At 36.6% G+C, this 64,788-nt stretch overlaps 1 protein-coding gene across 1 annotated transcript; it reads left to right on the plus strand.

Annotated features, from left to right (window-relative positions):
* The first annotated feature begins 8,931 nt into the window (after positions 1-8,931).
* ecd (ecdysoneless cell cycle regulator) lies at positions 8,932-59,499 on the plus strand. The gene is made up of 13 exons (XM_081751278.1): positions 8,932-9,201; positions 10,807-10,924; positions 18,034-18,121; positions 20,057-20,220; positions 23,536-23,677; positions 25,422-25,601; positions 25,920-26,042; positions 26,574-26,760; positions 37,323-37,494; positions 45,431-45,594; positions 52,374-52,484; positions 54,500-54,627; positions 56,621-59,499. Exons 1-13 carry the CDS (start codon positions 8,997-8,999, stop codon positions 56,810-56,812), a joined length of 1,974 nt encoding a protein of 657 aa, XP_081607404.1. The 5' UTR covers positions 8,932-8,996; the 3' UTR covers positions 56,813-59,499.
* The last annotated feature ends 5,289 nt before the right edge of the window (positions 59,500-64,788 follow it).

Here is a 64,788-nt window from a genome sequence, read left to right on the forward strand (position 1 = left end):
TTCAGGCAACTATTCGTGTACATACGAAAGCTCAAAAACATAAATAAATTATTTTCAAGAAGATTTTACCTAAGCAAATTAAATTTCGTAAAAAATGAAAGAAAGAAAAGAAAAAAAGAAAGAACACATATTACATATTTAACGTTCAAAATGATAGTCAAAATAAACTATCTTTATATTATACGTGTGTATAATATTTACGTGGCAACAAACAGTTAAAAATTGAAAAGCGCTTAGCTGTTTCTTAAAATTATTCTCCCTTTCTCTTCGCCTCCTTTGGCTCTTCGACCTTTTATTTTGAGTTGGATTCTTTTTTCTTTTATATGATTCCTCCCGTTTCCCCATTTTAAACGTTTATTAATTATAATAGTAGTTTTGTCACAATTCACAGGTTCCGCTTCTGGACGTCAAACGCTAACAAGGAATTGCCCTACTACTGTGGCTGCAACAGCACACATACAAATTTGGCAACGAAGCACTATGACGTCCTGCGCAAGCATGTGATTTAGCCGCTAAAACTATTTCCTTAAACTTAGAATAATACTTGGATAAAATGTAAAACATAACACAAAAACCGGTCATATAATATCCATATTCCGTAAACAGATAACTACTTGTAAAATAATTTATGCTTATAAGTAAAAATTTCATAAAACTGAGCACAGGAGTAGCAAGATCTAACAGCAAGCGCCATCTTGCGTACTCATCTTAAAACTCATCAAGGTTTCCTCTTATATGTTACTTGTTTAGATAACAGAATACATAAGCACAGGGAATAGTATCTTATGTTGTAGCTAACGCATAACTCTATTTTATAGTGCAATACTTATAATATGTGCCACTTCGTTACGCATTGGTTAAGGCAATAAACTAATGCTTATACTGACTTCCGGGTGGTGATCCACCTTAATAAATAACAGTAACAGATATTCACTCATCCACGAGCACATCAAAAAATACAATACTAAAATAGATAATAACTACCTAAATTTACTTTTTTTTTTGTCATCCCGTTTAAAGGGTAACGCCCTACCCTTATAAGCCACCAATATCACAAGTATTTAACAACTAATGGGTCGTTTACACTTGGTCGATTTAGTCGCACGACTAAATCGACTCGCTGCATTTGCCACTAAATCGAAGCAACTAGGCCGAATAAGATCGATGGATGTGTTCAATTATTTCAACCACAGAAAATAGAACGTCTTTCAATTCAGTTCCAGTCGATTAGTCGCCTTCGATCAACAAGCGATTAAGTTGAAGTCCCGTTTACACGGTCGATTAAGTTGAAAGTGACGTCAATTCAATTTTTTTTTTTGCCTGCTAGCAATTGCTAGCAACTACCCGAAGAGGGTTACGCCCTCTGTAGGGGAAGAGAGGTAGATGTACTATTGTAATATATGGAAACAATAGATGGGCTATGGGTGGTTAAAGAAGCATTTTTATTATCAAGCAATTCAGGTCATTATGGTTTTAAGAACCATAATCATGAGGTTGGTTTAAGGTTTAGATGTGAAAGAGCATCAAAGCAGATGGATGAGAGCAGATGAGAATGAAGTGCAGTTGACATCACAACACATAGGTTTTGTTAGTATGACAAATGCGTGTTATCTTCTCGCCTAGGGGCGACGCTAGGCATTGATGAAGACAAGGGTGCCCTGTTAAAACGGTAGGTGTTACGGTGCATATGATGGCCAGATATGAGGGAGATGAGCATCTGAAGAATATGGTTCGTAGTAACGACTGTCAGGGTGGTCAGGGGGAATAGTGTAGCGGTAGAGAGTAAGCAGTAATGAAAGCGGAGGAATGAAAGCAGCAGAGGGGGAGAGATTACGGGCGTGTTCTTCAAATGTTTGCTGTAAAAGTGGATGGTTGGACTGCAGACGGCGGGTAATATATTTTGTGCGAAGTGTTTCCAGATGATAGAGGATGTGTGGAAACGTAAGCCGATCATAGAGGTCCCGAGTTGGACTGGGCAACTTAATTCGAAAGGCGATGCGCAAGGCATGTCGTTCAAGGATTCGTAGTTTCTCATAGTATGATGGTGGTGCAGATAACCAGGCGGTGAAACCATAAACAAGTATGGGTCGCAGAAAAACTTTATAGGTGTTCAGGATGGTAGTCGCAGAGAGTCCCCAGGTTGTTCCAGTAAGACTTTTCAGCAAATTGAGACGACTATATGCCTTTTTTGCGATAGCTTGTAAATGGGCCGACCACGTAAGGCGGTGATCGAAAGTAAGGCCAAGATATTTGACAGCACAAGAAGGTTTGAGAGGTACATCTTGAACAGTAAGATTCAAGAGACGAGGATTACGGTGAATACGAGAACGGTGTTTCGGTGATAGGAATACAATAGCTTGCGTTTTCGTCGGATTTATTTTCAAGCGCCAGTGAGAGCACCAGTCGACAAAGGTATTGATAGCATCTTGTAAGGCCAAATTAAGTTGGTGGATAGTTTTACCAGTGGCGAGCAGTGCAGTGTCGTCTGCATACTGAAAGAATTGTACTGTAGCTGGAACAGCAGGAAAGTCGGCAACATATAGAATGTACAGTAAGGGTGACAAAGCCGATCCTTGTGGAACCCCAGAATGAAGAAAAATTGGAAAGGAGTAACTGAAATTAACATAGACGTAGGCCAGGCGACAAGTGAGAAAATTAAAAATGAAGCGGAGATAGGCAATAGGCAATCTGAGTTGCTTCAGTTTATAAATAAGAGCTGGATGCCAGACCTTATCGAATGCCTTTTCCAAGTCAAATAGGACCAAGCAAGATGGATGTCCTGTGTTAAAATGGTTGTAGATGGAATTAGTAAGGCGAAGTAGTTGATCGTTGATGCTGAAAGAGGGTCTAAAACCAGCTTGTTCAAGAGGAAGACTGTTGTGTAGTGCCAGATAGCAGTGAAGACGTTTGACAACGATACGCTCCAGAATTTTGCAAAATGTTGATGTTAATTGAATGGGACGATAAGAGCTGACAGTGTGAGCAGGTTTGCCTGGTTTGAGAAACATGAGAGTCTTGGATGTTTTCCAGTCGACAGGGACATAGCCAGTACGAAGAATAAATGTATATATAAGAGAAAGCAAATATAAAACAGTATAGGGGCTTTCTCGAACGTGCCTGTATGTAATAGAGTCTATACCAGGAGCTGTGTTACGCCTATGAGCAACAACAGAAGTAATGTCAGATATCAAGACTGGCTCAGTAAGAGGGTTGTTCTCGGGAAGAGTATGTTGAATATTTGGTTGTAAATGTGGAGAGTCCAGATGGAGCCTGTCGACGGGATGAGGATGATGAGGTAAATCAGGTGTCAGTGGTGTAAATATTTCCTGAAGGTAATGTGCAAAAGCATTAGCCTTGTCAGTATCGGTATGAAGAGGCGTATTATTGTCAATAAGAGGGTAAGTTGTACGAGTATTTTGCCCAGTGAGTTGCCGAAAACGCTTCCAATACTGCGTTGGATGAGAAAGAGAACCGAGATGATTGCAAGTTTTGATCCAGCTCCGTAGTTTGTAAGCTCTGAGATAGTTGTGAACGGTGCGTTGAAGTTGTCGGTGGTGATGCAGGGAGTCTAGGTTGCCAGTAGCGACGAAATCCCTATAAAACTGACGAGAACGTTTTATCAACGGCAGGTATTGTGGAGGCAAAGATGGTCGAAAGGCAGAAGTAGTAGATGTAGGAATGTATTTGGCAGTAGCATTTTGCATGACAGTAGTCAGAGATTCGAGACAATGATAGAGGTCTGATTCGGTACTTGGTGGCGATAGATCAGAAAGATTTTCTGTGAGATGCGATCGGTATGCAGTCCAATTTGCCTTATCATAACGATAGGTAGTTCGTGGAGGTATATCCTGAGCAGTAGCTGAACGAGTTGTAATAAGGAGTTTGATAGGAGCATGGTCGCTGCCAATGAGGTCAAGTACCTCAACAGAGCTACGATGAGAAATGTTGCTCGACACAATAACTATATCCGGGGTAGTCTGGCTAGAAGGCCTGGTAGGTTTCGGCAGTGGTAGTGTCACACCGGTAGTATGGCTAGTGATATAATTGAGAAACTGGTCTCGCTGAGTCGCCGGACGGCTATGTAAATTCACGTCTGCCATGATTATGTAGGTGCGAAAATTATTAGAGATGTATTGGAAGAAATTGTATGGAATATCATGACCAGGACGGATATACAAAGTTGCAACTGTTACATAGAGTTCTTTATAATATAAAGATGTGATAAGATGTTCAGGAATATTTTGTAAAACGGGTAAATGACTGCGAAATGGGATGGAAGGAGAAAACCCAATCGCTACTCCCCCGTTGGCTCGCCTGGCTGCTATGGTGCTATCCTGTCGTAACAATTGAAATCGAGGTATACGACATGTCATGTTGTGTGAGAGATGAGTCTCATTAAGCAGAAAGGCATGGATCTTTTCTTCAAGCAAAAGCGCTTCAAAGAGCGGCTTGTGCTGTGCCAGAGAACGTATGTTCAAAAACAAGAAGGAGAGCGCCATAATGCAATGAAGAGAGACATGGTGGCTTTTAAACCTCGGTTTCCAGTACATTTGAATGATAGTAAACATTATTGCCAGAATATGTGGGAGAGATGTTAACGTTGAAAATTGCCTTGGCTGCGTACTGAATTTGTTGAGCGATGTGGTTACGTAAGAATGGGTGAATGTTTTGTAAAGACAGAGTAAGAAATGTTAAAAGCTGATGGACAGTTACAGGCTGTTGAAGAGCGGGATTTGTAGGTGGTTGGATTTGTTCAGGTATGCGCAGTGGCACTACTGTTTCTGGTTTTGATGGCTCAGGAGCTGGTTTGGATCGGCATTTGTAACTATATGTTGGGTGTGAATTTTCTTGACATGTGGAGCACGTCGGAGGTGATTTCAAGTTAGTACAACTACGTGTAGGATGTGGGCCGGAACAGTAACCACACTTAAATGGGTTTCTGCACTGAGATGTAGAGTGTTGTCCATAGACCTGACAGCGCTCACAGCGAAGAGGTAATGGAGAAGAAGTCTTGGATGGTTCCACACGATGGCGCTGTTTGTAGATATATGCACCACGAGTTAGCAGGTCATCAATGGTCTGCTGTGAGTTTGTAAGTACGCGCACCATGTATGTCGGACCATGGTCGCCTTTGATCCGGATGCATTTGATGATAAGGTAGCCCTCTAACTTGAGTTCTTCGAGGATCTCATCGTCGGTATAACTCGGATCTACCCCACGAATAACTACAGAAAGAGTAGGTGTTTTCTTCGGCGGAGGTGGCTGTTTGGTACGTTGGTCACTGAGCTTGGTCATTGTAGATTGTTTTCCGAAAATCTCGAAACTGAACTTGTTCCGAATCGTACGGAGAAACTCTGGATCAGGTGTCTTGATAATCATTCCGTTCCTGGTCTTTATCATTTGAGTAATATTGACACGAGGCAGGTATTTAGTAATCTGAACGAAAAGAAGTTTTGTATTTGTGAATTTCGGGTCAAAGTTCTGAAGCAAATAAGAATAGATAGTAGGTCGACCCGGGGGCGGTAGATTAGGAAACTGGTTATCATCTCGAATATCAATATTCATGGAAGATTCAGAACTGGCGTCACTGATTTTATGTTGTCGTTTAGCAGGCGGTAGTTTTGTTGAAGCTACTGGTGAGCGGGAGCGAGCTGAAGAGCCCTGGCTGGTAGAGATCCGTTCCAATGAATGACATCTCCGGCGCACCGATTTCCCGGAAGAACAAGAGGGTTGCGGTACAACTGGTGGTAAACCGGAGTGTTGGCCACTCACAGGTTGAAATGCCATAAGGCACGTCTCGGTTGATGATAATCTTCGTACTGTAGTAAAGTGTAGTGGAAATAATGATGATGATGAAGAAGAAGAAATGATGTATGTATGATGAAGCTAAGCTTCCAAAAATCTTGTACACTAGTGTGTACGGTAAGGCAGTATCCACTCGGGTGAAACCCTTAATCTCTCTCACTCTCTCGCCCGTAACTAAGACCTGCCGTGCTTGCGTCCACAAGCACGTAATAATCTTAGCCTAGACTTGACAATGCAAGCAGTGCCTCCAGTGAGAAAGCTGGAAACCAGCGAAGTATGTCAATTCAACTGAATCGAACGCAAATCGACTAAATGTAAACGCCCCATAACAGTGAGAATTTGTTTGGGTGATACTCTTCCCTATAAGCAAAGACGTAAAAGGATTTTGATATTTGTACCGTAAAGCAACGTAAAACGCATTATGTTTCCTGAACACGTTACAAAATTATTGTTACGAATGTGTGAATTATTTGACGACAATTACATAACTAGTAGTGCTACCATCTAGTGTGGATATTTGTACTAGAAACATGTCACATAACATTTTATTCATTTAAATCTCAGAATATGCATAAACCTCCGTAAATAAACTTTCCTTCACATTTCTCTATTAATTTATGTAAAATCCATATTTTAATAACTGTTTTCCTATTCCTTCGGATGTATTCATAATTCTTAGAACTTTTCGTTCTTAAAATTGCAAATGGCGACCTTGCTGTTTGTACTTCTAATAATGCAGTGTTACCAGTAAACAAGTTTCGGAGGGTTCAATTTGCCTTGTGTGAAAATTGGTTGATAACAACACAGTGTTTTAAATTAAATTAACCTTCTTGAATTGGCTACCTTCTTCTAACCTATTTTATAGGTTAATAGCAACCAAACACTGGATTGTTTCTACACATTTTCTAGTAACCTTTCTTGATTGATTACCGGCGACCTCGTAAAATTAACCTTTTTTGTCTCAGAAGGTTTGTTACAAATTATTAACTGGTTCTAGCAGCTAAATTGTCCATTAACCCCCACTAGGTTACCACTTATTTTTCTCAGTGTATCTATTAATGACGGTATTCTTTATAATTCCCTTCTCGTTTTGTAACACACGCTCACAAAAATAGTGTTTTGGCTTTCTTTTATGCAAAGTCCTCAATATATTTTTCATAAGATGTTGATTGAACAAATGTTGCCAAGAGCCTTTCCTGTCCCATAGATGTACGTAAGTATGTTTTAATGAGTTTTAGTTTGCTGAAATTTCTTCCACAAGTTGCCACACTGCATAGAAGGATAAGAACAATTCTAAATGCCACTAAGGCGTTTGGACAGACACTTTGAAGGCCATTTTCGGTAATCATGTAGAGTATGTTCCTTGGGGTGGACTTCTTGAGCTCCGGCAAGAATACAATAGCCTGGCCATTAAGACTCTCAATTTCTACACATAATTCTACAGCATTCAAATTGTCTTGGTATTTCAAAGCGAGATTCGCGCACGATTTTTTCAGGTCCTCCGAAGACATTTCACACAATGAGCTTCCTCTCAGAAAACTGAAGTCCTTCTTTACTTTTTTGAGCCTGTCCATTCTACTAAAGAGTTCCTCCCGTAAGAGGTCAAGAATTCTGAAGAAAGATTGTCTAAGGCGATCCTCTTCAGTAAAAATCTTGTTTCATCCTCTCCTGACATTCTCTTCTTCTTCAAGATACACTTTTCCCTGAACTGATTTTCCACATCTATCAAATTAACGGTAATTTTCGCTTCCAACAGCCATCTGTCAAATCCATAATTCTGAACCTGGAGATTGTGTTCAAAAGATCAGATAACAAATCAAGAGACCTTTGTAAAGTAAAATCCTTATTCTCAGTGTTTCTTCCAGACTTATTTCTAGGGGACACTGCCCCTCCCACACACACACCGGAGGAGACCAAAAAATACATTTATAATATAATAATACGAATATTCGGATCCAAGAGGAACGGGAATGGGAAATTGCGGAAACTTCATAACGAGGAACTACTTAATTTATACGGTTTACCAGACAGTTAAGGTCATCAAATCTAGGAGGCTCAGATGGGCAGGTCATGTAGCCAGAATGGAAGAAAGTAGATATGCTCTCAAGTCTTAACTGGAACATCAATCGGAAAACGACCATTAGGAAAACCTAGACACAGACGGGAGGACATTATTAAGATGAATCTCACAGAAATAGGAATACAAAGTAGAAACTGGATCCAGTGGGCTAAGGGCAGAAATCAGTGGAGAGCTTTTGGGAACGTGGCCTTGAACCTCCGGGCTCCGTAGGTCATAGAGGTAGTTAGTTAGTTAGTTAATATAATAATAAATAGAATATTACCGCGTGAAAATAATATGTGCCTCTCCGAATACTAACTGTACCCCAAAGGAACGTTTTTTTTCTGAAAGAAACACTGCTTATTCTGTATTTCTTTGTTAACTCCATTTATTTCATGCAAAACTGAGTCCCAAAATACTAAATCAATTACAAATTTCAGATCTTTGATTGATTTCATTAAGTTTTAGGCAACTGATTTGACTTATGAATTAGAAGAAGTGGTTATAATTTTACCAAAGCGAGAACATTTTTCAGTTCAGATTTCCTCTCACTTTCTTCATTCCGCCAACCATCCCATCATCGTTCATACGGCCTTCCAAACTTACCAGCGTTAATCTTACCTCAAAATGGCGCCCCTACATGCTCTCAACCAGCTGCGCCCCGGGCAAATGCCCCGAATTCTCCCCCCGTAGATCCGGCCCTGGTTCTATGATTAATCCTGCAGGACCCTTCACGCCCCAGTCCAGCACTGTCCAAAACGTACAGTTTGCGTCACTGATATTATAAAGCAAAATACAGTATTACTTCGATTATCGCATTATGTCGGGCGTCATTCTGTATTACCGTCCGCAAACAATGAGGAGCGTAATATAATGTGAAACTTAAAAAAAAAAAAATAACTGCTATGCCTATTATCGCTAAGAAAAAACCAGATTTTGTGTTACATTGACCTAAAGTATTAAGGAATTCCACTCCTGGATAAAAATTTCCGAAATATCCATACTACTTTCTTTTATTGGTGTATCATAACAAGTTCTTTTCAAAAGTAGGCTCAGAAGAAGAAGAAAACCTTCCACTTATCTGTGTAGTAAACATAAATTAAAATCAAATGTAAACATAACAAAAAACAGCATGAGCGAAGGAAGGGGCGAAGATTTTGTTGAATATTTTCTGTTTTTTGAAGATCTAATAAATGGATACGCTCCTAATGACATTGAAACAGAAGAAAAACTGTCCAGTGCACTATGTTTTGTGCATGCAGTTATCGCTAAGTATGCTAAAGACTATATATGGCACAAGGAGACTGTAAATTTTAGTCTTGTTAAAACTACTGCAGGTAAAGTGGTTGACGGAGTTATAATAACATACTTCTGGAAAGCACTGTAAAATAATGTTTACTCTTGGAGTGGGAAACAAGTACGGTTGCATATAAATTTATCGATACAGGTTAAGAATAATCTCCAAAATACTAGGTTGTGATCCTGACTGAGTGATTATTGTTCGACATACGGTATGGACGTATTGCATAGGAAACTAGTGCATAAAACACGAAGTGCAAGGTTGCCACTAGAAACAAGTCGCAGGAATGCTATCTAGCCGGGTCGTGGCAGGAGCGCATAAGGGAGCCGAGCGTTAACGAGGGGGTGCGTCCGTAGGAAACAGGCGCGTCAGCGGCTGTGGGCATACTAATAAACGAGGATAATGGAAAAATACTCTATATGTCATAAAATGCATGGCTAATGTGTGGAACAGCTTTGAGGGAGAGGTCCATGTTCTGTTAAGGGGGTCCAAAAGTAACCTAACCTAACCTAATATAATGTTATATTATGTAATCAAACGAAAATCAATAGAAAGAAGTGCAGGAATTGCAAATTTCGTGTGGAAGAAATTACTGGATCCCCTTAACAGACTATTGACCGGGGGAGATACAAAATACCATCCAAAAAGTACCAAAATGTACTAAATTCGGTTAGATTAGATTAGGTTTTGGTTAGATGTTCGTCTTCTTTTCTGCAGTTTCAGTTCGTTTCCGCATTTACAACAAACTGTTCGCCTATTTGGTAGACCACGCCTTTCATACAATTTCAACAACACACACTCTTTATTTTTGTATAAGTCGATAAAACTCAAACACGATATGTCACAATATTGTCATTTACGCACCATTTTCAAACCATCCCTGTACCTAATCGCAAAATAAATTGTTATTAATTATGGTACATCATGATGAAGGGATTATATCCATATGGAATGCTTTTATAGTTACCTTATATGTTGCAGTAACTTTGTGGGATACCGAGCTATATGAGAAATAGATCGCAGTTTAACATTTTTAACATTGGATATGGATTTGAATTATATGCATTCCCGCTGCAAAGATGACAGCTATAATATCCTATGTAGCACGAGCTAGTTTTTTGGAACGGTAGTTTACAGGTAGCATGTTAATAATAGTACAACGTATGGAGCAAAATCAATATGTATCGTAAGATCTCATTCTTGTTCCTTCTTTTTCTTTTCAACGTAGATTCGAGCACTTATTTTTTCTATGCTGCTCTTTCAAAATTTAGTGTAGAAAAGTTTGATTATTGTGTACGTAACAGGTTTGAGATAAGGAATATACCCCTATTTGAAATCGGAAATATGTTTAATATCTCTATCTACATTTTTCACAGTGGCAGCAACCAAGCGCATTGTAGCCCCTTAATCAACCACGAAAGTTGCCAAGTATGAAAAAATTAAAGTTACTGTTGTTTTTATTATTATTTTTAAATATTTGATATGTATGGAACAGACGGGTCAAGCACAAGGTATTTTAAAGGTAGAAAGCAAATTAAAATCGCAAGTTCTGAATTTACAAATGATAAGTAGTATTATATTGTATTATAATATGTAAGTGTTAAAATGTCTACTTTTCTAGTATACTTCATATTTTTTCCAGATCTTCCTTGTCCTCACCTTCATGGTGTTACACGATTTGGAGACAACATTGAAGATGAGTGGTTTATTGTGTTCTTGCTCTTTGAACTATCCAAACAGCTAAAAGGTCTTATTATAAGGTATGATATGACAACTATTCTTGAAAGAGCTGGAATCGTAAATTTAATTTTGTGGTAGGTGCCATTCATGGATGTTTATTGTTAAAAGTGGTAAAACTTATCGCAATTTGTGACGGAAATGTTGGTTGAGTTCGAATTTAATGTTCCTTTTTAGAACTGAGGGTATGTAACACAAAACCTGCATGGGTGGGATTCGAACTACAACCCCGGTTTCTATTCGAGATAGTGCTCCTACCAAGTGTCAAACCTGGGATCACGTAAACAGAGAGCACTCGTTTTAATCGTTTAACTACCAAAGACATCAAACGCAAATGTTAATTATTTTGAATTTTTTTTTTTTTTTGTTATGGTACAGTTATAGTAAAAGCTTTTTCCCCTCGTAACATGTGTCACTTCTTGTTTGTTATTCCTGTCAGCATTTCTTGTATCATCGTTAAGATACTAGTTATTTAATGGAATACCAAATAATTCTGTACTAGTACCAACATTCTCTAAAGAGTACAGTATGTAAAATTACAGTGAAACCTCTGAATAACGGACATCGATGGTAGGAGTTACCGAAAACGGATCCGGAACCTCCGACTCCGAATCTATGAAAAAAAAAAATGAAATGAAATCTTTGAATTTTACGTCCCACGGTTATGCCGGTTAGGTTAAAGGAGACGGTGATTATGAGAAATGAATGAAATGGTGGAATGAAGAAAGTGAGTGGAAACGGCAGAACCCCGAGAAAACCCACGCACACGGTGTTTGTCCACCACAAGGTTCACTTGGCGGGGCTAGGATCGAACCCGGGACACCAAGCACCAGAGCTGAACGCTCTACCACTGAGCCACCGCGGCCCCTACTCCGAATCTATCTATGTACATATATATAGATAAAAGGTATATACATAGTAGATATACATTAGTAAGAACGCATTAATTTCACGATCTAGATAACTTTTCTTTAATCCTTTTAAACTCAGCAGACATTAGACCATATGATGGTCGAGTTTATTAGTAACGATACTTAATTGCATACCTGTGCTTATCCGCACTCATTTTACCACCATTTACATATGGAAATGCAATCTCACACATTCTATTATCCTTTGTTTTACCAAAAGTTATATTTGCTGCAACATATATTGGTTCAAAAAGTTATTATTTTTTTAAATATTCATTTAACCTAGAAACATGTGCTATTTTTCGAGATAACTTTCGTCCAGCTACCTGAACCTTTGGCTTCAGTATGAATGCCCAAATTAAAAAAAAAAGTAATATATATATATATATATATATATATATATATATATATATATATATATATATATATATATAACAGAAATTTTCTAGAATTTTCCCCAAGTTCATGTATCATGACACATCCAAACTGCTGTAATTTGAAAACCTGATTCATTCTAAAGACAATGACGTAAGAACCATGAGAATGTAGTTTGGGTATGAGGAAGGATCCTGAGTGATTTATTATTATTATTTTGATTTTTCAGAATGTCATAACATTGTTACAATTTTTTTTTTAAATTTTATTTTTTTATCTTCATATCTACTAACAGTATTAGAGCATGTCGTATTTGTAGAAGTATCTTTCTTGCAGGTACCTGCAATTGGGGTCTTGGATGTGGATGCCCAACTACAAAAAGATCTGTTTCGAAAAAATCTCCTTGAAACTTTCTGCCCAATTTCTCCAAAATTTGTAGATACGTTACACACGTGTATGATATTATTCGAAAGATTGCTTCATTCTAAAGAAGATGACTTACGAACCACGATCAATTTCTACTTATTAAAAAATGAAGTACATAAATGAAATATAGATGAATTCTGTGTATGGGTACTATAAACACAGCGAATAGAGATATCATATAGGACATTTTGGTATACGTTTTTATGAAGTTTCAGCAAATTCTTCTTGATGTGCCAATAATAATAATAATAATAATAATAACTATTACGAAGCACTTGTTTGCTAGTCAAGTGTCAAATCACTAGTTTAGTTTCAAGTCGGACATGTCGGACGGACATGCAGCCGAACAAAATCCTGCGATGCAATATAATTATTTGTCCATAAATGAGAGGTGTCCGTTACAGAGAGGTTACACAAATATGGCTTACTCACAGCTCATGTGGTAATTGTATATAGTATCTAGTAAGTAGAGTAGTTAAAAAAATAAATAGAGACTAATATTGAAATACTGTGCTCGATTATTCAGAGAATTAGGGAGAAAGACTATCGCTGGGGTTGTATTAGGGATGGACAAAATTTTCCGGAATCGGAAATTTCACTTTCGGATTTCGTAAAAATTCCGGAATTTAGAAAATTCCGATTTCGAAAAATTCCCGAATTCGGAATAAATTCGGAATTTAGAAAATTCTGAATTCAGAAAAAATGTGGAATTTGGAAAATTGCGGATTTTTTCCGATTTTACTTTCCGGATTCCGGAAAGTAAAAGTTCCGGAATTGGCCATCCCTAGGTTGTATTTATATGAACGTGCACTGCAAAATATAACCTTGCATGATCATTTTCTTCTGAAGTACAAGTCATCCTACTTAAAAAATAAGTCACTTACTGATTGTATTAAAAGTAAAGTAACCCAGTAAGAACATACAGCATTATTATTAATTATTAAATGTAGGCAGAACTTACCAATTATGGTGGTTTATGAATATCTCAGAAATAGTCTTCGATAGTTATCTGCCATGTAACCATGTACCAGTTACTGATGAAAATTCGCTTGTAAGTGCTGATCAGTTTAAGGGATCATTTTAAGATTTATTTTCAAACTGCAGAAGGTATTTTCTTGACAGTTATTCCTGTTCGTTATGAAGAGATTACTAAACGTAAGTGGTAAAAGAAGTGTGTCCGTGTCCGTGAAAGGGAGGATTCCTCCCGTAATAATACATACATTTTTGTCGCAACAAAAAGTTTGTCTGTATTATAGAGGTAACCGATATTGAGAGGATTTTTAAGGAAGGTTCCATTCATACGCATTTAAATCTCGTTACTTCCGTTTGTTGTGTGTTGGAAATTATATGTTCAGTCTTAATGGAATTGTTCAACAATGCAACACACATACATAATAAGGATTGCCAGATCTTACTTTCTTCGGTACGTTTTACTGTGTGAAACCGTTATATGAATATCACTTCTTTAAAAATTTTCCTTTTTAAGGAGTTTGGTTTACCAGAACTTCTTTATATATTTACTCTGCCCGTGTGTCTGCCCTTCTGGGAGACGAAAAATCTTAAGACTTACTTTGTGAATCACCCGAAGAAATCAACTACTTCAGGTTTTAACGTTGATCGCTATAAAGTAAAAACGGTCAGATGTAGCGAAAAGCAGTTTTCTGCAATCAATTAAGCGTTCCAAAAGTATATTATATATCCACTTTAGTGTACCGTCTCCACTTTTAATTTTTCTGCTAGAACCGGAAGTAGCAGAAATCAACAACTATCGGTTTTTTAATGTTCATATCCGTAAAGTAAAAATGGCAATAGATAGCGGGAAGCGACTTTCTGCAGTCAATTTAACTTTCCAAAAATACATTCTGTCTCCATTCTAGTATTCATACTAAAGGTGGAAGTGATAGAAATATACTTCTATTTCCGATTTCAATAATAATTGAGAAAATATCGACCAAACCAAACTCCTCACATGGTGTACACGCGGCACTGCTACTTTTTCTCTGAAAAATCAGACAACGCCAATACTAGATGTACAAATGTTTATCAAAATAGTAGAAGCCTGTAGTTTGCAGCATGTAAGGTGATAAAACTTAGGATGAGTATGCAGCGTCCTGTCGTTGTTAGTGATATGTTGCATGATCATTTGTAGTACGTCATACAAGGTGAGACGGGAAGCTATGTTGAAGGAGATAAAGACGGTGGTAATGAGACACCTCTCTGTGTTTCAAGGAGGTCAAATTGTGGGTGAGTTGTTAGTTGGTGGAAGGATATCTAAGATTGCTCAATGTATTAAATACGTCTCCCCGCCACTTTTTTGAATGTTAATGATTAACTTAAGGCCATGAAGAACATCAAAAACTTAGAAAGTGAGCCAGGTAGTATCTGCAAAATGCTATTACACGAACTAATAGTTGTTCCCAAAATCTTGTGCTTAGTGCAGAAAGAGTGCGGCCAACAAAGCATTAGCCTTTAGCCCCAATTCCATCTCCCCATGAATTGGCTCGAACTTGAGTGCAAGCGATAGCGTCGATGTATAGTACACGACTCTGAAGGAATCAGAGTGGTCAGATGCACCGTTCCTGCGTTATATCGTTCCAAAGTGTGGGATGCCCTGAGATGGCGCTAGTATCGAGGAGCAGCTACGAGATCTCCTCTTAACGCCTCGAGGGTATTTGTATAAAGTGTGAAGCTATCACGTTCTAGTGGTCACAGATATAACTCCGTATCGTATTGAACTCGTTGATTAAGCTCATCGTTGCGAGTCTGGAGCATGTACAGTAGGATGTTGTTCAAACATGGCCACCATTATTTGGTACTTCTCTTACGGTCACAACTATGTCATCAATACTCTGTCATCGATAGTCCAACGTTTCTCTTCGCATTGAAAATGCTTCCGGTGATGAAGATATTTATGATTGAGTTTCATAAACTAAAGAAGTGCCACGTCGATCCCAACCTCGATGCTGGTGCTATCTTGTGGCATCCCACACTTTAGGGAACGTGATATCTCAGGAACGGTGCATCTGACCACTCTGGTTCCTTCACAGTCGTATTCTACTCATCGGAAGCTATCGATTGCAATTACGTTCGGGCAAATTAATGGGAAGACGAAATTGGGGCACTCTGAGTGCCTGTCAGTTGTGGCGTCATAAACTGCGCATGAGATTTCTGGCCTATAACAAAAAGTCCAGAAACAGTTACTAGTGTAAATGATATCGTTTTGCAAATACTACCATGCTTATTTTCGTAATTTTTGTTGTTTTTTATTGCTATTTCTTTATGTTCTTGAATTCTCTTCAGTTTTAAAATTTAGAAAGGTCGGGGAAGCTTCGCGAAGTTTCTTAAAGTTGGAAATGAAAAGCGGAAGTAAGAGGAAAATCTCTCTAAAAAGATGGCCTTATTCCTGGTAGCTCAGTTTGTTAGAACAGCGTTTGGACTTCAAGTAGTCCTTAAGGTATACACTTTTGATCCTCTTAGATTAAACATTAGTCCAAGCAAAACAGACAAATTAATTTCAAGTGAATTGCATCATATACATTATAGTAGGGAATTTGGAATAGTTATATATACGGTATTATACAAATAATAGATTGTACAATTGAATAAAGTAAATAATATATTATAAAGGTAACCAAGAGAGTTCTGTTCCTTTTTGTGGAGGACTGTATTCAATTGGGCCTCACACTGTGAGTTGAATGCGAATGGAGATAAGGCGAAGGTCAGTTGTTGGTGTGGGTATATCTAATATACTAACTGGTTGTGGCAGTTCAGTTACACCGTGAACTTGCGTCAGGACAGATTGAACATGGAACCTCCACAGAGCGTCATAAGGGCATGTATGCTGTACGAGTTCAAACTGGGGACAAACGCCGCTGCAGCGGGGCGGAAGATATGCCAGGCCTTTAGTGACGGTGTCGTGACTACGTGGATAGTGCAGCGGTAGTTTAACAAGTATAAGGACGGTGACGAAGTACTTGAAGACTCATCACGTACAAAATGAAGATCTTCAGGCTGCAATTGACGCGAACAGTGGCCAGACATGTGAGGAACTGGGACTACAATTCAGTGTGAGTGTAGAAACCATTCGGCAGCACCTCTATCAACTTAGGAAGCACTACAAGTTAGGTCGATGGGTCCCACAGGATTTGACTCTGGACCAGAAGGCAACACGAGCAGACACCCGTGTTTCTTTGCTGTCTCGTGTGAGAAAGGAGCTATTTCTGAACAAAGTTCCACGGCACCATTATCATTGGTTGGCATCCTATGAGCCGGTTTCAAAACAACCGAAACCAGCACTGCATCAGAAGAAAGTCTTCTTGTGTGTTTAGTGGACTTCTCGCGGCACCGTGCATCGGGAACTACTACCATCTGGTCAGAGCAGCAATGCAACTGTGTATCGTCAGCAGTTGAGCCAAGCCGTGTCAAGAAAAACTCAAAAGTCTGGAGCCAGCACTTCTGAATCGCAATGGGGTCCTCCTGTTACAGGACAACGCTAAGCCCTACGTGACTAGGATGACCCGGGACACCATTCTACGCCTTAGAAGAGAAACACTATTGCATCTGCTATACTCCCTGGACATTGCACCGTCCGATTATCGCCTGTTCCATTCCTTGGACAATCACCTTAGAGGACGCCAGTTCATATCCCTAGTAGAGGTGCAAAATGCACTTGATACTACCTTCTTCGCTTCACGGCTTACCAAGTTCTACTGCGATGGAATCCATGGCCTTCCAGAACGTTGGCAGAAAGTCGTCGATGCTGATGGGGACTATTTTTGATCTTCCAGGTACGTCTTAGGGGACATCGATGTTCGATGGTAGTGGGTCAAAAAGCGACAGAACTTTCTTGGTTACCCTAATAGTTCTAATAGCGTATGTAGATGTATTATTATAGAATATTCTGTACAGCCATCAACTATTAAAAACTAATACATATTTTCTTTTGTTAATACTAATATAGAAGTAACGGAATTTTAATTAATACGATTTTAAAAATGTATTAATTTTAGGAATATGCTCAAAATATAAAAAGAAAGAAATAATTATACATTTGCTTGCGATGGGGAGTAGGTTGGTCCGTAGAATATTCTGACTAATGAAAGTAATCCCCTCTTGAAAAAAGTTTGAGAAACGCTGTGTTAGAGCAACCGTCGGAAGCAGGAGATCGGGTTTGAGTTTCCTCCAATTCAGCATCCATATTTTTGTCATTACAATGCTATTGAACACTTTTAGATACTTAAAAAGCATTAGAAAAATATTGGTTGAACAGAATATGTTAAAGCTCCGTTTAGAAGTTCGACAAAAATTAATTTCTTTCTAAGCGTATTCAAGCTATGCTCAATTGGTTTTGATGGGTTTTTTATTATTATTTTTTATTTAAAGTATTTTGTTTTCTCTCCAAAATTATTATTTTCTTGCAGGGTTGTAGATTCAGATGGGGAATTTTTATTGATAGAAGCTGCTGATTACTTACCTAAGTGGGCCAATCCGGATACTTGCGAGAACAGGGTAAGTCTCTGTTTCTTTCTTTCTTTCGTCTGAATACGTAATTCATATTTGAACGTACATTTATCTCAACTACTGAACGAAATTAAATTAACCCATACGTAAGATTCTAAAGTGGCGCTTAAATGGACAATATTTTGCATATTATTAAGAGTACATAATATTATAAGAAAGATCCATGGTTGATTCTATGTGTGAGATATAAGTGTGTATGAGCCCACTCGAAAGTTCTGACCCTCGTTTGAGTGCATTTTCCACAACAACTATAGCTTATTGTGTAAAATGTAGATGTCTGATAGAGTGAAAAAGTAATATCTAAAAATGCAACAAGAATATTAGTTTCTTATTAAGGAGGCCCCACTTGATCCTCTAGTGGGAGTCTGTGTAACTCAGATCCCATGTTAAAATTGTAGATCTTGTCTCATATAGCTTGTTATGACAGGATGTTGAACTCTAAATATGCACTATAATCACTTAGATCCCTCACCTCTTGTATGTGCGTATGTTCAAACTCAGGTCGTATCATGTGGACTTTCTAGCGTGTGTATAAGTTGTTATTTATTTATTTATTTTTTTTTTTGAGGGGGGAGGGAGGGAACTACTGTTTTCTTTACGTTATACTTTATTTCGACATAAGTAATTGTCATTTATATTGTTGTATCCTTTAGCGTAAAAAACAAGAAGTGACAACGTTAAAAAATGATTTTTTTTTTTTAATGTGTAACTAATTATATAATTCCATTTGTCGGGCGGAAATTCGTTTGTAGAATAGGAGTTTCGACATAAACTAGTTACGCCTGAACATAATTGTATTTGAAAAAATGGACAAAGAATAAAGCATAAACGAATCACTTTACCTAACCAAGATAGAAATACAGACGAATATGAAATGTGCTAGTTATAGTCAAACATCTGCAGCTGTAAATATGCTGACAATGTTTGTTTTAAAAAATGAAGGCAAACCTATTCACGGTAAAGGGTTCAAAAAATAGATATAAAAAGTATACTCTGTCTCATATAAATACGAAACTAGCCATGTTCGTGAAGAAAAAGGAAAGAGAGTTCAAGAATAAAAGAGTATCAGAATTATTCCAACATATACTGGAACTAAAAGAAAAATAAATAAATAAATTGAAATATTTACAAAAGCAATAAATACTATATGTTTTTGTTCACTTACAGTTATATTGTAAAGTAGATGGATGGTAATTGCAAGTGAGTGATAAAATATTCAGTAGAAGGTGAGTAATTGGACACGGTTTTTGCTCTAGAAATGTGATATGGCTGTGATACTTCACAGTAGAGGGACTGCTATATTACAGAACTGCAATGATTCGTTTATAGAAAATGATCTTTGAAAACGTTCTGCTAAGTGGAAGCGATGTATGTGTCTGCTTACGTTCTAGCTTGCCTTTTTTTTTTTTTTTTTTTTTTTTTAAAGGGAAATTAAGTACTGTAATAAATTGATAGCTGCTGCGCGAGGAAATCATTTGTAATAGTGTTGAAAATCTTTCCTGATAAGATACAAAAATCTTTCTTGTAACATTACAAAATTAATATTTTGTTCGTACACATGAAATGTTGTCAAAGGAAACACGCAAGGCAGGAGCAGCTGAAATATTGAAAACTTCTTAAAGCCAGTGAGTGGTTGTACACAGTTTTTATCAATATTTTCCTTTATCCACTCCTACCTTGTCTGATTCCTTTGTAATATTCCATGTGTAGAAACGAAATAGAAGGTTTCTAATGTGGACAATAGTGATTTTTGCACACTTGTCAGGTAGGAATTTTAGTGTTAGCGTTATAACTTCCTTTATTGTGACAAAATAATAATTGTGATATAGTTAAAAATTCCTTTTCATATTCTTGACCTTCCTTCTTAAATTGTACATTTTTTAGATACACAATTTATTGCTTGTATATACTAATATATTTCAGGTATTCATTTACGATGGAAATGTGCATTTAGTTCAGAGTAGTCAGGGTAGTGCCAATCAGTCGAAGATATCTGTGATGACAGCTTTAGGTGAACTTAAGAGGAACCCTCACTTTACGAAAGCAAATGATAAAATTCAAGAAGCAATAAAGAAGAGGATAGAAGGGTATGCAGGACTTAACTTTTGTAAATTTCATTTTATAACTTCCATTTATCTATCCGAACGTTATTTGCATGGAGATTTCGGTTATGTGAGACTTGCAATTATTTACTAAAACTTGTAAACCAACTATTGAACAAAGTCAAAATGCCTGGTATAAAATATGAGTAGTTTCTCCTCACTTGATTGGTGTGATAAAGTTATGGTTGTCGCTCAATATTTCAACTTGAAGCCGACCCATGGACAAGTGGCTAAAGCGCGTTCTTTTTATTTACAAGGGCATGAGTTCGATTCCTATTGGGGATTATAAGTATTAAACAAAACAATGTAGGTATGTTATAGTATTTCGTTTTATGTGAGCCTGTAGTGAGATTTCTTCGTTCTAACGAAGCATTATAATCATTTCAGTTATTAGCAACCATGCTTTTCTGTGTAATCCCAAATATTGTAAAGTAATGTATTCGTATAAAATTCTGCGACTTTAATGTCAGGCTCTATTACGTGATCGAGTAATGTCCATCTTAAGGAAAGGTGTACTGTGGCCTTAAAATTCTTTTCTTTTCCCTTTGATTTTCAGTTAATATTGGAACTAGATATTAATTATACTGTTTAAAAGTATTGGAATTCGTTTCATACTACAGTAAACAAGAAAATTCGGCTGCCACTACTATCTTGTGGAGTTTTCGACCTTTTTGGTCACAGCACATTCTCCCTTGTTGAGTGTACTCACGTCACTTTACCGTACGTGTAAAAGACGACAAAATTAAATTTCATATTAATTACTAGTGTTTGAATCATATCTATGAAACATACTTTGGGGCAGTGTCCATTCTTGAATCATATTTATGAAACATATTTTTAGGCCTTTGAAACATTTTTCGTTTTCCTTTTTCAAATTGATGATGGATTATTTATTTATTTATTTATTTATTTATTTACTTACTTATTTATTTATTTTTTACTTTGTTACATTGCCTCGAAAATTCCGTGGCACACACGCCGAATCTAGCGGCAGACCCGTCGAGAGTCACTATTCTAGATGTTTAAGTAATTTAAATAAATGTTACTTTATGATGTGTAATCCTGATGATACATATGTTAATTGTCACTAAAAATATAATGGATTCAAAAATTGTCTTAGCAAAGAAAATAATAATAATATTACGAGTATTAAAAAATTGAGAACTTCTCTTTAGCAAAGGAAGTAATAACAATCTTATGTAAAAATACTTTTGTGCTGTTGTATAAAATATACAATATGAGCCGTAAATTTTGCAATATTGGTTTACTTACATTATTTATAGGATGTATGTCACATGACCGAAGCAGTTTAAGCCATCGAAGGTGCTCTCTACCACGGGTATGGATAATGGTAGTTTGTGCCTTGAAAAGTTGTGTTCTGTTCCCTTCCATTTGTGATTTGACAACCGCAAACATGAAGATGCAACAAAGTCTGATCCGGGAACTTTTGCTTGATGAGTTCATGTGGACGCCACAGAAACAACACAAAATATTCGTTGTGTGAAAAGTGATGGGGTCCTTAATATTCACCTCATGAACTGACCCCAGCTCAAATACAGAGGCAAGTGTATATATGCACGAAAGTCCTGAAAAACTCGCGTGATTTGAGTTTCTAGAAAAGTAATGTGCGATAAAAAGTGGATATTTCTCAAAATCCTGACTAGTATAAGCAGTGGGTAAACAAGGCCAGCTGCCAAAACCTGTCACCGAACACAAATTGAGGCTGTGCGTCTGGTGGAATTATGAGGGATAATTCACTAGAGTTCGTGTCGAATGCCATTGTGTGCCAAAATATTATACATTGGCAATAAGAAAACGAGCCCTTTCACACCACGACAACGCGAAACATCATATCTCTTAAACTTCAGGACCTAAGAGAATTGAATTTAGCATATAATTCGGTTCTTGCACCCTCTGATTGTTACTTCTTTAGTCCATAGCTCACTTCTCTTGCTTGCGATGCTCCAACAACTGGTATCGGCGTGTGTTGAAAGAACTGCCTGGAAGGTGACTTCAAACACGAAGTCTCTATTTTGAGTGCTAGGCAGCTTTCGTTGTAGCTTGGCGCATAAAGAAAGTAAGTGACCGAAATATTTCACAACTTTTGACTCACCTTTGTACTTTTATTTTATGTTTTATATTTAGAGAACAAAGTGCGAATTTTGTTCTATTAATGTAGAGATATGTGACAATGGGTATTTTCTTCTAGAATGGTAAAAGCTGTACAGTTGTGGTTAAGCAAATATTTTGTAGCTTCCGTATTGTGTAGGTGAGTTCCGCAATTGTGGGCTAAGGGTGTACCTTATTTTTAGGCTTATGTCGCATCCGAAGTATATTCCTATCCAATGTGATCCACTTCCATTCTGTGGGATTCATGTCCGAGCGTTAGCTTGACCACGGCAGTTTCTGGATTCTGTTTTACTCATGAAAGGTTTCGTTCATTTTGACATAATGTCCCATGCTCAATGAACAAGCAGGCAGCCTTGAACGTTAGGCAACTAGAAAATATTAGTAGTATGCCTCATTCAGGGTTAGAAATTACTTTGGGCAGTGATAGTTCTGTCATATTAAGTGAGCTTCGAACAACCCGCCCTTCATATACCTTCCATACATTCATTCCCAGTTGGCTGGCTAACTTCTTGGTTGAGCAACGCTACATCTGTATCCTTCCAATGTCTGAAAACTGGGAATTAGAGCTTATAGGAGAAAGTGACAGTGCGGCGAAATATGAGGGGTCTGTCAATTATGTTCTTACATATAGTTCTGCGTTAAATATTTTCTCTACGCAGAAGTTGTTTTCGCAGAGTTGCCTTCCCACAGAAGCTCAATCTGTTCGGATAATTCACCGCAGTTCTGGTGCACACCTCTAACTCTGCAGCAGTTGCAGACATCTTGCTACCAGGATTGGTTTCCACAGCACAATTCACAGCTTGAAGACAGATGAAGCCGACCTGGTGTAGTAATGGTAGTTCCTGGCATGTTTCCTGGAAGTCCACTAGCACGCGAATAAGTGTGGCGAGAAAAATGTGTAGATTCGCAAGAATGTAACGCTGGCTCTGCTTGGCTGAGATACTTCCGTGGAAGTCGCTATGTTCGGTGCCTCCCTTTTGTGCTGTATGTTGTCTTATCTTCCATTCACGTGCTATGTTCTATAAACGACAAGAAAAAAATTTTGTGCATAAAATGCAGTCTGGACGCCATAACATTGTCATATATGATATTTAGAAAATTATCTGTAATTTTTGAATGTCTGTATATATCTATTAATTAAACTATTGTGGTGTTAATATCTATTTTCAGGTATCCCGAAAAAATCCATGAATGTCTTCAAAATACCCATGCGTACGTACCCATTGCTGTGGCAGCATTACTAAAGCAAAGACCTGGCCTAATAGCACCAGCTGTTGAGGCATTTTGTGAGAGAGACCCTATAGATATGAAAGTAAGTATTGCTTGCAAGACATTTTGTTTACTACTTTTAGAAAGCTGGTTGTATAAATCTTCTGTTGTTTATATTTACAAAGTTCAGGATAACATAAATCGTACAAATTTATGTCATAATTGAGAACAGGCTCACATTAGAAGTGTTTTAAATATGTCACCTGAAGGGAGCACTGAATAGAATATTTCCTCCTCCTTCTTTGTTTTCTTTTCCGCCATTTTCTTTGTGTATATGATATTTAATTCATAACAATTGTAGTATGAATATCTGCCGTAAATAAATATGGAAGATAAGAGCAAGTGTATTGAGGACTTAATGTAATAAAAACACCAATAGAAAACTTGCAAAAGCAACAGAAATAGTTTTTAGAGAAAGTTCTCAATACACTTACTCTTATCTTCCATATTTATTTACGGCAGATATTCATACTACAATTGTTATGAATTAAATATCATATACACAAAGAAAATGGCGGAAAAGAAAACAAAGAAGGAGGAGGAAATATTCTATTCAGTGCTTTTAGGTGACATATTTAGAACACTTCTAATAAGCAGATAAATGAAGAACAATAAGCAGATAAATGAAAATAACTGTTGCGTTTATGTTTATATATGTATATCATATGTTCTAAAAATGGCGCTCACGGACAACAGAGCCCTATTCTGCAGGTCAAAATAAAGCGAAAATCCTATATAACAGTATACCCTTCGGAGCCTCCTTTAGCCGCTATGAGGAGTCAAATATTTCACTACGTGAGAACGCTCTAGATTAACTTGGAACCATCAGCATTGCTTTACGAATCCATCAAACAGTTACATAGATTGTTAAGCTAATAAGTGGGTTTGGTGTCAACATCTATCAATTGTAGTTGTCATCTGGAAAGAATCTTGTTATTGAAATAAAATCTTTCAGTTTAGGGTCCCACGATTGTGTCCTTTAGGCTAGGAAAATGGGTGATTAGGACAAGTGATTGATGATAGAAGAATTGGTGAAATGAGAATGTAGGAGAAAACAGGAGTACTCCGAGAAAACCCACGGACACAATATTGTCCATCAAAAACTTATTTGGTCAGGAATCGAACCAGGGACGTCACGCACCAGAGGTAAGCGCTCTACCAGTGAGCCACCATGCCCCTTGAGAAGAATCGATATAACTATTTGATGGATTGGTAAATCTTTTATTTATTTATTTATTTATTTATTTATTTATTTGCGATGTTGTGGCACATAGTGCAATTCGCGTCTCCTGAGGAGAATCTCAAAGGAATATATATAATTTGAAATACCTTTAAGCACCGAAACTGAGATTTGGACCTATAATTTAATGTAGGGTCGGAACCAATCGCATGCACTCTTATGAGGGATCGAATCAGGGCCTTCTGTTCCAGAGGCAAAATGCTACCATCTAGCGACGGTGGAGCTCCTTATACATTATTTCGTTGAATTTCGTGAACGTACTTGAAGGTCCAAACAGTGATTTTGAGTCATCTCTTTCAAAAATCTGATTGATGAAAGGTAATATTAGAGTAAGGATTATGATATTTATTTTTATCAGAATATATTCCAATACAGTGGGATTTTACCTGAAACAAATAACGAGAAATCTATAATGCACAATAGCGAAGTGCGCATATTTAAATAATTAAAAAAAAGTAAAACTACATGCGATATGACCTTATTTCTACGTAAGATACTTATCTTGTGCATAGAAGTAATGATTTGTGTTTTAATGTGTACTTTTCAGGCTTGTCGAATGATGAAATATTTTCCACCAGAAACCAGAGTAATGGCCAATGTAGTGTTTACGAAATTTCTGTATGCAATGTTATCTCATCAGAAGTATGTCCCAGACAAAAGAACAGGATGGAATATGCCAGCTCCAAACAGTAAAGATTTTAAATCATACGATCTAGGAGCAAAGTTGGTAAGCGAATAAGATTTTAGTAGCTATTTTTTTCTTCTTTTTTATGTTTGTCGTGATAATTTTTATGAGGAATTACAATGCTTGCTATCCTGAAACTTTTCCTGATTTTCCTTCAGTCACATGAGACGAATATCTGAATGGTTTTTGTTCCTGAATATTGGTGACCATTTTTAAGTACTTTTTTTTGCTTACTTCATTGCATTGCCCCTTTTCCGACTTACATAGTGATTTTGATATTTGCACTAATCATAATAATAATGATAATTGTATACTGCTTTAATGATCGCACTACTTAATATAGTGTTCTTTTTTATATAGGCTTGTGGATTTGAAATTTTAGTATCCCAGTGCAAACAAAAATCAGATTACACTTCAGGGAGTGTATCGGAATCAGGTTGGAATCAGTATGTGTCAAATCTTCATTCTGTGGGTTATTTTAAGGTGAGCTTCAAACTATAAGAAGTCACATGTTAGTCACTGTAACTAAAATAGTGATTTTTTTTTTTTTTTATTTATTTTATAAACACCATAGGATGTTATCAATATTAATTATACCTGTGTTAGAATTAAAGAACCTATTGACACTATGTGAACTGAAATAATGTTAGCATATTCATTTCAATGTGAATGGGTTCGTTATTTATTTATATATTTATTTTTAAAGTTTAGTTTATCTTGGTGACAGTAAACAAGTATTGAGATGGCTTGGTTTCAATAAAAGTCCCAGATAATTTTGTTTCTAAAATTTAATATTTAAGGTCTTGATACTTGGTATAATTGCAACTATACAAAATTTAGGTTTAATTCACAGGTTGTATGTTATGTAGAGTCGTACCAGAAAAAAAAACAATCTAACAGAACTGAGTCAGGCTTTTAGATAATTTTTAATGTGATAAAAGAGTAGAAACATATATTACAACATAGGAAATAAGTGATGTGCATTTTAAATTTCTGTCTTCTTTTTTTGATTAGGATCTGTTAAAAGGATCTAAAGAGTATACAGAATTATTGGATAAAGCTAGAAGTTACTACGAAGAACATTTCACCACTCAAGAATGTGAACTTTCCATTGGAAACGAAATTTTATCTCTCATGCAAAATTCTGATGTTGACTTAACTGAAATACAAAAGGAAGCAGAGAATCTACCACCAGCTGATGGTAAGATTATTTAAACTACAGTATATGTGATACAATTTTCGTATCAGCTAACCAAAGGAAGGTAGAAATAAAACTAGCTTACTTTGATGATCCCGAGTGGGTTTACTAATTGCAACTAAGTATGTAACTACTGCTACAATCTAAAGCCTAGTTCAAGGGAAGTTCTGATTCTTTCCAATACGTAACGACCTCCTCCCTTGAACTCGCCTTCTTGATCCCTGATTCGAAGTCCTAGCAACCTCGAAAGGAACCGAGAAGGGACTCAACGCGCAACGGAAAAATAAAACGGAAACGGAAACAAAAAGTTAAAGAACCAGGAACTTACCTCCGGTGGTGCAGATTAGAAGAGAGAGTAATAGCTTCACTCAACTTCTTTAATAAAGCTCAACTTAAACATGTATATATATATATATTAATATTTACCTTGGTTATATTAAGTGCTTCAAAAAAAAAATCATTTCCAGATATGATTTATTAACAATACTTCAACTTTGACGGTTGTGGTAGTTAACCACACTACTACAGTTAGCATAAGGTGCCTGTATATTCATTATAGTCTCATAACATAGTGAAAGAAAAAAAAGACTTCAAGGAAATACATTTAGAATTCTGTCTGTCAATCTCATAGTCAATTTGTTTACAATATCAACCATTATCCGATTTTATTGTTCACTTTTTTTTTTCTAGCAGAACTGTCCATAAACCAATAGTCGACGTAAATTGTACCATAAATGTTAGCAACCATTACCTGACACATCGCCACACCAGAGAAACAATCATATTACAGTCACAGAAAGCTAAATGAAGTTTAAGAAATTCACATCACTCATAATAGGCACGGCATAATAACAGAACAGAGTGATTCTCGCCTGAGCGAGCGTCAGCTGTAAGAAGTGTTACCGCTTCCGGTTCAGTTCAGGTGCCGAAATGCAATCAATAAAGGAACGGAGGTAATATTTACAGACATCCCCGTTCGGCAGCTCCAATCATGGGCGCACTTTACTACCAATTATAATGTCATAAGAATTATACGAAGTCAAATATAGTACACCTGACGTCTTATTTACCACTTCAGCATAATCGAACTCCTGTTCACACATTTCGCATCCCTCAATGTGCCGTAGCAACTTAAATAATAATATGTACAGCCGAACATCCATTGGGCCGACACAGCAACATGTGACTTATACGTTTAATAATAATAGTAGTAATGTTCTCTTCCGGGCGGACAAGTTAGGCGGACAATAATAATAGACAATAACGAGACAATCTGGATTAGGTAGATAATGGACAAGATAATATATATATATCACACTTCGTAGAGGACAGTTGGATGAGACTTTGTGTATATATTAACTAGACAAACATCGGACAAATGGACGGGATATACGTATATTCTTATAGACAGACAGTTACTGAACAGACAGCAATTCAACAGCACGTAGCTAGAAACACCAGCAATCTAAGCAGAGGAACAACGTTCAACTCATTACTGTAACATATGATAACCCGAAGGTAGACAAATTTTGGAGAACTATAGATGCTATTCAAACAATCTTCGTAAAATGGCAACCTTACCAATGAAATCATTTGAACTTTAAACACATATAGCAAGAAGCACTGATAACTACCGTCGATATATATATTTTATTATACTCAAATTTACTCAAACTATAGCTCTAATAGAAAATATTCAAGTGCACTTATAATACAATTAACCCAACACTTGATGAACTTCACCGTAGAGAGAGAGAGAGAGAGAGAGAGAGAGAGAGATTAACACAATGGGTGTACTACGTGGTGAGAGGACTGGCTAAGACTATTCGGGGCCGCGCACAGGCTAGGCCCCTTTGGGAGGTGGTTTCTCCCATAGGAACTCTTTACTCGGACATCGTGTCGTGTATAAGGTATACTCGTAAGCTATACACTTTAGTATTGAGAAATATTAAGTTGTACTTCTTAAGAACACCAGTGCTTTCGTTATCTCAACTCTAATAAACAACTGCAGATTTTATTTTAACTATGATAACCCACTGTAGCTAACACGAAGAAAGAATAGTTTCGTTTAGTATAATCTTGTTTCAGAGTAATTTAACTGAACTAAATATATATCCGTTGACCTTTAGTAGTTCTAATTTTACCATCCAAGATTTCCAATAAAGCAAGATTAAGTTCACTTTACTTCAATGCTCCCATGCAGAACAGTCATTGTAGATAGACTTAAAGTTAGTCACGTTACCTGAAGTGCTGCTACAAGAAGAAGAAATAATTAATTCTGCGGCATTGTTCAGCTTACACAATAATCACCACGTGCGTGATCAACTTCCACTTTCCATATGTTAGAATTATCTCCCTTCCATCCAGAACTTAGGGAGGATAACGTTCTCTCTATAACTTTAATCCTTGGAGCGTCTTATTATATAGAATAAAACGACAAACTCACTCTCATTCCATCACAAAATAAAATTTCTTCTAACAAAGGAAGAAACACACGACGTCAATCTTGTCCAGCTTGGGGAAAAGTGCACAGTATATATAAAGACAGTCGTTTCACCGCTTCACTTCTCTCTCATTCCCTCTGTTGGAAATTTTGGTGAAATTTTTATCACAGCTTTATTAAATGAACTAAAGATAATTCGCATAAAATATAGACATTAATGAACAAAATATATAGAAAAGAAAGAATACTGCACCTTGATTTCACACTATAAATCAACATTAAAGACTGGCCTCATTCCGTAACGCTCCTATGCCTGTCTATTCTCCTACTATGGACGACTCAAAAGAAGAAGAAGAAGAACATTGACAAAACAAACTCAAGAGCAGTTTACTAAGAGAACCACCGTCCAAACACAACAAAATCTGCATTTCAACGCAATGTTTGCGAAAGAATAATAAACCTAAGGATACTTTAAATTGCCCTATTATAAAATTACGATAATAGTATGAGTATTATAATCTAATATTCACATTGAGCCTAATAACTTGTCTGTAACAAACAAGGTATGTTACAAGTACCAATGAGAGAAGCATTTCAATATCCTTGCGATAGAGTGAAATATTTTTGTAGGTGAAAATAGCAAACGTCTCGTTCACCAGATCATCCCTGTTTCTGAATAGTCTGTTCTTCATGTGATTTTTTCTGGGCATTCATACCTTATGAGAGAAGAATTGTCATGAAGATAGAGACTGCTTCTTCTGCTGAGAGATGAAGACTGACTTTGCAAGAGTATATTCACAATCAACTATAGCTGGTATAGTACACATCTATACATTGACGGTTGACCATCGGGAGCAGTCCGACACCTCTTAAGCACGCAACAATAACTTATTTAGGAATAGTTGTTCTTCAATATGTGTGGTGCCGTTTTCCCTGGCACCGTTCTCTTATTCGCTTGGAATTTGTGTAGAACATCCATTTCTTACTGCATGTTAAAATTATACACAGCAGAGTCTATATTGTGATGGGATAGTAGTGAGTAACATATGTAGAGATGCTGAAGTTCTTTGTTTATTGTCTGTTCATGAAGCACCCATTGGGACAGCTTCCACACATTACCAATGCAATGTAAATGCAGCCGGATAGTGCCATCACTCACTTGCAAGTTCCTAAGAAGACTGACTTGAATCCATATGAGTCTCGCTTTTAGTGTATCATCTTTGGTGGTTAGTGGTTAGCCTACAGGACGTTTGTCTTTCAAAGACTTTTACTCCTATTAAAATGTTGTTCTTATATATATTGCGTTCTTTCCTAATTCCCTACGTATGTTTCGATCCGCTATAGACGCTAGTTCCCAACTTGTTCTTATGAAACACGGATGTCTGTATAATAGTTTTTCCCACTTTTATGTTATGAGATTTTTTGACTACTACAGATACACTGTTGTCGGATAACATTAATTTTAGAAAATAAGGAAGTAGAAGGGCAATAATTCGCCAGCCCAAGAAGTTGTTCCTCTACACCCGAAGATGTGGTAAACACCACAAAAATCGGTTATCTTAAAACTTACTTAAACCTGGAATAATACTACAGAAATTAAGAAGTATGTTATTATTAGGTGTAATTCCACAAAACGAAACTTCTTAGAACTGTTTTTACAAAAAGCATTTCAAACTAATATACACTATGCCATCAATAGAATCCGGATACTCCCCGGTGACGTCACTTACCGTGTACGGTAGCATCTGCAGTCGTAACAAGATAGTCCAGGAGAATGGAATGCACCGTCCAGCGAACTCATAGACTTCCAACAAGTTTGAGTGCCACGGGTCAAATAAGTCGGTGTGGAAGGTTTCTACCCTGTTCAACATATCCAGGTCACTCGTTTATCGCCACTGTCACCGCGGAATTACACAGTGTATTAGGATCTGCTCTTAGCTCCATGACCGTTTGGCGTGAGGTATGTATGGAACCTTGGTTTCCATGGCTTATCAGCTGTTCATAAGCCACACTATTCGACAAATGCTAGGCACTTTCTCACGTGAAGCGACACCATAGGATCAGAAAACTGTGAAAAGATTTTTAAAGGCTGTTCTGGTAGAAGAGTGTGAGATTGGACAGTGTCCATGAATGGCCTCTGCTAGCCTACAATGAAATTTGGAGATGGGGTATTATAGTCCTGTTTCATGCAGGAAGCTTCTTGTTATTCTACATAACAATTTAACGGTAGAGGATAACAAGGACATTCTAACTGCCTACCATCGAAGACCAGTTCAGGAATGAACATTGTGTGTATAAACATGACAGAGCACCCGCTGATAGTGCATAATCTGTGGAAGAGTGGTTTCACAATAACAATGTACTAGATTGGCCTGCGGGGCCGCGGTGTCTCAGTGGTAGAGCGTTCACCTCTGGTACTTGGGGTCCCTGGTTCGATCCCAGCTCGCGCCAAGTGAATTTTGTGGTGGACAAACACGGTGTGCGTGGGTTTCCTCGGGGTTCTCTCGTTTTCTTCCACTTTCTTCATTTCGCCATTTCATTCATTTCTCATCATTACCGTCTTCTTTAGCCTAGCCGGCATAACCGTGGGACGTAAAACTCAAAGATATTTCATTTTTAGATTGGCCTGCTCAGAGTTCTCACTTGAACCCAGTTGAAAATTTAATGTGATTTTTTTTTTTTTTTAATTCCAACTTGGCACCAGATCACAAAGATCCAAATTTGTACCTACCCTTATTGCAGCTCTCCGCGAATAATGGACTGTCATTCCTCAGGATATCTTTCGCCACCTGACCAGAAGAATGCATGCGAGGGTAAAGCCTATCACGAATGCAAAGAGTTGGACATTACAAGAAATGGGCCTGTGAAAAAGTTTCGACTGAAATTCCGGATGGGCGTTCGGATACTTTTGATGACGGGGTATAAATATTCTCATTTTTATTCCTTATAGCTTTATATCAATTATATTTGATCATACTGGGTCAACTCATGTACATATATTATAAGTACATAGATACTTCAACTTACTTACAGAGCTTTCATTTGTAGTAAACTACTATTTGTGATGACATTGTCATACCAAGAACAATATTACATGGACAGCTTAACAACTATTTATAATCAGCATATATAACAATCAACAATTTGTACCCTTTTTACGTCACGGTATCCATACACATTGTGCTTCTTTCCATACGGAGTTATTGGCAGTGTAAGTTGGCACGTTGAAAAACGCATTAACTTTTTTGGTTAGCTGACAATGTAGAACAAGAAGTGAGAATTTCCTTTTCATCCTTGGTTAATTAAACTGTTTCTGAATCGTTATGGGAAGTGTAAACTTAAGCATATAATATAGTCGTGGCAAGAAGTTTGGAAGCATCTTCCCGAAGACAGCATATTTACACTTGGGATGTAAATTAATGGTTTTAGAACTACTTCTTACACTTCGTTTGCTCTGTTTTACCTTCCATCATATCGCAGTAACAATTGTAACATGTTTCTAACACATAATTGTGCTTTCTTTGATTCTTGTATACACTTTTCTGTATTGAACTGCTGCACGCTTCAAACTGGTTGCATACGTCGATGTTTTATGAATACTGGCATTTGAAGTAATTATTGATTTTAATAATTGGAAATGCGTAGTTTTTATTTGCTGTTGATGGGTTTTGAACAGAGCACTTGGCTGCTTGTTGATAAACGAAAGCTTGTTATAATGTGTGTCAAGCTAATAATAAAGTACTGTACTGTACTTAACAATAGTGTTGACATTACTGAAAGTTAAATGTAAGATTTTACATGACTTAAATAGAAATGTACTTTTAAATTAAGTAATTGGGCTTCTTTTAATTGTATTTCATTGTCACGATTTTTCCCCCCAGATAAATAGTTACACGATGTCCACATCTAAAAGAGGCAAAGAGTTGAGCCCAGAAACGAGCTCAGGTCTGCATACTACACGAAGAAGGCCAGTCAAGTCGCGAAATTGCAGCCAAATTGAAGATTGCACCCAGTACTGTCACTAAAACATTGAAGAGAGTAAAGGAAACTGGTTCTTATAAGTTACGGCATCGAGTAGATAGACCTCGTTTTACATCAGTTCGAACAGACAACGCCATTATTCGATTATGTCAGCAATCTCCACGAAGTTCTTCAATCAAAATACAAGCAAGCCTTCCAAAGACGTCAGAAAACCTAGTTGTAGAACAATCAGACGACGTTTGTTTAATACAGACTTGAAATTATACATTCCTGCTAAGAAACCAAAGTTATCACCGAAAAATGTCAAGGATCGTATTGCATTGTGCAATCGTTACAAGAACTGGACAGTGGAGCAGTGGGAGTCAGTGATGTTTTCCGATTAAACAACTTTCACGCAATTCTTCAATTATCATAAACATGTCAGGCGACCACACAACAATTGATATGATTCCCGTTATGTTATTCCAACTGTAAAACAAGCAGAAAAGGTGATGGTTTGGGAATCAATTTCAGCCAGGGGACGTAGAGGACTCTGGATTATGCCCAAGAATACTAACATAAATGGGTCTGTTTATCTCAAGATACTTCAAGAGAAAATCCTATCTTTTATGGATATTCATGGATGTGCATACTTCCAGCAAGATGGAACCCCCTGCATGGTACAAAGACTGTCAAGTCATGGATTGCGTCTCGCGACTACACACTGCTTGAATCATGGCCCGGAAGTCCCCCAGACTTAAATACCATTGAAAACGCATGGTATATCATGAAGAAGAAAGTGTGGCTGAGAGGTCTCCAACATCGTACAACGACCTAGTGCAGAAAATGAAGAATATGTGGGTTACTGAAATTACTTCAGAGTATTAGCAGACTTAGCTCGTTCCATGCTTAAACGAATAAAACTAGTGTTAAGGAATAACGGACATGCTATAAAGTATTAAAAGCCTTATTTTCTTCATGTAAGTGTTCATCTATCATTGTGCAATATGATGGAAGGTAAAACAGAGCAAATGAAGTGACAGAAGTTGCTCTAAAACCATTAATTTACATCCCAAGTGTAACTATGCTGTTTTTGAAAGCACCTTCCCGAAAACAGCATATGTACACTATGCCTAACAATGAATGCAGTTGCTGTTAACAGATTCCAAGTAGACCACCATGGTATACCAAAATACTTCCTCTATTTTCTGAATAGCAAAACAGTTGAAGTACTACCTCAAAAATTTTATTTATCTGTATAATCGTGTATGACAAGATGGAAACTAAGAAAAAGTAAATGTATCATGGATATTTTTAAAGATATTTTAATATTGCTAGTAACAATATACTGATTTAATTTTATTTTCTAAAACGTCCACGCGCATGTGTATAATAATAATAATAATAATAATAAAAAAAAACGCTTTAATCTTGAAATCTGGAAGCTACTTATCAGGGTGGATTGATTTAAATCACTTGATTTATTAAATAAAAATCGTTGATTGAAATCGAATTCCGAAATAAATTAATTTAAAGTGAAAATAAGTAAAATACCGTTTCTGTTCTGTTATTTTTATTATGAAAGTTAATAATCATAATACAATGAGACTCAAATGTACAGTATAGTATGAAAACAAGTGTCATGCAGAGGATGATTAGGGAAAATCCCGTTGTGAACAGGCAACGGAGCAATCCTGCTTTCTTCTTTTTGTAACATTGGGTTTGGGTTTTAAAATCGTTAACTATTCCAACGGGGAAATCACCATCGACATTTAAGACTAAAATTCTTTTTTGTGCGTGTCTGTTTGTTTGTTCCCAGATAATATGGCGTATTTAGAGAAGTCCTATCCCCTCTCCATTTTTTTTGTGTTAATTTTATAACTTTAGGCGAAATTTATGTATTTCATGCCGCAAGCTAATTCTGACTTCTTAAAAATAGGCCCCTGCCAAATATCAGTAACTTTTGTGAAAAAAAAAGTGTCATTTTGATAAACGTTGCTGTACTTTCTCCTTAATGCTTAACCTTTCAAATTATATCACCTATTTTTAGGTGATAGGGTAGAATCTTCATTATTCGATTAAAAAAGTACCAATAAGGCTTTTTTCTTCGTTTTCTTCAAGACTGGAGGCATTTTAGAACACGTTACATATGCTTTCACGCCTTTCTGCGTTGAGGCATAGTGTGTGATGACGTCAAATTTAAAGAGAGATTTTTTGTTATGCGTATTATTATTATTTTTTGGCGGGTTACATTTTGCATTCAGAAGTCTGAAATTTTGCACACTCGCTCAGTGCACCCCTTAATAATTTTCAGATGTTTTCAGATCTCTGCGTTGAAACAGTGGGGTCCAGAGGGGCAAAAATATTTTTTAAAAAGAATATTTATAACAAATAGCTTTTTTCGTGATTTTCCCGCCTCAGATGGAGACATATAAATGGTACCGTTTGATAGGCTGTTCTATTCTGAAGAAAATGATACACGTACTATGCTCCTACGATAAATAGGGATGTCTCAGGAAACTGTTACCTGAGATCCTGTTTTATACGGGAATCTGGGGTATTTGGGGAATATTATTTTATCGCGGGCTTACTTTTGCACCTGCAAGATTGAAATTTTGCACATTTACTCAGTGCACCCCTCAGTATTTTTCAGATTTGTTTTCAGATCTCTGGCTTAAAACAGGGAGAGGGTCCACAGAGGTATTTTTTTTTAAAAAAAAGATATTTTTAACATAAAATTACTTTTTTCGTGATTTACCCGCCCCAGATACATGATGGAGACATTTAAAGGATACCGTTTGAAAATTTGTTTTATTCTGAAGAGAATAATGTACAAATCATGATCCTAGGATAAATAGGTATGTCTGAGGAAATTTTTATATTACATCTGGGGCATTGTGGAAATGTTCTTAGCTCATTGTTAAATAGTTTCCTCACTCTTACTACTCAAGATAGAAGCTTGAAATTTTGTACACACGTTTAGTACACCCTTAGTATTTCCCAGTTGATTTTGAGATCTGTGCGTTAACATAGGGGAATCCAAAGGGATCAACATTTTAAAAAAAGTAAAAAAAAAAAAAATGCCGATTACTCTCAAAATTTCCCGCTTCAGGGACATGATAGGGAAATATGAATGTTACCGTTTCAAAAGCTGTTCTATTCTAAAGAAAGTAATGTATGTACCATGATCCTAGGATAAATAGGGATGATGTTGTAGTTGCTTGACTGAAAGTCTATAATTCACCTTTAAAAAGAGCCATAATTTAAAAGAGTTAAGAAACATTGTTTGGGATTGATATAAGTTAACGATTGGGGATCATTCAAAATTCAACCCCAATACTTTCATTTAAATGGCATAATTAGCATTTAATACTAATTCCTAATGCTTTTTCTTCAGTTCGCGATTTGTATTATACGAGAAGAAAGATTTGATTTAAATCAAAAAAATCGATTTAAATAAAAAAAAACAACAAAAATGATTTTTAAAAAAAATCATAATTTTTTTCCACCCTGCTACTTATAAGTATTAGATTTTTAAACCTGAACTGGGAGGTGAACTGTAGTTAAATGAAATGAAATGAAATCTTTAAGTTTCACGTCCCACGATTGTGCCGGCTAAGCTAAAGGAGACGGTGATGATGAGAAATGAATGAAATGGTGGAATGAAGAAAGTGGGAGGAAACGGGAGAACTCAGAAAAAATCCACGCACACTGTGTTTGTCCATCATAAAGTTAACTCTGCACGAGCTGGGATCGAACCCAGGACCCCATGCACCAGAGGTGAAAGCTCTACCACTGAGCCAACGCGGCCCTATGAACTGTAGTTAATAATAGTTAAAAGTTACTCTATGCCCTTAAGTCCAGAACAGGAGTTGATAAAACTCGTATCTTAATTTTGAAAATATATAAAATAACAATTTTCAAAAATATTGATCATATTCAACTGTCATATTAAATTCATATGTTTCAATTATTGTTATTATAATAATGTAAATGTGAAAATGGAAATATTTCATATTGTGTCTGAAAAGAAAAGTAAAATATATGAACCGAAGTTTTTTTTATCTTCTTTGATGTTTAGTTTGTGTTAGTCGAATAAATTTGAAGTATGTCTCGCTTATTTTTTTCTTTTCGAGTGTATATCAGCAACATTTTGTTTTAGATGACTCATGGATGACTGTAAATCCTGATGAAATAGATGCCATGTTAGAGAGTAAATACGGCAGTATGAATAGAGAAAAAGGAGATGCAGTACCCAATCCCCCTGAAATACCTAAAAGTCTTAAGAAATTTTTAGACCAAGTTTCTACTTTTGAAGGAGCTGAATTTCCAAAGTAAGTTGATAGTGTTAGACACTTTTTTTAATTTCAAACTGATAAAGTGTGATTGGTTATTGCTAATATTTATAATACCCAAAGTTTGTGCCTACGTTGTAAGCAACAATGAAAAGAGTGCTGTTGTTAAAACAAACATTAATAATGGTTGTAAGGATTTCGCAGAACTTTTTTGATAATAAATATTTGAGCATATGGAGCTATAGCTTCGATATTGAAAATGGGCGTTGGTAACTCTAAATGCACACCAACAATTTGAAGTTTATTTGTAACTACGTTGGTCCTTAACATAGTCTTTCTTCTTTTCTTCCAACTTACAGAGAAAATGTTACCACTTCAATGTCGTTAAGTTACTGTTACGTTTGTTTATATTTCTGAATTCATTGTGTAAGATATCAGCCCTATAGTAAAGAGCATTGTGTATTGAAAATAGCAGATGAAATCCTATGACAGGGTTGGCAAAAACCATGGTTTTTATTTAAAAAACAAAAAAACCGGGTTTTTTGGTTTAAACCAGGTTTTTTTTGGTTTAAACCAGGTTTTTATGGTTTAAATGATTTGCTCTATATATTCATATCATATATGGACAGAAATAAGTTTGTTTCACCTTGATGTTATTATGCAACAACCGGGTTATGCTGGAAGGGGTCACATAAGCTTAAAGCGGAATAAAAACCGCTTCTCGATTTACATCCGAGAGAAATTGTCCTCCATTTGAACTCAGAACCAGGACTAATTGGCCACAAATGCGATACGTCTGCCGACTCACGAAGGAATCCTGATAAAAAAATACGTTGTACTGATCTTTACATGCTTCTTAATATAATTGTCAAGAGTCATTTCAGGACAAAAAGATAAACAGTTGCACAAGTGAAACCATTACACAGAATTACATATGAACAATTTCAAAGTACTACGGAGTACAGAAAAACTAATTTAGTTCAAGTTAGTTAACAGCGACTTTTATTGGGCCAAAAAAAAAAAAAAAAGAAATACACCGACTTAATCTGCATATCAATAAGAAAAGTGAATAAAGATACGAATTATTTGAGTCCACTTTGGCTCAAACTCATTTATACATGGATAGATACCAAAGATACTTATTTCACTAAATGCCTCTTGTGGGGTCTGCATGACCCCCCCATCACACACACACACAAAGTACGGCATTTTCGATGTATGTTATCAATAGTAAACATTGAAACGAAACAATATTTACAATTTTTCTTCGATTGCAATTACATAACAATAACAACAACTACAAAAAATCACAAAATAAACATTTATAAACTTGTAAAAAAAAGTTGCTTTTGTAGTATATATATATATATTATTATTATATAGTATTATTAATTGTAATAGTAACTGTATCTGTTGACGAAGCCATGAACGCTAAGTTCTTACGGCGGAAAATGAAATAAATATATATATATATATATATATATATATATATATATATATATATATATATATATATATATATATATATACGAGGGCTATCCAGAAAGTAGATTACGTTTTGGAATAAAAAATCAACAAAGTATAGGAAACAAATTTTATTATATACAGATGAAAGCCACACACAAATACTACTTTTCGACATAGTCACCATTCAAATTAAGGCATTTATCGTAGCGATGTACGAGCTTGGAAATTCCTTCGTCGAAAAATTCGGCCGCCTGCGACTTCAACCACTTCGTTACCTCTTCTTGCAGCTGTTCGTCGTCATCAAAACGCTGCATAGCCAGCCACTTCTTCATTGCTGGGAATAGGTGGAAGTCGCTCGGTGCCAGGTCGGGACTGTACGGCGGATGAGGAAACAACTCCCACTGAAAAGATTCAAGAACTTCACGCGTGACATTTGCCGTGTGGGGCCGGGCGTTGTCGTGAATCAACAAGATCTTAGAGCTCAACATTCCTCTGCGCTTGTTTTGAATTGCTCTTCTGAGGTTTTGCAGAGTTTGGCAATACCTTTGAGCGTTTATTGTAGTGCCTCTTTCCAGGAAGTCCACCAAAATCACACCTTTTCTGTCCCAAAAAACAGTCGCCATCATCTTCCTTGCCGACATTGTTTGCATGCATTTCTTGGGTTTTTGGGGAGAACCTGTGTGCCCCCACTGCATTGATTGCAATTTCGTTTCACAGTTCACGTGTTTCACCCATGTTTCGTCACCAGTAACGATGCGATCGAGTAAAGAGTCACCATCCTTATTGTAGGCGTCCAAAAAGTGCAACGCTGCAGCCATTCGCTGATTTTTGTGGTCCTCTGTCAAGATTTTTGGAATCCATCTTGCACAAAACTTGTGGTAACCAAGCTTTTCGCTGATGATTTCGTGCAACAAACTTCGCGAAATTTGTGGAAAACTCAAAGAAAGTTCCGTTATTGTGAACTTTCGATTTTCACGGACTTTAACATCGACTTTTTCGACAAGTTCGGCAGTCACTTTGCTGGGTCTCCCACTTCGATCTTCGTCGTGAACATTGGTTCGGCCATTTTTAAATCTTATGACCCACTGTCGCACTCCACCTTCAGTGATAATGTTGTCCCCATACACTTCACACAGCTGCCGATAGATTTCTATCGGTTTACAGTTTTTTGCTGTCAGAAACCTTATTACTGCACGCACCTCGCAGCTCGCGGGATTTTCAATTAACGCAGAAATTTCAAACCGTCACAGTATCTTAACGGAGCACAGCACGAACCTCTCACTAGCACGGCTAGATGCCGACTGAGCTGCGCAACGCTCTGACCCCAAGATGGCCGCGCTAGCCCCGCCCCTAGCGGACACAGACGAAAACGTAATCTACTTTCTGGATAGCCCTCGTATATATATATATATCGGGTGTTGCAAAATAAGTGTTACAACTCTTGGGAGGTGACTCCTGTCACTGAGACAAGAAAAAAAGTTCTCTTCAATTTTCTGCTATCGGACATAGTTTCAGATCTACAAGGTGCCGAAAGCGTGGGAAAATGATTTTCGGACGCCAGTAGTTCGGAAACTATCCAACATAAAGAGGGCGGGTAAAAAATTCACTGAAGAAGTCATACCTGCTCTATTGAATTTTGCATGTTTCACAATCCTACCGTGCAGGCGCAAGGGATTCCCCAAAGGAACGTAAGGAGTCCCGGATAATCTGCCAAATGAAACATGGTTAAATGGATATGAATTGATAGGCTTTCTACCAGGTAACAATAATTCGTTTGCCTTAAGTCGTTATCTGGAACGAATACAAAATGGCGGACACCTGTATGTCCGTTGTGTGTGGTTGCATAATCGCCAGGAACGGATACTGGCCAACAGTGACGTTCTGAGTATTAATTGTAGCGAATTTGTACTCAAAAGCTCTAGAAAGACATCTGGAGTGTCGTTAGAGCATAACAGATGAAGCAGGGTGATTCACATGTGTGGAAACACTTTACGACAAATGCCAAGAAATGCACTCATACTCAGTAAACGTGAGTTCAAAGCGTCGGAAATGTAAGGATTAGCGTCAAGAACATGAAAGCCATTGCCAATTCACCAAAAATATTCCCTCAAACCGATGCAGTATGATGTGCACGGTTGCATACCAATAAGGATGCAACAACTGAGTCCAAGTTCAAATTGTGCAATGGACTCACAAAGAAACTGGGTAAACTAAAGGAATGTCACTAGTGGGTTCCCATGATCGATATTGAAATGTGGCCAATGTGTGTGTTGATATCAATATGTAGCTAATGGACAAATGTCAACAAGTCCCACTACGGCCGGGACATCGTCCCACGTGCGAAAAATACGAAAATAACTACTCGGGTCTTGAATCTGAGGCCGTGGGCTCCCAGTAGGATTGGAAACTGCGACCACGCGAGCAAAAGCGAGCGCTCTAGCCCTGAGGTTCGAAGGAGCCTCACTTTATCTGTATTCATTTCTTTGAGGAGTACCTGCTTTGTTTGGCAAACCCTCTTGTACAGCCTCCCGACATACCGGTACTTGTGTGTTTCATTTTGTTATTCCTACTGCACAGTTGTAAACAATCAGAGCTTTAAGACGTTTCTTCCCATTTCTCATATCGTTTTATTTTCCATATGTATGGTATTCCAGCTGTAGTGTTAAATGTGCCAAATCGGTTCATTTTCGTCTTTGTCTTAGCATGTGCACTGTGTGTAAGATACGAATTTCTGGAGGTATTTTCCTATATTTCGAGTACGTCATATGTCTCAGAAGACGTGGGACATGATACAAGTTTGTTATTTTCACGCTCTATCACAATTTGAACCATGCATTAAGAGATTTCTTTCCATATGTGTCGACTGTGGGACAATGTCCCAAACAAAGAGGGACATTGATAAAATCGTGTTCTAGTTACGTTCTACCAAAAGGTGCACCAGATGTAATAGCAGAATGTACAACGTTATTTTCCTAGTTTTCTCACGTGAGATGGTGTCCCAGCAGTAGTGCGACATGTTCACATTTGTCCATTAGCTACATGTTGATATCAACACACACATTGGCCACATTTCAATATCGATCATGCGATCCCACGAGTGACATTCCTTTAGTTTACCCAGTTTCTTTGTGAGTCCAATGCACAATTTGAACTTGGACTCAGTTGTTGCATCCTTATTGGTGTGCAACCATGCACATCATATTGCATCGGTTTGAGGGAATATTATTTGTGAATTGGCAATGTTTTTCATGTTCTTGACGCTAATCCTTACATTTCCGACGCTTTGAACTCACGTTTACTGAGTATGAGTGCATTTCTTGGCATTTGTCGTTAAGTGTTTCCACACATGTGAATCACCCTGCTTCATCTGCTATGCTCTACCGACACTCCAGATGTCTTTCTAGAGCATTTGAGTACAAATTCGCTACAATTAATACTCAGAACGTCACTGTTGGCCAGCATCCGTTCGTGGCGATTATGCAACCAGACACAACGGGCTTAAAGGTGTCCGCCATTTTGTATTTGTTCTAGATATCGACTTAAGACAAACGAATTATTGTTACCTGGTAGAAAGCCTATCAATTCATATCCATTTAACCATGTTTCATTTGGCAGATTATCCGGGACTCCCTACGTTCCTTTGGGGAATCCCTTGCGCGTGCACGGTAGGATTGTGAAATATGCAAAATTCAATAGAGCAGGTATGACTTCTTCAGTGAATTTTTTACCCGCCCTCTTTATGTTGGATAGTTTCCGAACTACTGGCGTCCGAAAATCATTTTCCCACGCTTTCGGCACCTTGTAGATCTGAAACTATGTCCGATAGCAGAAAGTTGAAGAGAACTTTTTTTCTTGTCTCAGTGGCAGGAGTCACCTCCCAAGAGTTGTAACACTTATTTTGCAACACCCGATATATATATATATATATATATATATATATATATATTCTTGAGTAATGAATGGGGAATTTAGGTCTGAATATAATACGAATAATATACGGGAGTGAAACGTGATAACCAAAATGTGTGTTCATCAAGATTTTACAAACACTTACACTTTTACGAACATTTTTTGTTTTTTTGGTTTAAACCAGTTGGTTTTTTTGAAAAAACCAGCTGGTTTAAACCTTGGTTTAAACCATGGTTTAAACCACCTTGGTTTAAACCAGCCAACCCTGTCCTATGAAAATACCTACTTAAAGTAAAGGGGATACCCGGTCAGTAGTGACGTTTAAATATCCTATGGTACCTACAAGGAATTATCGTAAACTTTTAATTATTGCCCATATAAAATTGAGGTGTGCATGTTTAAAACATTGTAAATGCCAATATTAAAAATTTTCAGGAGGAGAAAGTATTTTGTGCCCACACAACTATAATAAATCGTTAAAACTAAGTAATACCATTTATGAAGATAATATTATTGTCATTTAAAATGTTTTAATTATATTTGCAACTTCACTTAAACTCTAAAGCGTTATTTATGCCTCAATAATTGTAAGTAAGACTGTAGCATGTATTTTCGTGTTCTTACGCTCCAGTTGTCTTTTGAATAAGTCTATTACAAAATAAATTCAGCAATAAAGTGCAAACTCACAACGAATCAAACTATTGTAAAATTATGAATTCGAAAAAATTCTGTATGAAGAAATGGATATGGAAAAATACCTACGAAGATACAAATGCCACTGACGTAAAGTCTTTATATTTCACTGAATATTTTAATGAAAAGGAAACAATGATGTCATATTTTCAAATACTGGTTTTTTTGGGGATATCCTAAACTTGCGATGTGAAGTTTGCATAATTTACACTTACCGATAACTGCAATGCTGCATTGCACACTGCAATAACTGCACTCGCTGATAACTGCAAAACCAATGAAAACAGCTAACCCCCATCTGAACAGAGGACTCACAAGTATTGGATGTTACAAACGCAGTTTCTTAATTGTAGAACCCACATCGATACAGGGAGACGATAGTACTTGGACAAAAAGTAATAAGTCAAAAAAGCGAAAATTTACGTTTTCTTAAAAGAAAATAAAACACCATCCCGAAAAAGCCTGCTTTTTGCATCCCTAGAATCAGTTTGGTTGTTTTTCATGTCGTAACCTGTTTAACGGTCTCCGTATCCACCCGTCCGTCTCTGACTAACGTAGTATATCTTGGAAACGGAAAAACTATCGACAGACTTCATATTCGAATTCAGCTTCCTCGTATTCCTGTTTGTTTCCGTCGTTACGATTTGTCTGTCCGCTTATGCGGAATTAGCGGAAATGCGGATTTAGCCTCATGATTTACTTGTCCGTTTTCAGCGTCATAACCTGTCTGTCCATCCGTTTGTGTATAGTAGTATCTTGAGATCGAAAGCTACTATCGACAAATGGATTAAAGGTCTGGAATCACAACTGTAATTATCCTGCCGTTTTTAATATCGTCTGCAATCCGGATGGTTGTGACATTGTGTATTTCGAGAAGAAAGGAGCTGCCGGGAAACAGATTTTTGATTTGTAATTATTATTGACAATCTACCTGATCAGTTTCAACGTCATAACCTGTCTACCTACTGCCTCTCCATAACGCCATATATCTTTAAAAAAAATAAATAAAAAAATAAAAAAAATAGGAAGACGGATTTCAAAACTAGCAAATTAGCACTGTCGATTTACGGACAGTGTTCAGTCATGACCCGTTGTCCGTCTATCTGTCTGTAACATCCTGCGAAGATAAACAAAGTAAATCTACTGAAAAGGAAATTTACGTTTGGAAACAACTAAAATAAAATATAGTAGAATTTTGTTGAATCAGGAGGCAAGTTATTAGGAATTGAACGTTGAGAGTGCAGTAAAGGAACGAATTCGTTAGTTTTTAAAGGAGGCACGATGGCTTAGTGGTAGAGCGCTTATCTCTGCTGCTTGAGGTCCCTAGTTTGATCCCTGGCCAAATAAGTTCGTGGTGGGCAGCATCGTGCCTCCGTGGGTTTTTGCGGAATACTTGTTTCCTTCCACTTTCTCATTCTACCAATTCTTCCGTTCACTTACTTTAATCATCTTTTCCCTTAGTCTGAAAGGCATAATCGTGGGTCTTTTAACTGAAAAAATTCATTTTCATTTTCATTCGTTTTTAGGAACAAGAAATCGAATGCTTTCTGATTTCAAAGGATGGAATGAGGGTTGGAGAGAGAGAGAGAAAAGTGAGCAGTGCAAGCTTTCTTTTTGAGAGAAGGAACTTTTCGAACACCGGTACATAGGTAGTAATATGGGGTTTTAAATAATTTTCTAGTAACTAATGTTTGTGATACTGCAAAAAGAAATTGGCCAATTACTACGTCCCTGTTGTCTGTTATAATTTTGGAGATACCCAAAAATGTTTTACATCTTCAGCTTTTTATTAAGTTATATGGAAAAAACTTCCTGAATAATCTAGATAGTTTTCCTTTTCCACTAAAACTTTAGTTTTTGTGATTTAATAGCTTGATTTTTTTTTTTTTTTTTTTTTTTTTTAAAGAATGGAATCTGCCTATTGTGAAGAAAATAGTGACCAAAGAGAAGAAAGTACATTCCTAAAACGCAATAAATCGGACGACATTGAGTGCCATGAAAAAGCTGAAACAAAAAATAAAATTGATTTTAGACCAGAAGATTTTTCAAGTGCGCTACAAAATGTTTTGGGTATGTATTTAAAAAAGATACTTTTTGGAAGTGTATCAGGCTTAATACGTAAAGGAGAAAGAAGGTTGTTTTTTTCTGAACATCTTTGAATCCTTGTGTGGTACAGAGTCCGCCAGAAAAATGTATACACTCTTTGTCATCGTTTGCATTGACAATTGTTCGGAAATTTAAGTGTGTTGTAGTATGTATTTTCGCCCAACAGATGTCGTCATTGACAATTGTTCGGAAATTTAAGTATGTTGTAGTATAGTTTTTCGCCCAGTAGATGGCGGTATTGTCAGTTGTTTGCAGTTAAAATTGTTGTAGTACGGCTTTTCGCTTAACAGATGTCGGTACTGTCAGCACGGTTAGTGAGATAAGAAAATAGCAGGAGCACGCTTGACGTTCGAACAGCGTACGCTTTGAAGTGTTTTATCAGGTTTGGGAATGCCATCGAAGTGCAGCGTCAGTGGAGTTTGGTACTGAACCACCAACCCACCTAACAATCAAACACATTGTTGACAAGTTTGAGGCGCAACGAACGATTTGCGATATTCACAAAGGAAGATCGGGAAGAACGCCTACAGCAACGAGTCCTGCTTTGTCGGCTCTCGTTTTGGAAAAGTTTGAAACGTCACCACAGAAGTCTGCTACGCAACTGACAATTGACAATGCCACACATCTGTTGGGCGAAAAACCATTCTACAACGTACGTAAATTTCAGAACAATTGTCAAGTATCCTGATAAGAGATGACAAAGAGTGTATACATTTTTCTGTCGGACTCTGTAGTACATTTCGTCATGATAGTACGCTGGCTAAACATGTATCTGCCTAGTTAATTTGTGAATGGTAGGAAGGGTGTTCAAAAGATGTGATTACGGTATTTTATGTAGAATACATGTTTGACTTTCAACTTTTGACTGATGAATGAAATTTTGTAACAATCATTTCTTCGTGAGAACAGAATGAGAAACTGCTGTAGCGTGATCTAACTACTGAAAACTGCCGTATGAGTTACGATGATTAGTCTTGTCACTCCCATCTCATGTGTTAGTGATGGGAAATCCTAAACTTCACACTATGGCTGCTTTCACACTCATTTGTTTATAGCCCTGTCAACTCATTACTATGACCAGGGCAGAATCATGTCTTGCAATACTTCCACAACCCAAACAGCAGGCGCGTGTATACGCAATGATCGACCGTAAACACAAGGTCAAACTGGCCCAAGAAGTAGTGTGGCAAGCGGATTATAACGTAGAGGCCGCCACACAGTCAGTGTCTTCAGTCAATTTTTAGTGGCATTGATGATGAATAGGGCAACTCAAAAGCATAAAAAGCATAATAATTGAGACTTATGGTTGGTACCTTGAACATAACTGTGGTTGTTTAAGGGTCCAGAAGAAATTAATTTTAAAAGCATAATTTAAAATACATAGCACAATTTTTGGAAAATTCTGTTTAACTGCAAGTTTAACATACTGCATTAATATTTTTTAAAACCAATATTTACAATGCAAAATCATTGAAAACAACAATGCAATAATGAAAAGCTAATTTTATTTCTGTAAACTTTTCGGTGTAACCCTTTGATGTAGAGGAAAGAAAAACGGAAAAGAAGAAGGAAACTTTCCGCCAGCAATGAATAGTACACAAGAACTCCACACTATATTGTTGTGTATACCTCTTAAACTTGAGCACTTTCTGTACTTTTTGGTGGCATCTTTTACTTTCCCTTTCTGTATATATGCACGTCTAAGGCGCATACGAGTTATAGAAAAAACTGACTCGAGTAAAGCATATCTCTTTACAGTGCATTGAGTAGAAAGTTCATTAAATATGAGAAAACGGGTTGCATAAAATATTAATAAATAGATCAAGATATTTAGAATATGTAATATATAGTAAATATTATACATTATACACGATTAATGAAAAACAGTTATTGAAATTAACAATAAAGCATAATTTGGAAAAATGGGTTGCTCTAATGATGAGTGATCAACAAATTCTGATGCGTGAACTGTTATTCTATGAGTTCGAACTCGGCCATAACGCTTCGGGAGCAACCCAAAACATTTGTCATGCGAGACGGGTAGGTACATGAATCACAGGATAGCAATTTATTGGTTCCAGAAATTTCGTACAGGTTGAAAAATATTGAAGATCAGTCAAGGCCCGGCTGCTCCAGGGTAATAGATTCTGTGGTGATACGACATATTATTAAGGAAGACCCATCCCCGAGCACAACGATTGTCAAACCAGCTAGGCATATCTCAGCTCATTGTAGTGCATCACCTTCACGAATTTGGGAAAACCATCAGGAGCTGCTGCAAAATGCATGTGATGTGCATTTCCTGAAACTGGTCGTTACATATGACGAAAAGTGGATATTTTTCCGAAATCCGATTGTGCAAAAAGAGTGGTTGAGCAAGGGCCAATTCCCAGAACCAATTGTCAAAACGTTTTGAGTATAAAGTCATGCTTTGTATGTGGCGGAACTACGAGGAGATGATTCACTTTGAGTTCGTCTGTAACGGTACTATCAATGCCAGTCTTTATTCCGAACAGTTGGAGCGATGTGTGCTTCACTTATGCCAAACATATCCTGCATTAGTGAACCGAAAGCGTGCCGTGCTGTAACAGGATGACGCGAAACCAAACTCGGTTCGAAAAACGCAACAAAAAATTCTGAATCTTGATGTAATTTAACTGGTGCCCCATCCGCCATATAGTCCTGAACTTATCCCTTCTGATTGCTGCTTGTTTCGAACCAAGGCACACTTTCTGAAATAACGATGCTTCACCAGTCAGCAGTGACTGTGACTGACTTCTTTGTCGCTGAAGACACGAGGTATCACCGTGAAATCGAGAAACTGGCGAAAAGTGTCTGCACACAGACCAACACAAAGGGCTATATTTTGAATGTTGATCTGGTTTCATTGTACTGTAATAAATATAGATATGTTGTGTATCTGAATATTGCAAGATTCATGACTCAACCTACTATTATAGTGAACATGAACTGAATTCAAGTCTTGGCTTTATTTGGAGCCTACGTATATAGGTTACGTCCCTTATAACGTTGGTGTTTCATAAGGTCATAAAGTAAAAAAATCAATGAATCAGTATATGAATTGTGAAGTTTCACATAAATATTTCTCATAGACTTATTCTTTTATCATCGAATGTTCTTTAACCCATATTATCACCGTAATGCCATATGGCAACGGGAAACAACGTTCAGAAAACCAATGCTAAATATCTGCTCGGCGCAAAATTTGACTCGGCAATAGTGCAAAACAGTAGAAGATAGATGAGCGTAGTTGTTAATATCAGTCACCACCCAACTATTGTCAGTGGGGCTATAGCTCATTTTTTGCTTCGCTGTGTGAGAACGACGCCATGTATGAGCAGAGCAGTTTTGCGAGTTTTGAGTAAGTATCTCTAACATTCTAATTATTGTTTTATCATATTATTCTTACTGTTTTACTTTTAATACTTAAAAGTTAATATAATAATTGTGATCGGTTCCATATTCATGCCAACGGCAAACAGTAAGCATGTAAAAGTTGCTATTGCCAAGTGGCAACACGGGGCTATTCCACTACCTTACTCTTTACTTGGTTTGTGGAACTTATGGCCCATATATTTTTTTTTTTTCTTGCAGGCTTGGACTTTCTCTACAGGAGAATCTTGATTTGTTATTTGATAATAATGTAGCAAGCAACTTAGACTCAATATACATCGCACCTCCAAACCCGTCATCTTTAACGGATGAAGATTCAGCTGACGAAGATTCAGGTGATATTCTGGCCAACTTGTCACGGAATCAGTTGATGGCAGATGTTGATTTGAGACTAAGCAACCAGTCGGGTGCATTATTCGAAGATTTAGCTTTATATACTGAAGAAAATGATGGTCCTTCAAGTTCCTCTATTGATTCTCGCAAACATGAAACCTCAATTTCACAAGATGTCTGCTGGTCCTTCAAATTCTACAGATCGTGTTCAAGCTTTCACAAAGGATGCTTCACACTCGCCAGTTAGAGAGGTAACTTCCGCGCAGGTTGTTTCATCAGTTTGTCATGCTTCATCAAGCACAGATTTTAATCTATATCAAGCTGGAATTGATATATCTTGCACGGCGAGTGGTGTTTCCCAAAAGCTTTTACTAGAAAGACAGCAAATTATACATAAAATTGTAAATGGTTCCCTGGCCAAAGATACCAAAAGAACTACAAGTTGGATTCACAATGGCGATCTTCCGCCCTCAGCTATTTCATTTCACGAAGATTTTAAGAAATATAAAGATTTGTCAGCTCACGAATTGCGAGAACTATTTCAAGTTTACTGAGACAAAGAAATATGCATTATTTTTGAACTGTTTAGATCCAAATATATCGAAGGAGGAGGTTAAATTCGTCATTGGAATTCATTGGGATTCAGAGAAGGACATGGAGAATGAACTCATCCGGAATTTAGGCATGAGACGAAATCGTTTTGAACAAACATTACGCTTCTTGCATTGTAATCACAACAATATTGACAGAAATGATAAATTGTGAAAGCTTTGTCCTATTATAAATTGCCTTTGAAAAAAGTTGTTGAGACATTTTGTACCAATTCAGGACTTAGATTTTGATGAAAGCATGGTGAAATGTTATAGACGCAACAGCTGCAAGCAATATATCAAAAGCAATTTTGAGGTTTATCAAGGAAAATACCCTGAATTGAACTCGGAAACGGAAAAGGCTTTTGGCAAAACTTCAGCTCCGTTAGTAAGAATGATGGATGACTTTCCAGAGAACGTAATTCATTTTCCATATCGTTTTCACTTCGACAATTTATTTACTTCCGGAAACTTACCTCTTTACTTGCGTGGGTGTGGTTACTTCGGCACAGGAACAGTGAGAAACAACCGTATCAAGTCAGGCTGTGACCTCACGGACGGCCACGGTAAATAAAACTTACAAATATATTAAATATATTCATTTCTCTTCCTGAATTTCCATAACAAGATAATAAAATATAGCAGTGGAATAGCCCCGTCATGCCAATGGCAACACCCTCTTCCAGTGAAATGAATGAGGTAACAAAAGGAAAGTACTTAAATACAATTCACGAAAAAAAAAAAATAAATAAATAAATAAAAATAATTCAGGATAATAAGGGTTAATATGCACAGGATGAGGCATAGTCTGGATACGTCTGTGGAATTTTAAAACGGTTAAATAGAATAGAATCATATCATCGTTAGGGATAATTGAGATGAAGCCGTAAAGGAGAGAGTGTAGTTTTATTATGGCGACCAATCTGAAGAACGCTGTATTGGATTCAGATTCAGAATTTTAAGTTGGAAAAGTCGTGGGATATATCGTTCTGGGATAGCTTTTTTTTTTCCCCCTCAAGTTATTTCCGGGTAAGCCTTATTCATGTAAGAGTTATTGCCAATACTGCTTTACAGGGATGCAATGTGTTTTTTACTTTTGTTTTGTTTTTTAGTCCTCTTGAACCCGTCTCAGCATGTGTGGGCCCGCGTAGGCATATAGATCACAGTGAGTCACTTGAAATGAAGCATATTGTCGATTCAAAAAGAATTTCAGATGTTCTGAGGGACGTAAGCACTGGGGACTATGCCGCGGCGTCAACTCGATGGGACCCCTCCTATGTATCCAATGACTGGGAAACTGTTGAAACTCCACAGCAAAGTAAAGAGGCGCACTATCATGCTAGAAACAGGTGGGGAATTCACCCTCAAAATTCAACAGGAAAGAAAACGTACCCCGCGTAGGATGTCAAGATGTTGGTCACTTTTTCGATTTTCTGTTTATGAATATGGGGCTCACAATTCTGCACCACAACCACATTTCCTCCGCCCACGTCTGTACTGCGTTCCATCCAAGTTGGTTTTCATCCGACCAATAGAGATTTTTTTTTTCTTATTCACCTCATCTTTCGTATAAAAATTTACGTCGTCACCAAATAAAACTTGTCGAGGGTACAGTGAATTCATGCTGCATTCCTCCAGAATCCACTGGGCGCACTGTGTCTGCCTGTCATAGTAATCCTCCGCGATCTGAACCTTACATTGGTGCAGTTTGTTAGTATGCTGCAAACGTTTGACTGATACTAATCTTCCTCGATAACGAACGCATATTGCGTTTTGGACTTTCACAAACGGTACCAGAAGTGTTATTGCAGTTTTTTCGTCAGTGGCTGTCCTCGTACGTCTACTGCTTGGCTTATTCAGCACCGAATCTGTTTCGCTAAACGACAATGGGTAAAGTATTCTCTTTCTGAATGCATTCTCGACTATTGCGCCCACTATTCATGGACACAACTTAAATACATTCTTGCAGTGACAGTGCAGATGATACTGGATCACAAAATAACATTTCAAAATTTTGGACTTGAACCTAATATGGGAATCATGGCGGTACTACTACACCCTGTCTAGGTACCTTTCATTTCCTCCAATCGTTTTGAAATTTGAAGGTGTAGCCAGAATACTGTCGTACCCTGTAGAGTTCCGAAAACATTTAATGATTCATCTACAGTCGTTCATGTATCTATCTTTAAAACGACGAGTCGTTCTGGTTTAAAGCAAAACACATCTGAATTATTCCCCCTCATAGTGATAATACTTAGGCTTATGATTTTATATTATTATTGTTCTTGTTGATTCTGATGACATCATTCTGGTATATATTCATTCAATTAGCTGTATATTTAGTTTTCATAAGAAGGAAATAAAGACTTATTTTATGTTTTAATTAATTTACTCACTTATGTACAGATTTTGCTCTTCCTGATGATAATTGGGACTTTGAATCAGACGGAGATCTGTCTGGTGTAGATTCAAGTGGAGAGGAGGATGGTGCTTTCGATCTGCCAAGAAATAATCCAGGTATGTGATATGTTATTCATGGCTTTACTTACACTTGACAAGTTTAAATCCGTAAATAGTAGTTTGGGCTTGTTTAAGTTCTAATATTTTACAATTTATAGTTTTAAATTAAGATAATGGTACATGAGATTCATCGTTAAATTACCAGAACTTTCGATGCTTCAAAAGTTTCAAATTCCTGTTAGAATGTTGTGGAGTTAGTTAATCATGAAAGGAAGAAAGAATGAAAACTATGCGAAAATATGTATTTGGTCTAGGAATTAATTCGTGCGGTTGGTACGCACACATTGAAGCTGTAGTACAAACACAAAATACATAAATACCTTAAGAAAAATATTGTCCATCGCTAGCCACCACTTTCGCCCATCTGTCAGGCAATGTACGGATTCCGTGGCGAAAGAAGTCCTCATCCTTGGAAGCGATCCAGTCAGAGACCCATCTTTCGATATCTTCTGAAGAAGTAAACCGCTGTCCATGCAATCGAACAAGTAGTAGTCCGAAGGAGCAACGTCTGGTGAATACGGCGGGTGGGGTAAAACTTCCCATCCGACATTTTCTAAATAGGTTTTGATCGGTTTTGCGACATGTGGGCGAGCGTTATCATGTTGAACAATAAGTTTATCATGTCTGTTCTCCCATTCTGGTCGTGTTCTGGCCAGAGCTTGCTTCAAACGCATTAATTGTCGTCGATAACGTTCTCCATTCATAGTTTCACCCGGTTGCAGCAGCTCATAGTACACCACACCTTTCATATCCCACCATATGCACAGCATAACCTTTGCACAGTGAATATCTCGTTTTGGTTGTGATGGACCTGGTTCACCTGGTTTCACCCAGGCCTTTTTTCGTTTAGGGTTCTCGTAATGGATCCACTTCTCATCACCCGTAATAATTCGATGCAGAAACCCCTTTCTGCTCTGTCGTTGAAGCAGCAATTCGCAAATGGTTTTTCGTCTTTCAACGTCTCTGTCTTTCAATTCATGTGGAACCCAATGTGACATCTTTTGAATCATTCCCATGGCTTTCAAGCGTTTGGAGACTGTTGTTTGATCAACGCCTAATGCTGCTGCAAGTTGTTCCTGCGTTTGACACGAATCCTGCTCGAGCAATGCTGTCAATTCTTCGTCTTGAAATTTTTTTGGCTGTCCCGATCGCTCTTGGTCTGCCAAGCCGAAATCACCACTTCTAAACCGTGCAAACCACTTCTGACACGTTCGCTCAGCTAGAGCATGGTCACCATGCACTTCCACCAAAATACGATGACTTTCAGTCGCACTTTTCTGCATGTTAAAGTAATGCAGCAGGACACCCCGCAAAAACACTTTATCAGGCACAAATTGCGCCATGTTCACTTAACTACAAACTGGTGTTGTTGACGCTTTAATCCACTGCCCTATACTACGAACGATACGCGATGACAGGGGTTTGCAACACATGTGTGGATACACGGAACTGTGGGACGCTCCGTTCGTTGCGCCATCTCTTGTCCACCCGCACGAATTAATTCCTAGACCAAATATATGAAAAATAAGTCCTTTTCAGATACAAGTGTCGCAGATTATTGAACAATAATTTTAGATTACTGGTACAGCACAAATACTATTGACTTGGAGGAACCGGTATAGAGAACCAACCTGCACCTTACAGCGTTTGGGACGATGTGAAAGGAAATATAGAAACGAGCAACAATTGTATAGTACAATATACAAAATTATTTGCTCAGATCATCCATGTTCTGAATTAAGCGTTGCATTTTTGATAAGTACAAGCATTACTTTCACTATCTTATTCATATTTTTGCTGTAAAATCTCAAAATTTGTTTCTAGTGCTTACTTAGATCATAAGTCAGAAATAAAGCCAGTTTCGATTTTCTTTTCATGAGCAGATTCGAACCTCCAAACAGTGAAACACCCTCCATATACTTCGGTAGTACATAGTATAATGAATCATATTTCAATATAGCTTTGGAGTAAAAAATGTGTTTCTTATGCTTGTATTTGTTTAAATTATATAGGTAGTAGTAAAAAGACGAAAACCTCCAAGGCGCTGACAGATATGGAGAAATACATGAATCTTATGGATAAAGAATTGGCTTCCACTGCTATCATGCAAGGATTAGAGAAAACAACGCCTAAGAATAAGGTATTCTATTCAATTATTATGTTGCTGTAGTTGAACTGAAGTTTAATTGTTTGAACTGAATGAAAGAATGTTTTCTCTGAATATAATTAGTTCTCTTTAGTTTTGTTTCTTACGAAGTAGAAATTGCAAAAAATTTAGTAAAAATTAAATGTGGTTTATTAATGTGCCTTGAGGGGTTAGGGATATGAGCATTAAAAAAATCCATTAGAAATACATAATGATTCAAATATTGAGAACTAAGATAATTCTTATAAATTTGATATTCTTAAAGTACTTTGTTAGCGCGTTCAATATTGAGTCACGATACACGATAATCTGTATAATTGTAACCACTTTGGAATAGCTCGTAGCTTTGCAGTTTGTTAGAATTGACTCTTTTCTTACGAACATTAAAAATGCTTCTTCCTTGTATAACGAAATACTTTGGATAGATTAATAATTACCTGCACCTTGGGCAGAAAGTGCTCATACATAAGCAATATACTTAATAGAATGTTAATTTAATAATAACAAAAGAAGAATGTTTTTAATATATGTAAAAAAGATATATTATGGGATAGTGTTATGTAGTTAGTTGCTATGTAGTTGTTTATGGATACCTAATCATCTTGTATGTGTGCATGACAATTTGAATGAAAATACATAAAAGTGTATCAACTAATAAACCATTTGATACCGTTCATCGACTTTATAATTTTGATAGAAAAGGTGAGAATAATAATAATATGTATAATTATTAAAGATATTTTTACATGCAAACTATTACTACCACTCGAGATTCATATATCATCGATCGAACCAGGTTGACGACTACCCTTGGTGAGTCGTTATACTTGTACTTACTTTTCTGACATAGCAGCTTATAGCGCAAAGAGCTTTGATTTTTATTTCAGGTCTTATAAGGTTGGTATGCGTCCATGGATTTTCTCGGGGTCCGTTCCTGTCTTCTTTCATTTTTAATCCGCCATCTCTTTATCATCATTCACTTGCAATTATTGTTATTCTCCTGCAGCAGAAGAGCGTGAGATGTTAAGATCAAGACTTCATTTCGATTTTTAAAGCTCATTACTTTACTCATATAACTAACTCTATGGCTTACGGAACACGAAGGTTCAATGCCATATTTACAAAAGCCCTCCATTGGCTTTTGTTCTTAGCCACTGGATCCAGTTTCTACTTTATATTTCTATTTCTGCGAGATCCATCTTAGTATTATACTCCCATCTATGCGTATGGCCTCCTAATGGTCTTTTCCGATTGGATTTCCGGTTTAAATTTTGAATGCGTTCTTGTTTTCTTCTATTCTAACTACATGACCTGTCCACCTGAGCCTCCTAGACAATAGCATTAACACTATTAGGTAAATGGTATAAATTATGGAGTTCCTCGTTGTGAAGTTCCCGCTATTCCCGTCCTTCTTTGATTTGAATATTCGCTCAGGATTTGATTTTTAAGTACTTTCAGTGTGTGTACTTTCCTCAAGGTAAGCACCCATACAGCACAGATTTTAAACTTCAAATTCTTCGACAAAATTTGCGAAGACAAAGAGTTTGGACTGCATAACACGAATCCTCTGCTTTCAGTCGATATTTAATTCCTTCATGGATATAAGTTTGGCCTGTTAATGTTAATCCTAGATAATTGAAAGTGTTCACTTCGTCAAAAGTATTACTTGATATTTTAACGTATCCAAAATGTACAGTATAATGGTCACGGCGAAGTGCTCATCTAGTTTTAACATTATGTATTTATATATGTGTGGAAGTATTACTTAAGAATAACCAAGAAGGTAGTTGCTACAGTATTTCATTTTAAACTTAGGTACTGTTCTGTTCGAAGATAATATATTATTGATTCAGCGTTCAAATTAAAGCATACCGCTTTAGTTGAATCTAAAATTGTAAATTGCATACATTACTTGAGAATAGTGTAATCAATAAAACAACTGTTTTGCTTTGATTTGATGCTATTTATAACAATGCTTTTCCTACAGAAAAAAGATAATGAAGACAGCTTTGATGACGTGGAAGACTTTTGTCCAGTTGATATTGATATGACAGCTATTAAAAATGTCTTAGAATCGTATCAGTCTCAACTAGGTCAACCAGGACCAGCATCCAACTTACTTGGGCCTATGGGAATCCATTTGGAGAAGACAGACATTCCGACGAAAGATGAAACGTAACGCAGCGGATTAATGTTTATTCCATTTAATTGATCCTTTTTTCATCAATGTGTATTTTGATCTAAATGGAGATGAGTCAGAGCATGAGAGTTGTTGCTATTGAATTAGATTCTTTAATGTATGATGCCCTTTAAAGTTTATGCGTGCCTGAAGTGCGGTTCAGATAATAATGACATCATATGAATGGAAAGTAATTCATTCAAGCGTTGAAATTGTATCCACTTGCTTAATTGTTATGAATTTAAGAGACTGTATGTGATGCATGTATGTTGACAACATATCTTGAAAGTTTTTTCATTCAAACTGAAACAAAGTCATCATTGTTTCAGGAGTTGATATTATAGGACTAATACTCAGCTACAACTTGTTTTTAATTTGTATTTTCGCTCAATACTCAGTATTTACATTTCATGTTCAATTCAAATAATGAAGAATGTGTTAAAACTTTTTTTTTTTTTTTTTTTTTTTTAATGTGTTTGCTGTTGCTCTGTATTCTAAAATGAGGCAATGATGGTATGATGAAAACCACAATGTGAGTCAGCTTTTGTACCGCAACAAGAGGACAGGAAAGCAAATTACTTCAATAATTCGCCAAATCAATCATTGAGCTGGATAAGTGTGATGATGTTTCTGTGGCTACCGATTACGGAAACAACATTAGTGTTGGTAGTCCTCCACACAATTAAAAATATCATACAAGAACGTAGCATTTGTTACGCTTTGTAATACGGTTTTAGGTTGTCCACTGATTTTTTAGAAGTAAGAATTAAATTGAATCCATTGAAGACTAACTAGAAATCGTTGAATAGGAAAAAACATACTTCGCGTAATATATAAAGAGAATGTCTTCTACATTTTCATTAGGAAGGCAAGTAAAGACTAATTGTGGATTTAGGTTCTGATGATACATATTCATTGTAATAAATAAAACTAATTTGTAGGTTTTACATGATTTATAATGATGTATGAGTTACTTCACAGTTATTTAGTAATAGAACTTATAACTTAAAAAGTAGTTTTTTTTCTTCGTTTCTTAACTACAAAGGCAAGTTCTGCTATAGCAGTTGTGGCTCACGTTCCAGATTCGTCAGAAGATTGTTGTCTGATTTTCGACGTCAATAATGGTAAAGCTTTATAACCTGATCAGAATAAGGTGGAAACTCTGGGACGTACCTGTTGAGTTATTTTTTCACCTGGTTGATTTCATTCATTAAAAAAAATATGTGCTGACAAATTACATAATGAGTAATTTACCAAAATATAAAACAGTATAGTCCAAATATTATTCCAGGGACATTGTAAACGACAATAATTGATATATATACACATTTGATATGGCCATATAATAAGATCTTCATCATGAAATTATATTAATTTTCGCACTATATCCATACACTAGTTTTCATATTGTTTGCTGTAGAAAGTAATAGTTGCTTTCGTTGTGTCATTGTTTCAGTGATTATTTGCATACATTTAAATTACATTCAATAGTTATAAAAGATAACATACTAACATGAAACCACTATATGGCACATATTTTCTATATTCGACATCGTTTTAACAACCTGATGGAACTTGCTACGACTTACGTTGTTCTAAAACTTAATATTTTAAACCTTATAGATTGAAATATAGTTAAAAGATAATAAGTATTTAACTCAGCTTTATATTTGTATACTTTTTAAATATTTTGATGCATTCCATAAGGTAATTTTAAATTATGCTTACACAGTAAATAAAATAATGAAAAACTCGGGTTTTGTACCATTATAAGGTAACATTTTTGATTGTCAAGATTATGTTTAAACGTAAGAAAATAAAGACTGTGTCTAATCAATACCGATAACACCATTTATTTTGCTTTTGTAGTTATTTCTCGTTCGAAATCACACATGCTCCCTGTATTTTGTTTCTTTAATTTGGCATATGAGAAGCAAATGTTTTAAGAGATATATATAGTACATTATATGCTGAGTAGTTGAAAAATTGAATATATATTTATAATTGTTGAAGTGAAAGCTGAAGTATTTTATCATTGTTGAAGTAAGAAAGACGAGAAGGTTATGGCATTGTTAAGTGAATTCGCTGTTCCTCGAAAGGTTCTGTTCTTCAACTGTGATAGTAAAGCTCAAGTTGTCTATATAAGCAATGCAAGAGAACAAACTTGGAAAACGACCAACGTCGTGCTCATATCCATGACGCAATTATAGAGTCATAGCGATAAGTTTAAGAGAGAAAACATATAGATAGTATTAGATGATATATTAGTAGTGCCATGTATAGTAATATAGGAATGTGTTAAATTATTATTACTGTGCATGCATTGAGAGAGATATACATATGATTAAAAATCGTACAGAGCGCTCCTGATTTACATATATCATATTGAAATATGTGTATAGGTCAGTATATAAAACTGTTGTGATACAAGCACTCTTAGTCCTTTAATATAACCCCGTAAATGCAATGTTCAAAGAATAGTGTTTGAGCATGCAGTACCATTTTTCTAATGCCTTTTTTTGTTTATACGGGTTTTATATTCATTTTACGTTATATTTCCTTATAAGTGTATTGTGAGTGAATTATATAGAGTTATACATTTGTCAAATGATGCATATCATTTTTTTTTCTCTTGTGAGATGTGCTGTAAATCATCAGAGAAAATAAACATTATAACTCAAGAAGAATGCTGTTTTTTCTTGATTGAAATAATGATAAATTATTACCAAGAGATTAGCTTAAGAATGTGGTACAGGTGATTTGCCAGTGGAGACAGGATGCTTAAAAATATGCTAAATATTAAGGTATATACGAGGAACTTAAACTTGGAGAAAATGCTCTACAAATATTATAGGAACCAATAAGTATTTTTTTGATCATTCTGTAAAGAGGTGCCACAAATCCCCCAGCAAGAGAAAAAGATTTGGAAATTACCGATGTGATTTCTTCCTTGTTTTCAAATACTTATTTGTCTAGGACTCCGAGACGGACAAGAATTCTAAATATTATTTGAAATATATGCTAATTTTAAAAATCTTCCTTCTTTGAAGTGCTATTTCTAAAATTGCTCGCAGATAAATTTCGTAACGTCGAGACATAGCTAAATAGCTTTATCTCGTCCGAAAACTGTAATAGCTAAATAGCTTTATCTCGTCCGAAAACTGTAGATTCTCCCTACTTCTTGCGTTATAAGCAGAGTATCTTATGGAGATCGTTGATTTTACTCCCACACAAATATTGAAATCATTTTAGTGAGTTTTAGTCAAGCCGCTTCTATCACAGATATCATTCTGCAGCATGTGGACATCCAGTTTTAACGTAATTTTTATTTAAATGGTTGAATGCGTCAATTAAACGATGAGCGAACACACAGAGAAATTTCTTATAGTAAAGTTATTTTACACGCCTTACTTTTTTGTAAGACGTATGTCAGCTTCCCGCACTCAAAAGGGTGATGATAATTGCAGAAAGCCTGTTAAGCATCTGGAAATACACCTTCAATGATACGGAATTATCCAAACGTTATTGAAAGAGCAGCTTCGGAGACTCAAATAAACCCTCTTCTTCTAAACCTTTTCCCAGTTCGTTGGGGTCGAGTTTACGGATCGTGTCCTCCACCTTTTTCTGCCTTATATCCACTATGATATCACACTGTACCATATCGTCCTTGTCAATCCTTTTTAAAAAAAAAAAAAATCCTCGCGCTCTTTCTCGTTCAGTTCTATAGCATCTATTCGATAAGCTACATATTCCAAAGGTCTTTTTACATGCCCAAACCATTGAAATATTTTCTTGTAGTTTTCCTACTACTGGCCTCACCTTTACTGTTCCCTGTTCCTCGGATCACTCCACACATTCACTGTTGCATCTTCATCTCCGCAACATGCAATTTCTGTTCCTCTCTCTTCGTTATCCAACATTCCGTCTCGTTTGTAAGCTCGTCCATCACAACTGCAAAAAATTAAGAACTAAGGCTAGATCCCTGATGAAGTCCCACTTTAACTGTGAACTCCGCACGCACTTTTCACTTCTGTCTTACATCCATCATACATATATTGAATTGAAAAGATGTGTGTGTGTGTTCGGAACACACTTTTTCTTCAGTGCCCACCAAACTAGTTCCCGTGGCACTCTTATCTTACGCTTTCTCTAGGACGATGGAAACCACATGGAGATTCTTCGGGTATTCTCTGTACTTCTACATTAGCATCCTAAGTGCAAATACTGCATCTATTGTCAACTATCTAGGCATAAAATCAAATCGGTTCCCTATGAATTCGGTCTCTTCCCTTAACTTTACTTCTATCATTATCTCCCAGAGCTTCATTATACAGCTCATGAGGTTTATTCTTGCACACCATCTTTCTTGTTAAACATCAGTACAACTTAGCTGCATCTCCATTCTTTTGATACTTTTCCTGTTTTGAATATTATATTAAAAAATCAAGTATATCACTGCACTCCTTTTCCATGCCTTGATAGTGATATTATCCGGTCCTGGAGCTTTACCATTTTTCATCTTTTCATGGCATTTTCCACTTTACCACAGGTCTAACATATCCCTGATTCTTGGGTAGATTTTCGAGTTTCCTTCGGTTTTCTTAATTGACGAATTTATGTAAATACTTTTTTCACTGCTTTCTTTTTCTTTTCCTCACTTGTCAAAACTGTTATTTTCATCCTTAATGCAGCACACATCGCTCTCCCCCATCCCCCTTCTGTTATCTTCGAAAGCTTGTAAATATTTTCTTCTTCTGTTTCTATTTTGTTGTTTAAACAAACATACGTGCTCTCTTTCTAGTATTGCATCTGAAGTATTACCTGACCAGGATATTAGTGCGGTTTTTCGTGGAGGGCGCTAGTGTTGTGTTTACATCAGTTTCTAGGTAAGCGCGGTGGGACAGGGGAACGGAGAGCGTCACTCTGCAGTGTATCCAACGATTTTCAAAAGTTGCAGTTTACATGTTATAAGTAGCCTAATCTGTTTCGCTTAATAAAGAACTCCATAAATTATATAGTTGTTATTGAATGCAGTAATGGTTATTCCTGCAGTAATGCAGATGTATTGTGGATAATGGCATATGCATGGAAATTAACAATTTAAGAACAAGATAGCACACAAGTGAATTTCTACCGTGTATTAAGCAGATTACATAAAAAAATGATTACGTTTTATTTGATTTCATTATAAAACAGCAGAGCCCTGTAAAACTCAGTAATAAAATGTTAATGACTAAAAGATTAATTATGGGTTGGTAGCTTTCAGGGGTGCCCACAAGGGGGGGCTATAACGCAAACTGCGTCATTGAAATATTTGGGGGGGGGGGTAAAAATCTATATAAATATGTTTGAGGGGGTGTAAAAATTAATCGAAAAGATTTTTTTTCATGGAAGAACACCTATGGATAGACAATTGCGGGGGGGTGCGTCATGGACATAAGGGGGGGCACCACTACTTAGATACTTGCGCAATATCTTGTAACTGTAAGTTTAAATCAAGTTAAGGCTCGCGATGCTTGTATTTGTTTTAATGTAGGTCTATCGATTGACAACTAAATTATTTTCTTGAGTTGTAGCCAAGAAAGAATTCCGATACGTTTCCACTCGAGAACTGTGGAAGTTCTCTTCGTTGGTCTATTGGCTAGCGCATGTGTCTTTGTTGTACGTGGTTCTGTGAGAGCCCAACAATTAATTTTACAATCTTTCACTTTCATTAATCACTGTCTCCTCTAGCATAAAGAGCATAATCATGGAACGTTAAACTAAAGAAATTTCATTTCATTGTTTCGATTAATGTGAACCCTTTGGGGGAAAAGGAAGTGAAGAAGAAATTTTCCTTAATTTTTTAAAGGGCTACGGGATTGGATAGCTAGTCTTTCGGGATTGCCTTGTAAAACCTGATTACAATGCATCTTTCTTTTAGGATTATTATCGTAATCCAGCCTTTTGGTAAATGTGAAATAAAAGTATCGATAAAACATCATAAATATCATTGGTTCAATATACAATAAATTCCCAACTTTTATTTATGAGAATAGAAATTCCCTTTAAACTCCCTCTGAATTTCTTTCAGACCCTAGGTCTCTTGTGACAAAGAATTAATTCTACTATCTGTTTTCATACACAATATAATTTTGAAACTTCGGAGCCTAGTGCTGTCTTTGTGTCTGTAATACATAATCATTGGTCGATTGACTTCAGAAGGCTGAGTTTAGCCCGTGATCACTAGTTGCATATAGTTCAAACATATCAGATGTACGGTCTTGTTTAACAAATCCTGTGTGCACATATGAAATTCAAAGACAAAGGCAATCAATCGTCTTTAAACAGCTGTATTTTTATTTCAAGTGTAAGTAATAAAATGTGCTACGTATAGTTCCAAGAGGGGATCCTTTTTAAAAAAAAAAAGAAAAAAAGAAAAAGAACTGAACTTACGTACGTAACATTGGCACTCATCTTCTTCTTCATGATTTGGTGTAAGAAGTGGCCGCATGATTTCCGGCCAATTGTTTCATCGCCGGTATTTTTGAGGAATGAGATGGCAGTGGTAGACAAACTTCGTTCTTCTAACTTGATATTTTGATAAACTTACGCAAGTGGTTTTGTTACTTAAATACATATCTATTCACTCTAATCAATTTCAAAAGTACCATTAACTTTATAATAACATAATGAATGTAAGAGTTACCATGAAAATGTATTTTGTATTTCTTTTTTAATACGAAATTCATTTTTTTTCTGAATTTCACTGGAGCTATAAGAAATCAATTGTCAGGCTCCCCACTTTAAATTTTAATCGCTCCCCTACCGCCCCCAATGTAACATTGGGTTTATTTCTTTTAAATAATTTTTTCAAAATATGGTAGAAATACTGGATTTTTAAATTTCCAAACCATGCTAAATGACAGGTTAGATATCAGAGAAAGTTATCTTTATCTACCATCTTAATTAGGGGCGGATCCAAATCTCCTTCGGAGGCGGTTAGATTATCAGTTTCTCTGTCACCAGTCTTTTGCAGCACATCCGAAAATGATCTCAATGCAAATTTGTTACTGAAGGTACTGTCAATCGATCGATCACATGGTCCAAATTGGTAGCAATTTCGAAGACACCTTATCTCAAAACTACACAATAAAACTTGCTTTAAACAATGAAAGCGCAGTTGCCAAAGAATAACTTTGATTGACAAAGATGAACTTCGAGGTTTTGTTAACAGATGAAGTAGGAATTCCTTACACTCTAATGCTACGAAGTTCTCAGTGTTTCTTTGTACAACACTGAGGTTAGTTTATTCGCAAGTTATTGCCAAATTAATACGGAGGGTATATGTACTTTTATTTTGCAGTCCCTTAAAATGTTCTGAAAATAACTTACATAACTTTTGAAATTGTGTTTGCCTTAACTTGAACATATGCGTGAAGTGGTTTATTATGAACAGGGCAAAAACAACTGTGATAGATTAATTACAAATAATCCGGTTAGAAACACTGTTGTTTGTATTTTAGTTCCAAAATCGGCCGCCCGCACTCCTTCGCTGGTCAGGATATACTAGATATCAATTAGACAAGAAAAATACAGTTACGTCATTGCAAGTTCCTACGTTTTTTTTCTTTTTTAAAAAATTAACACAGTAGGAGAACATTATCATTTCTTTCAGTCAGTCAGTTATACAATGTCATATCTTGCTAAACAGTAATACGACCAAATGAGCAATGCGTTCTCAGCGCTACTTGTGACTCTAGTGATAAATTTAATAACTCGATGGAAGCCCATATAATAATCTCAAAAACTTTTATTCATTGCGTAAATTTCGCATAAATTGATTTAAGTACGGTTTTGTTTATTAACAACGTAACATTTTCTTCACGATTGACCAATTAGTCAAATGATACTGAAATGGAACATAAATTAATGTCTTTGGGGCCGGAGGGATTGAATTTTTGAGGCATTGACTGAGAGTAGCCTTTTAAAGATTT

Source organism: Thermobia domestica, chromosome 3 (assembly GCF_964235325.1).
Source record: "Thermobia domestica chromosome 3, izTheDome1.hap1.1, whole genome shotgun sequence".
Lineage (NCBI taxonomy): Eukaryota > Metazoa > Arthropoda > Insecta > Zygentoma > Lepismatidae > Thermobia > Thermobia domestica.

Bases quoted from the DNA above. Each gene is read 5' to 3' on its own strand.
- ecd (XM_081751278.1), top strand. From the start codon at position 8,997: ATGAGCGAAGGAAGGGGCGAAGATTTTGTTGAATATTTTCTGTTTTTT. The intron at 18,122-20,056 runs GTAAGTCTCTGT...AATATATTTCAG, and splicing joins CGGATACTTGCGAGAACAGG to GTATTCATTTACGATGGAAA. The intron at 26,761-37,322 runs GTAAGATTATTT...ATTTTGTTTTAG, and splicing joins GAATCTACCACCAGCTGATG to ATGACTCATGGATGACTGTA.